We start from the raw sequence: 72,089 nt of genomic DNA, 5'->3' as shown, positions 1-72,089 counted from the left end.
TCTTCCGCTCCTTATTTCCACCATACAGACTTCCACAGATACCTGACAAGCCTCCAAGTTGCTGAAAATCCCCGAAGCCATTGCAGGCCGGCTGCCAGATACTTTGATCGCTGCAATGTACAATGTTTTGCCCTGTCAGAATGGGTAAACCCACTGTGCCCAGAAAATTGGAGGAGATGGAATCCTGAGGGCCCTGGCACGAATTCCAATGCCCAGTGAACCCGTCAATGGAGAGGCAGAACCCAGCTGCCCAGGGATGTTTTGGGTGGAATGATCAAATTTGTGCTAAATTAGCAGCTGTTTTGTGATCGCGGTTAAGAACCAGACTAAAACCAGCCAATCGCAGATCCAGTGACTCCTTGACCTCTATCTGTTAGTGGAACTTAAGTTGGTCAGCGCTGTGACCAATGGTTATCAATGGCCGACTCCTTAAACAGAAACCTGACATTTACTGTGATCCCTGCAGAGAAGTGACCCAGAGCTCCCCTTTGCACTGACCATTGCTACTGAAGGCAGATTTTCCCAGTTCCCAGTTTGATTGGCACCATCGATTTTGGAATTGTCACGGAGACACACCCTGGCTTCCTCCGGGTTCACATTGGAATGCAGAGTGCGTAAGGCAAAGGTCTAGCACATATAGGGTTAATGTGGGGCTGAGTACAGTAACGCCCACACAGTGATGTAAGAAGGCACATGACCCAGACCCAGGGTGACTGACGTGTGGTGTTGAGCAGAGACGTGTATATGCCTAAGAATGGAGACAGCTCCTGCACTTACAGTTAACCTACAGAAGACTTCTTTAAGACATACTGATCTGTAACCAACGCTTCCCAACGGAATGTGCTAGAAAAGCTTAATGTCATCTTGGCTCAGTGCCATTCAGCAGCAGCTCAGCTTCATTGGCATGTGGGCTATTTTTTCTATTAAGAAGAGATTCTTGTGTCCATATGGTGTAATTTGCATTGTTGAGATGTCTCAAAGTATTTCGCACAGTGAATTAATTTTGGAAGTTCAGTGATTACTCTTATGTGGGAGCAACATTCTGCCAAGAGCACTGAGATGAATGACCAAACCATCATTATTTTGCTTCTATTTAGTGTGAGGAGGGAACATGCAAATTAGGAGCAGGAGTAGGCCATTCGGCCCCTCAAGCCTGCTCCACCATTCAATAAGATCATGGCTGGTCTGATTGTGGCCTCAGCTCTACATTCCCGCCTAGCCCCCGGTAACCTTTGACCCCCTTGTTAGTCAAGAATCTATCTACCTCTGCCTTGAAAATATTCAATGACCCTGCCTCCACCATGCTCTGGGGAAGAGAGTTCCGAAGATTCACGATCCTCTTGGAGAAAAAAACCTCTTCTCGTCTCCGTCTTAAATGGGAGGCCCCTTATTTTTAAACGATGTCCCCTAGTTCTAGTCTCTCCCACAAGGGGGAACACCCTTTCTGCATCCGCCCCGTCAAGTCCCCCAGGGTCTTATATGTTTCAGTAAGATCACCTCTCAATAAGAGCTCCCTCTCTCCTTCAGTCAATGTGACCAGGATCTTCCATGTCCATGTTAGTGCTTTGAGATCACTTTCAAAGTGTAGCATCTCTCTCAATGCAACAACCCCTCAAAGAAATGACTTGCATTTATTTGGCACTTATAATGAACCTCAGGACATCACAAAGCTCCTTCCAGCCAATGAAGCACCTTCGAGGTATGGTCACTGTTGTGGGAAAGGCGACAGCCATTGGATGCACAGCAAGATCCCACAAGCAGCAAGGTGGCAAAGGCCAGATAATGTGTCCTGGTGATGAAGGTTGTGGGATAAATATTGGGCATGACACCGGCTCTTCCTCAAAACAGTGGTCAAAATCCCAATGGGCTAATCTAACCCAAAGATGCCAGTAACACGAAACTGTAGACACCATATTGAATAGCACGGGAACCCATTAACTGCACCCAGTCCCCCAGCAATCCCCAGGGTATCAGCTCCTGCTGCTCAAGGTCAGACTGAGTCACGCAGGTTCCTGGTCAACTTCAACGCTCCAAGGCCTTTTTTGTTTCTAACAGTCACAGACGTCAAGGAGAGTGAGTGTCACACACACAAGCACTCCCTGAAGCAGAGAAAATCGGCAGTGATTCACTTCTAAACCTTCCTCTTTCGAAAGCTGAGTTTGAAAAATACATGTGCCAGAGTGAAAAGAGTCATGTGCACACCTTCCTGTGGATAGAATCAGTTTGGAATAATGGATGGAGCATGTGCTGGTATAGGGAGCAGCAGGTTTGTGGTGCGATGCCTCCCGAGGTTGAATGCCCCACAGCCTGGTCACAGATGAAGAGCAGCCACTTGGGAAGACAGCAATGTGCACTGGAACATACCCAAACGGGAATTTGTGACAACGGGAGAGGAGCCAGGAATGGGCGAGGGAGGCTGTGTTCCGAGTGGATAATTGCCTTGGTGCTGACTGTTGGGACTGGCTCCGAATCCCGCTCGCTTGAGTTTGGAATTTTCCCCTTATGTCACATGGCTTCATTCCCGCTTCAGGTTTCTCCTCGCTCTCCCACGTTTCGTTAAACATTTCGGAACACCACATCCCTCAGGACAGATGCTCGAATTACTGGAGCAGCACTGAAGCTGATCTTAGTTCAACTTCAATCTAAATTAGCGGCTAATTCTAATTAATGCTTCTAGCATTGGATCTCCAGCCTGAATCCTCAACCCCTTGTTTCAAAACTTTGCCTAAAGTTTTTGTAAATTCTCAATTTCTTTGGTACAACCTTTGAAGTTTCTCTTTCAATTCCATCTCCCACACCCACCCCCCACCCCTCCCCGTTCATGCCCTGAGATACAGTTCCACAAGTTCCGGCTGTTCCCGGGGTTATTTTTCTGTTGATACATTGAGTATTAGCTGGAGGTTTGATCACAGCATCATTACAGCACAGAAAGAGGCCATTCAGCCCATCATACCTCTGCCTGATCTCAGAAAGATCTATGCAATTAATCCCACTCACCCATTCTATCAGAGGTAGAGTAGTGAGACATGACGGTATAAGACCATAAGACATAGGAGCAGAAATTAGGCCAATCGGCCCATCGAGTCTACTCCGCCATTCAATCATGGCTGATAAGTTTCTCAACCCCATTCTCCCGCCTTCTCCCCGTAACCTTTGATCCCCTCACCAATCAAGAACCTATCTATCTCGGTCTTAAATACACTCAATGACCTGGCCTCCACAGCCTTCTGTGGCAATGAATTCCATAGATTCACCACTCTCTGGCTAAAGAAGTTTCTCCTCATCTCTGTTCTAAAAGGTCTTCCCTTTACTCTGAGGCTGTGCCCTCGGGTCCTAATCTCTCCTACTAATGGAAACATCTTCCCCACGTCCACTCTATCCAGGCCTTTCAGTATTGTGTAAGTTTCAATCAGATCCCCCCTCATCCTTCTAATCGCCATCGAGTATAGTCACCGGACTGATAATCCAGAGGCCCAGGCTAATTCCCTTGGGCTATGGGTTCCCATTGTGGCAACTGGTGGAATTTAAATTCAATTAATGAAATCTGGGATTGAAAGCCAGCCTCAGTAACGGTGGCTATGAAACTATCATCAGTTGTCACTAAAACCCAACCCTTTAGGGAAGGAAATCTGCCAACCTTACCCAGTTTGGCCTACACGTGACTCCAGACCCACAGCAATCTGGCTGACTCTGAAAGCCACTCAGTTGCGTCAAACTGTTACAGGTAGCACATGGGCTGCAGCGGTTCAAGGAGGCAGCTCACCACCGCCTCCTCATGGACAACTAGGGATGGGAACCAAATGCTGGTCTAGCCAGCGAAGCCCACATCCCATGAAAGAATTAAAAGAAAAGAGAGAGTAGGGAGTGTGAAACAATATAATGAACATGAGAGATGCACGCTTAATAAAAGTAGAGATTTAGTATTAAATATTCCACCCTGTTAGTCTTGATTTACACATGGATTAGGAGCAGGAGTTGGCCATTCGGCCCCTCAAGCCTGCTCTGCCATTTGATAAGATCATGGCTGATCTGACTGTGGCCTCAACTCTACTTAGCTTCCTGCCCCCTCACTTTGACTATCCGCTCTGAGCAGGCATCACTTGGCCCAAAGGCCAGGGGGCTTCGATTTTTGCAATTTTCAATCAGGCTAAACCAGGCACAGCAAAACTATTCCCCCATAGTAACTCCTTCAGGCAGAAGCTGGACAAATTTTTTTTTTTCCCTTTCATGGGATGTGGGCATCACTGGCAAGGCCAGCATTTGTTGCCCATCCCTAATTGCCCCTGGATTGAGTGGCTTGCGAGGCAATTTAAGAGTCAACCACATTGCTGTGGGTCTGGAGTCACATGTAGGCCAGACCGGGTAAGGTCAGCAGATTCCCTTTATTAGTGAACCAGATGAGCTTTTTAATAATAATCAATTATAGTTTCACAGTCACCATGACTGAGACTAGTTTTCAATTCCCAATTTATTGATTTAATTTAAATTCCAGTAGCTGCTGTGATGGGATTTGAACCAGGCCCTCCGGGTGTCTAGTCAAGTGATGTTACTGCTATGTCATCGTCTCCCCCCTACAGAGTCGATACAGACTGAGGTGCGTGAATAGTAAGTAGGCAGTGATAACTGTTCTGTTGCTTGAATAGCAGTGATGTCTCCAGAGAGAGGCAGGCCAGGGTTTGCTTGAAGACAATTGGGAATTAGGAAGAATTTATGTCGGAGATTTCCTCCGAAGATTTAATGGGGCGGATTAGGGTCCACGATGGAATAGCCTGCCCACCACCCGTGGAAGGAACGAGGCTTGATGGGCGGAATGGCCTTTCTTAATCCCTGTTCTCAAATGTTCCTGTCTATTTGGTTTTTATTCTGAAGCAACCTCTCAGCTGAAGTCTTCCAAGTAGGATAACATCTCCGAGGCAGCTCACAGGTTTACGTGTCACTCCAGAGGCTTCAGCCCAAAATCCAGGACAAGACTCCCCACTGCCGGCACTGAGGGAGTGCTGCACTGTCAGAGGCACTGCCTTTCGGATGAGACATTAAACTGAGGTCCTCAGTCTTCCCTTTCAGGGGGATGTAAAAGGTCCCTTCATACATAGTAGGATCTTTAGAATTCTCTACCCCAGAGAGTTGTAGATATTCAGATGTTGAGTATATTCAAGACAAAGATTGATAGATTTTTGGACTCTAAGGGGATTAAGAGGTGTGGGGATCAGGTGAGAATATGAAGGTTATCGAAAAGATCAGCCATGATCTTATTGAGCGAGGGAACAGGTTTGAGAATGGCCTCCTGTTGTGTTTCTTATGTTCTACAGTGTGACAGTTTTCCCCCAGTGTCCAGGCCAATATTTATCCCTCAATCAACATCACAAAAACTGTTTACATGGCTATTATCACATTGCTGTTTGTAGGAGCTTGCTGTGTGCAAATTGGGTGCCATGTTTCCTATAACAGCGGTTGCACTTCAAGGAGTCCTTCATTGGCTGTAAAGCACTTTGGGATGTCCTAAAGCTGTGAAAGGTGCTATAGAAATGCAAACCTTTCTTTCTTGGAGCATAATAAGCAAGTGGGTTTTCCAGTAATGTATTGACTCCAAACCCACAAAGCTGTACCTAGCTACGCTGGGGTGTGAAAGGCAGGACAGGAGCTGTCATCAGATGTTTGTGGATTAGCCAGAGGAACAACACAGTACAATCCTCATGGGAAACTTCACTTCATTCAACCTGTAACTCAAAGGCGGACTCTAAATTTATTGAGTGGAAACTGGGGACTTTCTTAAAATAATGGTCATTAAATATTGGCGCTCCTGATATTAACGGGGAGGTGGGAAGGGTGTGGGTTAACCCAGGAACATGCAGAATTTAAGGTCAGGATCTCTCATTTCAATGACATTCTGCAGGTGCTCGCTTGCTGGACAGGATGATTAACGGAGAAGCCAGTTGGTGAAGGATAGAACTGGAGCCAATCTTCACATTTATTTACAGAGTGAAACATTACAAGCATACACCTCCTAACCTAGCCACATCCCACGGCTTCAGTCTGTTCCTATTTATATCTCCTTTGAAGAACCCATGAACAACTAAGTGCCCCATTAAAGGGGCATTACCAACCCACTGGGACAAAACAACCCCAAAAAGTTTAAAGGAAATTTACTAGCTCAAATTAAAATGGCATTTCCTGGAGTTCATAATGTAACCTAGCCCCTGCAGTGCCCACCAGTTGCCAAAGGCCTCAAGTGTACCTGCGGACACCCCATGCCCCCTTTCCAGGGACACCCTGGCGTGAACGTAACCCCAGAAGAGAGGCAGGCAGCTGAGTCAGCAGCTGGAAGGTTCTGGAATCTCTGGTGGAGCCCAGGAGGTTTCCAAGACAGGAAGGTTGAGGGCACCATGACAGCCACTGGTAACACATAGTCACCAGGGCCAACAGGGAGTGGCTTTAAGAGGCAGCAGCCACCAGGCACCATTTGACATGAGAACCTCATCTTCCTGACACACTGTTACCCAGAAATGATGAGAAAACACAGCCACTACCTGTCCACCTCTGCTCCGACTCTGCTTCCCCTCCTCTTTCATCCACCTCCCTCTCAGCCCCTCTCCCCTCTCCTCCTCCCACCTCTCTGTCACTCCCCTCTCTTCCCCTTCCCTCTCTTGCCCCATCTCTTCCCCTCCCCTCTCTGTTATTCCTCCCTCTTCCCCTCCCCCCTCTCTTTCCTCTCCCGCCCCCCTCTCTTCCCCTCCCCCCACCCTCCCCCCCCTCCCCCTCTCTCTTCCCCTCCCCCCACTCTGTCGTTCCCTCGCTGGTGCATCATCAGGGCTGTGATCAGGAAGCTGTGGCTCTGACTGTAGTTGCTGGTTGATGTCTTGTTCCTGATCCATGTTCCAATCTAAGGCAGTGTAAGCAGCTTCATCCTGGTGTAAAAACTCCAGCCTCCCAAGTGTTTGAAGTCAATCCTTAGCAGAAATCCTGTGAATAATCCCTTTCCCACTCACCGGTAAGAACACAGCTTTGAACACTGAGTGTTTACAACAGTATTTCGCAGAGATCGATTCAACCTCTCAATTTCTGCTGCCTTCTTGTCTCATGAGTTTGAGCAAAGCCCAGGAAACCCATGGACAAATGTGTTAAAATCTTACTCTGGTTAAGCAATATGATCATTGACGAAGCACCTCTCCAGGGGGGATTGCTAGCAGGCACCCCAGCACACTGGAGTGAAATCCAGACATCATGTCGACAGTTCTAATGTTGTAGACAAAATAACAGCACTGTGGGTGTACCTACACCACACGGACTGCAGCAGTTCGAGCACCACCACCTTCTCAAGGGCGATTAGGGATGGGCAATAAATGCTCTGGCCTCACCAGCAACGCCCACATCCTGTCTGCTGATGATACAAAGTGAGGTGGGAAGGTAAGCTGCGGGGAGAACACAGAGAGGCTGCAAAGAGACAGCTTAGGTCAGTGGAGTGTAACGTAGGGAAATGTGAAGTTATTCACTTTGATTGTAAGAATAAAAAAGCAGAAAAATATTTAAAAGGTGAGAACTTGTAAATGTTGATGTTCGGAGAGACGTGGATGTGCTGCTACAAGGAACACAGTTAGCAGGCAGGTGCAACAAGAAATTAGGAAGGCAAACGGCATGTTGTCCTTTATTACAAGGAGATTGGAACACAAGAATAAAGACATCTTGCTACAATTGTACAGGGTTTTGGTGAGACCACATCTGGAATACTGTGTGCAGTTTTGCTCTCCACATTTAATAAAGGATAAACTTGCACTGGAGGCAGTAAAGTGAAGGTTCGGTAAATTGGTCCCTGGGATGAGGGGATTGTCCTATGATGAGGGGCTGAGTAAATTGGGTCTATATTCTCTGGAGTTTAGAAGAATGAGAGGCGATCTCATTGAAACCTACAAGATCCTGAGGGGGCTTGATCGGGTGGACACTGAGAGATTGTTTCCATTGGTCGGGGAATCTAAAACACGGGGGCACAGTCTCAGGATAAGGGGCCGATCGTTTAAGAATGAAATGAGGAGAAATTTCTTCACTCAAAGGGTTTGTGAAACTTTGGAATTCTCTACCCCAGAGGGTTGTGGATGCTCCATTGCTGAATATATTTAAGGCTGGGATAGACAGATATTTGGTCTCTCAGTGAACTAAGGGATATGGGGAGTGGGCAGGAGAGTGGAGTTGAGCCCTGGATCAGCCATGATCATATTGGATGGCGGAGAAGTCTCGATGGGTCGTGTGGGCTCCTCCTGTTCCTATTCCTTGAGTTCCTATCTGAACAAACAAAAATAAAAGTGGGCTGGAGCCAGAGTCCCAAAGGGATGGCAATTTCCATCATTTTAAAACAGAGTTACCGTCTTGAGTCCATATGACTCTTCTTCAGAGTTTTTCCAGCATTTTCTGTTTTTATTTCAGATTTACAGCATCTGCGGTATTTTGCTTTTATCCACCATTTGAACTCTCAATATTGAAATTCATTTTCCAATTACACATTCATTCTGCAAGTTTGCTAAAGGATTCCTGTATTTTATTGCAATCTTCCTCAGGAGTAAGTTTAACTCCTTAGAATTAAGCTTTAAATCTAGAATAGGAAAAGCACAATGGTTCTCCAACAGATGGAATGAGTGTGCTTATGAAATAAATGGCTTGTTGTTTGAATATTTCCCCAAGGCCAGCTACACTCCGAGAGAGAGAGAGAGAGCTACTAGAATATTAACAAAGACCTGGGTCGTGTTTCCAATTGTGTCATCAGACAGGTTCCAGTCGATTGTATAGATTGTGGCCTGTTACAGAAGCCAGACCAATCATAATGTTTCAAAGATGGTTGCAAATGGATCACTAGCTACCGTGTTCGAACTAATCCTAAAATTCACCTCCATGTTAATTAAGAAATACAGCAAAATGCTGGACTGACAGTTCAGTAAGCATTAGAAAAATAATGGCTGGTTTGAAGCAAGTACCCAGCTCTGTTATGCACAACCCTAATATACACACTCTCATGTATACAGTCAGGTATACAGCCTTCACGTGCATAGTCCTAACGTATATAGCCCTCAAAAATACAATTTTCATCTGCACAACCCTCATGTACACAGCCTTAATATACAGTCCTCAGTTACAGAGCTCTCAAATAAACAGCTCTCATATACAGCAATGTGGTTGACTCTTAACTGCCCTATGAAATGGCCTAGCAAGCCACTCAGTTCTCAAGGGCAATTAGGGATGGGTAATAAATGCTAGCCAGCGATGCCCACATCCCATGAACGAATAAAAAAAATTAAAAAAACACAGCTTTCATGTACACAGCTGTCATATACAGTCTTACGTACATAGCCTTCATGTACACAGCCCTCATATACACAACCTTCATAAACAGTCCCCATATACACAGCTCTCATATACACAACACTCATGTATACAGCAATGTACACAGCCTTCATGTACACAGTCTTTATATACACAGCCTCCATGTGCAGCCCTCATGTACAAAGTCTTCATGTACACAGTCTTCATTTACACAGCCTCCATGCACATTCCTCATGTACAGTCTCCATGTACACAGCCCACATGTATGCAGCCCTTATATACATAGCCCTCATGTACACAGCCCTTATATACCCAGCCCTCATGTACACTGCCCTCATGTACACTAACTTCATGTACACTGCCCTTATATAAATGAGGGCTGTGTATATAAGGGCTTTGTACATGAGGGCTGTGTATATAAGGGCTGTGTATATAAGGGCTGTGTATATAAGGGCTGTGTACATGAAGGCTGTGTACATGAAGACTGTATGCATGAGGAATGTGCATAGAGGCTGTACCCTCGTGTACACTGCCCTCATGTACAGTGTCCTCATGTACAGATCTCTCATGTTGTATTAGGCTGGATGAGGTTGCATAGATAAGGGGGAGGGAGATTGATGAGAAAAAACACCTACTGCCCAAGACAACTTTTTAAAATTCATTCACAGGATGTGGGAGTCACTGGCTGGGCCAGCATTTATTGCCCGTCCCTAATTGCCCATTGAGAAGGTGGGGGTGAGCTGCCTTCTTGTCCATGTGGTGTAGGTCCACAGTGCTGTTAGGGAGGGAGTTCCAGGATTTTGACCCAGCGACAGTGAAGGAATGGTGATATATTTCCAAGTCAGGATGGTGAGTGACTGGGAGGGGAAATTCCAGGTGGTGGTGTCCCCATGTGTCTGCTGCCCTTGTCCTTCTAGATGGTCATTTGGAAGGTGCTGCCTAAGGAGCCTTGGTGAGTTCCTCCAGTGCATCTTGTAGATGGTACGCACTGTTGCCACTGTGCGTCAGTGGTGCAGGGAGTGAGTGTTTGTGGATGGGGTGCCAGTCAAATGGGCTGCTTCGTCCTGGAGGGTTTCAAGCTTCTTGAGTGTTGTTGGAGCTGCATTCATCCAGGCAATGGAGAGGATTTCGTAATAATATAAAAGCTAAATACTGCAGATGCTGGAAATCTGAAATAAAAACAGAAAATGCTGGAAAAACTCAGTAGGTCGGGCAGTATCTGTGGAGAGAGAAGCAAAGTTAATGTTTCGAGTCCAATATGACTCTTCTTCAGAGCTAAAGAGAAGTAGAAATGTGTTGGATTTTATACTGTTTAAGAGGGGGTGATAGAAGGTCAGGGATAGGTGGGAGCTCAGGAGAGATTGACAAATATGTCATGGACACAAAACAAAGGGAGTGTTAATGGTAGTGGTAAAGACTAAAGAAGGTGCTGATAGTGGCGTAAAGGTAAGATAGCAGAATGTGTTAATAGCAGAACAAGGGTCAGTGCATTGTGGTGGGATTCAAACCCAGGTCCCCGGGACATTACCCAGAGTCTCTGGATTGCTAGTCCAGTGACAATTCCTCTACACCACTGCCTCCCCTGCCAGCTGATCAAATGCAATTATTTAAACTTTTAAAAACTAATCTTTTTAAACTCTCAGTTCAAATTTGTTGGGATTTCAGTCTAAGTAGATGCTGACCTTTAACTGTTTCCATCCAAGATGTCAATAATCCCACACTTCAACTAAATTCATTAGTTGTCCATTCCAAATGTAATTTTAAGCCTCTCCTTTTTCCAATCATATTTTTAGTTCCCAGACACAGGTTTATACAATCAGAAGCTCGCCTAATGGGGCTCAGAATGAACGTTAGCACTGGTGGGGGAAAGTCCATTTCAATGTTTTTGTTTTGAGCTCTCTCCCTCTCTGTGAAGTTTGCTGACATCCAGCAGGGTTCAGCACCATGGACAGCACAATAGGTGCCCATTCCTCAGGTGTGAGTCTAAGGCAGTGAGTGTGACTGGGCTATTTGGGGTTGTCGCAAACATAGGGTTACAGTCTGGAAGAGGCTGGAACATAAACAGTCACTTGGCAGTATAGGACTTGAATATTGCTGAAAAGAGAAACACAAATGTATCTGTATGTGATTCTGTCATTGGGCAGCAGCTGCTGAACAATCCTGAGTGCGCTAATAGCTACATTAACAACCACTTTAAGATAATCTGTCGAGCTCGTAATGTGGCTCATTTACACTTGCTAGAAGCAACATACATTAACTGCAAGGGACACATTCTCTGCAAACAAAAGGAATATGTTCGAGCCTTGCACCTTCTTTGGATTACCGGGGAGCTTGGGGAGCCTGTAGTTCCCCGTTGTTTTCTCCATGGCAATGCCTCAGCCAATCAGAGTCGACTTGCCAACCAATGAGCACCCTTTTCTCCGTAATATAAACTGTTGTGGTTGTTTGAAATTTGGCATCTTGTCTTTGTCCTGATGAAGTCCGTGGTGAGAACACCCGTGAACAGCCTTCCCGCTCCACCGCCAATTGAGGCCCTTAAGTGGGTGATTAATGCCCACTGGGTGGGGGGGAGGGGGGTGCTGTGGGAGGGGCGAGTGAGGCTCCCTTGTTGCCAGGAACTCAGAGCCTAATCGAGGGACCCAGCATCAGGAAGTGGGGTAGCCATAGGGAGCCACTCCTGTCCTTTCTTCCAAAGCCCCCCAAACACCACACCCCCCGCAAGCGGCCCCCATCCTGCCCTCACTTACCTAGGGCCTGGTGATCCTGGGCCTCTGTTGGGTTAGGGCTAGGGTTGCCAGCAGCTATTCCCACTGACACTGAGGGCAATGATGAACTGCTGGCCTCTGATTGGCTGGCAGCCCTCAGGGGCAGGATTTCCACCCCAAAGTTTGATCCTGGGGCAGACCTGCTGCTGGGCACTTAATTCAGGGGGCCTTCCCCAATGTACGCAACGTGGGGCTCTTATCAGCTCACCAGCCAATGGGCAAGAGCCCATCACCTGCATTAAACACCACCCATCATGTCTGAGAACACGACTGCTAAGGGATTACTGTGTTTTTAAACATGCCAATTGTTTGGTCTAAATGGCCTTAGGTGTTTACACTGTCTTTAATTCTCCAAACAGAGTTTGTAAGAAGTCTAAACCTTAAAAGAGACTCGAATTGTTTCATTGTCGTCTGCCCAGGAAATAAATTACTGATAAGGATTTTGAAAGCATGAGCAACAGTCAAGAGGGATGGAAATTAGTGAACATGTGGATGGTGTCAGAAGAGTGTGCGATATCATGATTTGAATAAACAATTGGAGCTTAAGTTGGATTTTGATAGGACAGCACAATCTTGTCAATGACACATCCTACCTGCCCTGGAGAGAAAGATATAAAATTGTTACAAAAGGATGATTCAGTCCTTAGCCAAGCAGCCTGGTGCACTGTTGGATGTACAATTGGCAGGGAGATTGACTGCATGTTGGGTGATTGTACGTATATCGTTCTTAGGTATGTTGGTCTTGTAATGTACTTGTGACTAACTGTATTGTGTATTGTATTGTTCAAATCTGGTAAAGACATCAGTGTTTAATTGAGCTTTGAGTGGTGTCTCATTATTTCTTGCAATTCGCATATACAAACCACATAATTACCATAGTGTAATCTCTTAGTGTAGAAGGTTATGTTTTACAAGTGGGATGCCCTGGACAGTAAACCCTGGGCAGCAGATTCAGACCAGCCCTCCAAGCCTGTCCACCCAGATAAGGACGATGTGTGTGGTCTGAGACGGAGCTGAAAAAAGAGGGCATAAAACCTGAAATACATTATAGAATCATACAAGACAGAAGAAGGCCATTTGGCCCATCATGCCTCTGCCATCTCTCTGAAAGAGCTATCCAGTTTAGCCTGCCAGCCAGCAAGCAGATAATATCAGAGAGGAGCCTGGTTCTTACTTGTGTGCAGCCTCCATGCGTGTTGAGGCTAAATATATTTAAATGGTGCTCACAAGGGTTTCCTCAAGCAGTCATCAGGGGCACCAAAGAACCCCTGAACCAATAGTATGAGCTGTAAAATCCCATTTCTGGAAAATGTGGGATGGTTTCTCCCCTAATTTATCACACTATTGAAATGAGGTGTTGTGGGCCAACTGAGGGTTCGCCCTGTCATAGTGAGAAACTGAACAACAAGCCTAAGTGCGCTATCTTTTGGCTTGACAGCCCTGAGGGGAGGGTAATGAACAGCTCACGGTGATCTTACCTTCTACAACTTGTAGACTAAGACAGCAATTTCATTTACCAAGTTTTTAATGATTTGTCTATGCACCAGTTTATAGACCTGGCCCAGCGCCCCCCCCGCTCTCTCCACCCCCCGCCATCTGCCCTCTCCTCATTTCACTCTCGTTAAGGTATCACTCTACTTTTCAGTATCAGTCGCCCAGTCCTAATTGTAGCGCTGGGAGAGATTACAGAGATAGGGAGAGGTGAAAGCACGGAGAAATTGGATCCCAAGGATGAGAATTTTGAAATTGAGACGTCGCTGGACTGGGAGAGGACGGAAGTCAGTGAGCACAGGGGGTGATCAGTTAAACAGGGGCCTGGAGTGAGTTAGGATACGGGCAGCAGTTTTCATTGATATTTCAGCTAAGAAATTCCCCGCCACTGACACGAGCCCATTCGGAGCCAGGCTGAATAATGAGATAATAAAGCATTTGGGAGATTCACAGATTAGTCAGTTTATAACAGTCATTTCCCAGCACTATTGCCTTCACTGGGGAGTATGTAAGTGCAGAATGACAGAGGAAGGATAGCACAGTACGTTATGGTGCTCTAGGGAAAAATCCATGAGGAGAGGTTGGAGAAACTCGGATTGTTCTCACTAGAGCGACGGAGATTGAGGGGCGACTTGATAGAAGTTTACAAAATTATGAGTGGCATGGACAGAGTAGATAGTCAGAAGCTTTTTCCCAGGGTGGAAGAGTCAATTACTAGGGGACATAGATTTAAGGTGAGAGGAGAAAACTATAAAGGTGATGTGCGGGGCAGAGGGTAGTAAGTGTCTGGAATTCGCTGCCAGAGGAGGTGGTGGAAGCAGGTACGATAGTGGGGTTTAAGAGGCAGCTTGACAAATACATGAATAGGATGGGAATAGAGGGATACGGACCCCGGAAGTGCAAAATGTTTTAGTTGACGGGTAATATGATCGGCGCAGGCTTGGAGGGCCGAAGGGCCTGTTCCTGTGCTGTACTTTTCTTTGTTCTTTGTTCTTTGGTCCTCATGCTCCTCATGCACAGAGTTCAATCTAGGCCTGGCTCACCCTCCTCCCCCCGCCTGCACAGGCAACGCTCACACCGGGCGGGCCTTAATTGGCCGCTCGCTATCGATCGCGGGCAGTGGTCAGCTTCCCGTCCTCCCCCTGCCGGTCCCTCACGCCAAGGGAAAAATTCAGCCCATAGACACATCCCACTATTACTCTACTCTACAATAAATTCCAATAACATTATGAGAATTATTATATCTTCTTGACAGCCTGAAAGAGAAGAAGTGCCCCTGGCTCCATTAATCCCTCCCTCCCCCACCCATTCCTGCACCCCCCTCCATTACCTATCCTGCCTCTCCTGACTGCACATGTCACCATCTCCTGGACTCAGCCTCAGTCTCTGCAGCCACAACTGGCCTGAGTTACGATGTTGTGGCTCGAGGATTATTAGGACATAAGGAATAGGAGCAGGAGGAGGCCGTTCAGCCCATTGAGCCCCTGTTCTGCCATTCAGCAAGATGATGGCTGATCTGATTGTGGTTTTAAGTCCACTTTCTTGCCTCTCCACCATAACCCTTGACTCCCCTGTCGATGAGAAGTCTGCCTATCTCAGCTTTGACTATATTCACTGACCCAGCCCCCGCTGTTCTCTGGGGTAGAGAATTCCGAAGACTAACGACCCTCAGCAAAGAAACCCCTCCTCATCTCCATCAAAATCCATCCTGTTTAAATATCGCAATGAAAAGGGAGACCCCTTATTTCTAAACTCTTCCTCCTAGTTCTAGATTTCCCCATGAGATCCACTTCCTCTCAGCAACTACCCTGTCAAGCCCTCGAGAATGGTACATGTTTCAGTAAGATCACCTCTCATTTTTCATTGTGCGCTGCCTGAATCCCCCACTCCCCCCCCCACCCCAAACCGAGCCATTTGGTGTACAACAGATTTCAGGCCCTGTTGAGTTCCGGAGAGGTGACTGAATACCAGGGTGATGTCTCCCAACACGTCTCTCATTTGTACCCTGTCTGCATCCACCGAAGAAATGAGTCCCTTTATAAAGCCTAACGACTGCCAGGTATTCGTCTCCACTGGCCTTAAGCCCATCTTTTGTAGAATTGAACATTCTGCAATGAGGTGAAGGAAGTTACGGATATTTGGTTTTGCCAGTGGCTGGAGAAATGTTATAATTACTACTTAAATTGTAATCAGCTGATCAATTGTAATCAACTCTAAAGCCGCGGGTTCAAATCTCACTGATATTTCATTCTTGTCACTCAATAAATAATTTCTGATGGTTTGGCACCTGCAGGATATTGTAGTACATTCCTCCTTTGTCAATCACTATTCCACTAGCTAGATAATTACAAGCAGCTCTCATAATGACCTACAAGTCCTCTGATACACATCAATTCTCAAACCTCTCACACAACCTTTTATCGGTTTTATCACTGTTACTGCACTCGGGCTTCTGCGCTTTCTCCTCTTCAGACAATGCCAGCCACCAGTCTTCTTTGTCCCCACATCATTTAAATTCCTCACCCTTTTCCTGGATCCTTACACATCCTCTCAGCCTTCAGTCCTCCCTCCCCCTGCCGCCGAGAGTCTACGAGCTTACCAATCCCAGTCTAACCAAAGCCAAATCAGCTGTGGCTCCAAGTCACTCTCCCTCAGCAGACCTAAAGCTGTGGGTTCACGCCTCACTCGGTGACCTTCAGGGCAAAAACCCAGGCTGACATTCCAGTGCAGCACTGAGGGAGTGCCGCACTGTCGGAGGGTGCTGCCTTTTGGATGAAATGTTAAACCGAGGTCCCGTCTGCCCTCTCGGGTGGATATAAAATATCTCATGGCACTATTTCAAAGAGGAGCAGGGGGCCTAGCCGATATTTATCCCTTAATCAATTTATTTACGCCACCAGCTGGAACCTGTGCCCCCAGGACCTCTGGATTACTAGTCCAGTGACATTACCAACAAGGCTACCATCTCCCTTTATTTAACACAGGCTGGTATGTAATTTTTAAATGGATTTTTACGTGGTTGAACAGCAGTAATTGTGTTAGGGAAGTGAATGTGTGTCAGAGCACAGGGACTGAAATCTCAAAGGACTGGCCTGGGTTGGGCAGGCAGTAGTCAGAAAGGAAGATTCTTCTAGTCTGATGTGACAAATTTGATAAGTCCCTGCTCGGTTCTGGGTATTAAACTTACATCAGCCTTTTAGCTTCAAGAGGAGACTCAGGGCGCTCTCACCAAGTCTGTCTCAGTGCTCTTCCCACTGAGTCTGCTGACTGTGGGGTCAGGTTCCGCTCTGTGGGTACACAATCTAGGCTGAATTCCAGTGCAGGACTGAGGGGCTGCTGCACCCCCGGAGGTGCTGTCTTTCGGATGAGACATGAAACCAAGGCCCTGTCTGCACTCTCGGGCGGATGTAAAAGATCCCAGTGCGCGATTCCAAAGAGGAAGGAGCAGGGGAGCTCACCCAGGTGTCCTGGCCAATGTTCATCCCTCAACCAACATTACAATAACAGACTTTCTGATCATTATCATATTGCTGTTTGTGAGAGCTTGCTGTGTGCAAATTGGTTGCCGCGTTTCCTATAACAATAACTATGAGATGGCGTATTTGAAGACGGCCGGTGGGGGGAGGTGCTCATAAAATGGAACAGGGGCCTTCCCACTGCCTTCCTGCCCATCCCCAAACTGTCTCCTATATTACAGTGGGTGGTTAAGTAGCCCTTAGGCCCATTGAGGCCCTAAAATGGATTGGCTGTGTTAGGAACTAGAGATAGTCTAAGTGAGTTATATTTGTATTTATGGGCGTTAGGAATGAGTTTTAGCTTTAAGCTTAAGTTTAATTTGTGTTTCTGTATTGGTATGTTAAGAAAGGGGGGTGGGTCTAAAACTTGAGTTTTAGTTTCACTTTAAAAGATGCCTGTGTTATAATGAGGTTTTATGACTCTTGAAGGGGAGCTAAGACAAACACAAAGTAGAAAAAACTGTGCTGTTGCCTAGCAACAGGAGTCCAGAGACAGGGATCCATAGACATAGAGAAACCAAAAGCAGCTTGAGTTCAGATAGTGATTATGCTCTAAGGTGGAGGAAGTAGTTTTAAGTCTCCCTCTAGTTGGACCTACTAGCGGACTGCTGAGTCTAAGAATCTTAGATGAGTTGCTCTAAAGTTAAAGTAACAGTGCATATCAAGTTAGTTCTGGGTCTTATGGGAGATACTAAGTTATCAGCAGTCTACTGGGAGAGGGAACTGCAGGGAGCAGGTCCTAAAAGAAAAAGAGAAAGGCCCCAAGAGGACCTTTAAATTAAGTCAAAGGGCAAGGACAGGAATTTGGAACAAGATTCTGTTCAGTGGAAGTGAAAGTAAGGAGCAGAAAGGAAGGTTCCAAGCTTGAAGTGGGACGGGGGTTGCTAGAGATACATCAAGTGTTAGGGTGCCTGCCAATTGGAAATGCAGAGATGGGGTCACCCGCTATCTGGAATGAACTATCCCACAGCCGCATGGCATTGGTCACTCACTCACGTTGGCTTGATGTCAGTGAAATCTACTATAAATTATTAAATATAACTGCTTAACTAATATTAACTATAAACTATGAAAATAAACCATTCACAAAAACACCTGACCCATTTGTCGGATACTTGACCTTTGCATGGGGTATTTACACCCTGGGTCTGAGGAAGTCCTGCCACTGAGGCAAAGGCTATAACCCTCTGTGATTGACTGACCATATCTGTGTCAAATTTGATGTATTTGAATTCCCTCCAATACAAGGAATCTGTCGTCTGGCCCGGGCAGTTGTGAGCAGCTGATTGTGGAATTCTGCAGATGTCTGTGACTGAGCCCAGGGAATAAACCAGAATCCAAAAGTTCAAAGCTCCTGGTCACCTTGACCGTCACAGGAAATGGGTGTTTCCCTGCTCCTAATGGACGTACAGGTCAGCGACCACCTAACATGACAGCCACAGCCTTCAGGTGCACTGCTGCTCGGCCAAGCCCAGGAAGCTGACCCTTGGCTTAGATCTGGTGAACACTTTAGCACCTTCTTCTGGGTGCAGCCCTTCAGCCTTGGCCTCCGCTGTGTCCAAATATCCTGATCCTATGTTGCCCCTGCCACTGTATAACCTGAGCTGTAACTCCTCTTCAGTGGTTCCCCCCTACCTTGGGGTATGTGGAATTCACGTCCCCATGTCAAGTTGTAGGGAAGCGGCCACCCGCTTGGAAAAGCTGGTCAGAAGTGAGCGTTCGTCCACAGCTGAGACCGTTCAGCTGCAGCTCCACTGACAGGCTTGGAGTCGGAGCCTCTGAAGCTTTTCTGCCCACTCAGCAGCATAAAAGCATGAAAGTGCCACCAAATGCTCCAGAACCTTTCACCCCCTTGGGCACAGGCTGCAAATTAATGTGCGTTTTAGGGGCAGCAGAACAATTGACCAACTGGGCGAGTTGTACAATCCCCTTGTGAAAGGGGCCATGGCGCAGTCACTGGTGGAGGTGCTCACAGCCCCTTGCAATGTCTTTATTCAGGTTTGGACCAGTATCCATTATGGTTCAAGCTAACAGTGCAGCCTTGCAGTGTGGGTTAGGGGAATGACTGTGCCTGAGCTGAGAGCACAGCCTGCAATCAGTCAAGTGGAGTGGGGCGGAGGTGGGTGGGGTTTTAATCAGCCAATGAGCGCAATAAAACTGGTCATCCAAGTGGCGTTCAGCACTCTCCTGCATGCGTGAAGGGGCCTTCAGACTTAATCAAGGGAAGTTCATTGGACACCCACGCTAACCCACATGTCTCTCTCTTTGATCCTGCAGGAGGAGAACATCAGGATCATGGAGCCTGGTGATTTAGTGGTATGCCTCATGGCTTACAGGGAGCAGGGAAGATGAAGAGTGTGGCAAAGATGCTTGGCTTGGCAAAGGGAGGAGCATCTTCCTCAAGGTGAAGGGGCGGCAGGGCCTGCTGAGCACGCAGCTGAAGATCCACAGAGAGCCATCACGTGTAGGCACCTCACTAGACCCAGGATCTATAGATGGCACCTGTCATTCCTGCAGATGAGTGAGAACCAGTGTCACCAAAGACTGCGCATGTCTAGGAAACTGGTCAGTCACATATGCCAGCTGCTGCCACGGGTTTGGCACCACAGGGACATGGAGGGCATCCACTGCCAGTGTCCGTGAAAGTCACCATTGTCTTCAATTTTTATGCCAGTGGCTCCTTCCAGGGCTCCACAGGTGACCTGTGTGGAGTGTCACAAGCCTCCACACACAAGCGTATCCAGGGGGGTCACAGATGCCACCATCACAAAGGCACAGAACCTTGTGCATCTCACCCAGGATCAGGAAAGCCAAGAAGCAAGAACACTGGGATTTGGGCAGATCTCAGGTTTTCCACAGGTGCAGGATACCATCGACTGCACTCAAATGGCGCTTAGATCTCCATGGCAACAAGCAGTCAACTATGTCAACTGCAAGGGTTCCACTCGCTGAATGTTCAGTGGGTCTGCGACCACCACAAACGCCTCCTGCAGGTCTGCGCACAGTTCCCAGGGAGCGTCCATGACTCCTACATCCTTAGCAGGTCTCAGATCCCTGACATCTTCCAGGATCCACAGAGGCTGCAGGGTTGGCACCTTGGGAACAAGGGCTACCCATAGAGGACGTGGCTGGTGATGCCTGTGCAGCGGCCTCAGACCGCAGTAGAGCGATGGTATAATGAGACTCATGCTGCAACCCAGACTTTAGTGGAGCAAACAAAATGCATTTTGAAAATGAGGTTCCGGTGCCTCGACAGGTCCAGTGGAGCACTGCAATACAGTCCCCAGAGGGTGTCGTGCATCATCGTAGCTTGCTACACACTACACAACCTGGCGCTGCAACAGGGGGTGGACATGGCTGAGGAAGAGATGGAAGAGCTGCTCGTCTCTTCTGATGAGGAGGACATCAAAGGGGATGATGGTGATGAGGTCCTCGAAGGCGAGGATGCCAGCGATGAGGCCATCGCACTGGCCAGACGAGGCAAGCGCCCTCAGGAGGCCCTCAGAGCCACAGGATTCATGGAGGATGATTACGAGATGCTGTGAGGACAGTCCTGACATCCTCACCTTGCATCTGTGAATGTTTGACTCCTGAGTGGCTGATGGCAGCGCACATACTCTCAGTGCTTCGGCCAGTGTCATGGAGATGCAGCAGAGGCCCTAATAGTCGCTAGATTCCAAGAGGATGATGATGTCATGCAATGAGGGCACTCCATAGATCTTCACATTGTCTCCATGAATGTCTGACTCCCATGAGTGTCCTCAGCCCAACTATCTTCAGCTGCTTCAACTATGACCTTTCTTCCATCATTAGGTCAGAAGTGGAGATGTTCGCTGATGATTGCACAATGTTCAGCATCATTCACGACTCCTCAGATACTGAAGCAGTCCATGTCCAAATGCATCAAGACCTGGACAATATCCAGGCTTGGGCTGACAAGTGGCAAGTAACATTCAGGCCACACAAGTGTCAGGCAATGACCATTTCTAACATTAAAGAATCTAACCATTGCCCCTTGTCATTCAATGACATTACCATCACTGAACCCCCCACTATCAACATCCTGGGGGTTAACATTGACCAGAAACTGAACTGGACTAGCCATATAAATACTGGGGCTATAAGAGCAGGTCAGAAGCTAAGAATCCTGCGATGAGTAACTCACCTCCTGACTCCCCAAAACCTGTCCACCATCTGCAAGGCACAACTCAGGAGTGTGATGGAATACCCCCCACTTGCCTGGATGAGTGCAGCTCCCACAACACTCAAGATGCTCGACACCATCCAGGACAAAGCAGCCCGCTTGATTGGCACCACATCCACAAGCACTCACTTCCTGCACCACTGACCCACAGTAGCAGCAGTGTGTACCATCTACAAGACGCACTGCAGGAACTCACCAAGGCTCCTTAGACAGCACCTTCCAAACTCACGACCGCTACCACCTAGAAGGACAAGGGCAGCAGATAGATGGGAACACCACCACCTGGAAGTTCCCCTCCAAGTCACTCACCATCCTGACTTGCAAATATATCGCCGTTCCTTCACTGTCGCTGGGTCAAAATCCTGGAACTCCCTTCCTAACAGCATTATGGGTGTACCTACACCACATGGACTGCAGCGGTTCAAGAAGGCAGCTCACCACCACCTTCTCAAGGGCAACTAGGGATGGGCAATAAATGCTGGGCCCAGCCAGCGACGCCCACATCCCATGAATGAATAATTTAAAAAAATAATTTGGCTGAGGGCAGCTCACTTGCGCTCTGTGATCAGGGTCACTTCATGGAGGCGCAGCCGTGAAACTTTAAATGCACCTGATCCTTTGTCCACCTTCAGTACCTGTCCCCTTCAGGAGGACAGCATCACCGGTCACATATGCTGAAGAGATGGGGTGCCAGCCCCACCTCAGAGGTGCTGAGAGCACACAGAGAGAATGACGGAACTCTGTGACACCTACCCACAACATTCTGGCAGCAATGACCAGCACCATCGAGGTGCAGGCATCAGCAATGTGTCCAGGGAGTGTGAGGCCGGACCACGACTTTGGTCTGAAGGTTACACTCTGCCCAGGGAGGAGGCCCTGGACTGAGACACCTGCCTTTATCTTGTGCAGAAAGGTTTCACAGCTGAGTGACACGAGCACTGCTCATCAGAACAAGGAGCCACAGGAGACATTCTTGGGAGTTTATTTATAATAGTGAACATTATGTACAAGGGATTCAAACTGGGTGGCATGAGGCAAATGCCTGGCTAAAGATGTAAGCCTGAGGCCTGTTGGTAATTTAGCCCTTGGAGTATCAATTGCATGAAACCAGCAAAAGGCGAACATCAAGTGTGCAATCCCAATGTAGGTCATTACTCTGATGTTCCTCCAACCTGCACTCTGCTCAATAAAATAATCATAAACACCAGACAGCATGAAGCATAGATTAACCAGAACGTTGGCCAGAAGGTACATTTCTGAGGAGAGAACTGAGAGTAGGCAGAAAAGCCTAAGAGATTAATTGAGGTTTTCAAAATGATAAAATGCTTCTACACAATGTAAAAGAAAAAGCTTATATCATCTGTTTGGGGTTCACTGAACAATTTGAAACTGTCAAGAGGGTAAGGAAAGAGAAATTGGGACCAATTTCATTACAGGCAATTTTGGACCATGGAATACTTTGTCACAGAAAGTAGATGGTGCAGTGATATATACATGATGCAGAGGAAGGTAATGAGCTATGGTAAGAGAGAGCAGGGCAGTGAGAATAGAAATTGAATTACTCTTGCAAAATATCAGCACCAACATTGTGGCTTAATGAGCGTGTGGTAAACTGCTGCACCTTTGAAACTAGTGGTTCTCAAATTCGGCACCCTTGGAAACTTAGGGGTCTTCAGAGACTTTCCACGATTGTCCACGATGCAGGGCTAGCCTTCCAGGTGGATGACTGCCCGAGGAACCATGGTCAAGATTAAGCAAATGAGCTGCAATCACATGTTTGTTTCTGCTCTCCCCGTGCTCTTGTTGTTCCCGGATTCCTGCTCTCCCCGGGTTCCTGCTCTTCCCGAGCTCCTGCTCTCCCCGAGCTCCTGCTCTCCCCGAGCTCCTGCTCTCCCCGGGTTCCTGCTCTCTCCATGCTCGTGCTGTCCCTGGGTTCCTGCTCTCCCTGGGCCCCTGCTCTCTTGGGTTCCTGCTCTCCCCGGGTTCCTGCTCTCCCCGAGTTGCTGCTCTCCCCGGGTTCCTGCTCTCCCCGGGCTCCTGCTCTCCCCGGGTTCCTGCTCTCCCCGGGTTCCTGCTCTCCCCGGGCTCCTGCTCTCCCCGGGTTCCTGCTCTCCCCGGGTTCCTGCTCTCCCCGAGTTGCTGCTCTCCCCGGGTTCCTGCTCTCTCCTGGCCCCTGTTCTCCCCAGGTTCCTGCTCTCCCTGGGTTTCTGACAAGGATATTCAGATTCTGCAGCATGAAGCAGACATACTCATCTCACTGATATATGACAATCAATATGTCTTCTTAAAAGCATTATTTAAACAATCTGTAAATGCATCATAATTATATTATGAGCATTATATCTCATTATAATTTAGGTAGTGGTGGGTGGGGTGGTGGAGTTGTTGGCTATCGTACTGACTAAGGCTAGCACATGCTCAACTGCAGGCAGCCATTGCTGAAATGATTTATTTACACCTCCCCAACAGAGAGGGCAGCAGAGAGGTTAATATAATAAAATGCTCCGATCTTGCAATATACTACACTCCCTCCCCACTTAAAAAACATACATTGAAATGCAAAATGTTACATGTACATACATTCCCAGAACACAATGTGACTAAACCACTACAATACCTAAAAATTTTGCAGGTTGGTTTGCGTACTTGTTTTGACTGTAATCACAACCAAATTACATATGACCAATTGTACCAGAGTAGTTTATATGTTAAAAAAAGAGTTTTTTCCTTACCACCAGTATGTGTTTAACAAAAATATCATTTGACAAGAAATAATGAAAAGAACAAGTTTTTTTTTCTTCCTTTTTACATTCTTTCAATTAACCTATCTGGCTTCTTTCTCCACTACAGGGGTAAAGGGGTGGAGTGAGGGGAATGGTAAGTGAGGGGGTGAGGGGAATGGTAAGTGAGGGGAATGTGAGTGAGGGAGGTGAGGGGAATGGTGAGGGAGGTAAGGGGAATGGTAAGTGAAGGGGTGAGAGGAATGGTAAGTAAGGGGAATGGTACGTGAAAGAGGTGAGGGGAATGTTGACGGAGGTGAGGGGAATGGTAAGTGAGGGGAAAAGGGAACCTGCAATGGGAAAAGTTTCAATAATCATTGTGCTAAGTGGATCAGGATGTTCAGTAATCTGACAGTGATCCTTAAACACATGGACACTCACACAGACAGATACATACACTCACACAGGCACACGCACTCTCACACACCACATACGCATACACTCACACAGACCATGCACACAGATACATATACTCACAGACACACACACAGATACATACACTCACACAGACAACAAACAATTACACAAACACACACTCAAACAGACACACACTTAGATGAGAGGGGTGAAGACATGGTAGCTAAATTTGCAGATGACACAAAGATAGGTAGGAAGGTGTGTTCTGAAGAGGACATGAGGAGGTTGCAGATGGATATAGATAGGTTGAGTGAGCAAATGGAGTTTAATGTGGGAAAATGTGAAGTTGTTCACTTTGGCAGAAAGAACAAAAAGCAGGGTATTACTTAAATGGAGAACGGCTGCATAATTCTGAGGTGCAGAGGGATCTAGGTGTTCTAGTACATGAGTCACAAAAAGTTAGTATGCAGGTACAGGAAGTAATTAAGAAGGCTAATGGAATGCTATCCTTTATTACAGGAGGGATTGAACATAAAAGTAAGTGTTTTATGCTTCAGTTATACAGGGCATTGGTGAGAGCGCACCTTGAATACTTTGTGCAGTTTTGGTCTCCATATTTGAGGATGTAAATGCATTGGAGGCGGTTCAGAGGAGGTTTACTAGATTGATACCTGGAATGAGTGGGTTGTCTTATGAGGAAAGGTTGGTCAGGCTGGGCTTGTTTCCACTGGAGTTTAGAAGAGTGAGGGGTGATTTGATTGAAGTATACAAGATCCTGAACGGCCTTGACAAGGTGGACGTGGAAAGGATGTTTCCTCTTGTGGGTGAGTCCACAGTGAGTGGGCACTGTTTTAAAATTAGGGGTTGCTCTTTTAGGACAGAGATGAGGGGAATTTTTTTTATTCTCAGAGGGTTGTGCGACTTTGGAGTTCTCTGCCTCAGAAGGTGGAGGAAGCGGGGTCACTGAATATTTTTAAGGCAGAGGTAGATAGATTCTTGTTAGGCAAGGGAATCAAAGGTTATTGGGCGCAGATGGGAATGTGGAAATCAAAACACAAGAAGATCAGCCATGATGTTATTAAATGGTGGAGCAGGCTCGAGGGGCCGAATGGCCTACTCCTATTCCTAGTTCTTATGTTCTTGCACATCACATGCACAAAGACGGACGATACACACACACACACACAAAAGGCTTACTTTATATAGCATCTATCAGGACCTCAGGGCATCCCAAAGCGCTTCACACGATTAATTATTTTTGAAGTGTAGTCACTATTGCAAAGTGTTAATGATCAGATAATCTGCCTCAGTGACGTTTGGTGATGAGGGATTAATTGTACCGGGGAGAACTCCCCTGCTCTTCTTCACGTCAACCTGAGAGAGCAGGCAGGGTCTCGGTTTAAGATCTTACCCGAAAGGCATCATTTCTGACAGTGCAGCACTCCCTCAGTACTGTATTGGAGTGCCAGCCTGGATTTGTGCACAAGTCACACCCACTACTAAAAACACAGGAATACCAGTCACAGAGTATTGAGTTTTATTTATTTTTACATTTTCACCAGAGTCTAAAGCTTTCTTTACAGATGTCACACCATGAAACCACCTTTCAAAAGGTAGAAATAAAGTCTAGTAATCTTTCCAAGGCATCACTTCGGCCGGGAGGTAGCAACATTATGACAGCCCACAGTGGGAATAAGCTTATGTTAAAATTCTAAAAACAAAAGGCAAAATTAACATTTCCTTGTGCCTGTCAGAACTGAATAGCATTTTGGTAATTAAAAGCTGAAACATTTATTTTTAAAACGCTAAATTGGAATAAGTCAATTCTATTTTCAAAAAATGCTACTTCACAAAACTATACCAAACTGCCCGACAGCCAATGAACTCAGAACAAAGCCTGGATTGTCGCTTTGCGAAGCAGGTTGAAGAATCAGGAAGTTCACAGTCTCTGACAGCGATGTACTAGTGGAAATGCTAAAGTGATTAACAGTCACAAACAACAAGCTAATTAGCGTAAAGGTACTTTGGTATCTACATTATTAACACACTCATGCACACAAAACGCCATCACAAGTGTCCAATTATTTGCGGGTGAGAAATTTAATCGGCTTTTCAGCTCAGATGACCCAAGGTTGCAACAAATGTCAGAAGTACTTTTCAATCATTGTAACAAGTTTGCTTCAGTTGGTTCCATCAAAAAAAAAATTACAAATGACCAACTCTCACATTGCACTAAACTCCACCCAAGTGAATCTTTGAATGTTTCAGTTTTTTTGAATGTTTCTGCTCTGAAGTACAATCAGAACAAAGCCTCTGCACAGCTGTTAACTTAGGGATAATGTTGAACCCCCTGTCTCAGAGCAACTCTTGGCTCGTTATGTCCCATGTTGCTTTCCACTCGGGCTGGCCGTCCAACTTTGCGGTTTTCCTCATTGATCTGGGAAGTTTCCGTTGTTACAGCCTGGAACCCCGTCACAATATTGGCCACATGGACAACATGGACTTTATTGGCTGTTTGCTTCTTCAGGAGACAAGTGAAGACTTGTTTGAATCTCTTGCGAAAATGCTTCGATATCAAAGCGTACACAACGGGGTTGAGGCAGGAGTTGGCGTAGGACAAGCAGTGTGAGACAAGCCTGAAGGCATACGTTGCCTTATTAAATGGGAAATAACCAAACCAGAAGCACATGATAACCACGTGGTGGGGCAACCAGCAGAGGCAGAAAAGCACAGCAACAATGATAATCATTTTGGTCACTTTTCGCTTGGCTTTCTTAGATTCTGAAATGGTTTCAATGGGATCCACTGATGTCCACAGGTACTTGATTGTTCTGGTGTAGGCAAGACTCAGGATTGTAACTGGGATTAAGAAGCCAAAAACAAAAGAGGAAACGTCCATTATTTTTCTCTTTTTGTCTTCCCAGATTGGCAGACAGATGGGTATTCCCCTGTAGCTCACTATCTGGTAGTAACTCAAATATGGTCCAGCCAAGATGATTGCCAATGCCCAGATTACAGCAATGGCAGCTGTGGCATTTCGTGTTGTGCGGAGATCTCGGGATTTCAAGGGGTATCGTATGGCAAGATATCTACAAAAAGAAACCAGGGATTTGACAATATCATTATTGCTTCATCAGCCTTTCATTTTATTCCATCAATTATTTGAACCGTTTACAAGCTTTAAGGAAAACTTCCAGGGTCTGGAAACCACTCCAGGGTCTGAACCCACTCCAGGTTCTGAACCCACTCCAGGGTCTGAACCCGCTCCAGGGTCTGAACCCACTCCAGGATCGTTACCCACTCCAGGATCTGAACCCACTCCAGGTTCTGAACCCACTCCAGGTTCTGAACCCACTCCAGGGTCTGGAAACCACTCCAGGTTCTGAACCCACTCCAGGGTCTGGAAACCACTCCAGGTTCTGAACCCACTCCAGGGTCTGGAAACCACTCCAGGGTCTGAACCCACTCCAGGATCTGGAGCCCACTCCAGGATATGGAAACCACTCCAGGATCGTTACCCACTCCAGGATCTGAACCCACTCCAGGATCTGAACCCACTCCAGGGTCTGAACCCACTCCAGGGTCTGAACCCACTCCAGGTTCTGAACCCACTCCAGGTTCTGAACCCGCTCCAGGGTCTGAACCCGCTCCAGGGTCTGAACCCACTCCAGGATCGTTACCCACTCCATGATCTGAACCCACTCCAGGTTCTGAACCCGCTCCAGGGTCTGAACCCACTCCAGGATCTGGAACCCACTCCAGGATCTGGAACCCACTCCAGGTTCTGAACCCACTCCATGATCTGAACCCACTCCAGGTTCTGAACCCACTCCAGGTTCTGAACCCGCTCCAGGGTCTGAACCCACTCCAGGATCTGGAACCCACTCCAGGATCTGGAACCCACTCCAGGTTCTGAACCCACTCCATGATCTGAACCCACTCCAGGTTCTGAACCCACTCCAGGTTCTGAACCCGCTCCAGGGTCTGAACCCGCTCCAGGGTCTGAACCCGCTCCAGGATCGTTACCCACTCCATGATCTGAACCCACTCCAGGTTCTGAACCCGCTCCAGGGTCTGAACCCACTCCAGGATCTGGAACCCACTCCAGGATCTGAACCAATTCCAGGGGCAGAATTTCACACCTCACGGGCCAGCACGAACCTGACCTGATCGGGCATAAAATAGCGCCAGAAGACATCAGGCAAGTGTCCCTACATCATTCCACACGTGCTCAATCTTCAGGTTGGTGGGCGTGCGTGGGTGTCAGAGCTGCACACACCATCAATTAAAAGGCCACTTAAGACCATTAAAAAGCTAACTAATCCATATTTTATGTTGCCCATGTGATTTCACACTCGTCGCATGGGCAAATAGGGCAGCCCACATTTTGCAAAACCTCATCCAAGAGCTGGATTAAAAAAGTCAGCAACATTGCCATTGTGAGTGCCATTGTCAGCTCTGAGCTTCATTGTTAGCATTTCCAGGCTTCATTTTAGGACTTCTTGGAGTCTCCAAGGCCCCTGGAGGATTTTGACCATGTTGACCCTTCCAGATATCAGGCAGCCTTCTGACACCCTGGTAATGGGGATTGTGCTGCAGGCACCTCCTCTGAGGAGGAAGAGAGGGGCAGAAGGGGGATGAGATCAGGAGTCCCAATGCAGCTTCCATGGGAGTGACCTATGGGAGGAGAGGTGCAAGCGCAAGGGGTGCAGGGCCAGCAGGTAGCCCAAGGCAGAAGGGTCTGCAGAAGACGCCACTGTCCTGCTGCCAGGGTTTACAGGTGGCGATGCAGCTAGCTCACTATGTTCGAGATGCAATGCCGAAAGGGTCTCCACCTCTCAAGGGAGACTGTGACCTCCATTTGTCAGATGATAGGCCCTGAGGTGATCTCCAACTGTGTGGGTGGACACCCCATGCCAGTGGCACTGAAGGTTACAGTGGCCCTCAACTTCCACCCCTCCGGCTCTTTCCAGGGGTCAGTGGGGGATCTGTGTGGAGTCTCCCAATCAGCTGTCCACAGTAGCGTCAAGCCGGTGACAGAAGCTCTGTTCAGGAGGGTAATGACATTTATTAATTTCTGTATGGACGAGGCCAGCCAGGCTGAGTGAGCCAGAGGCTTTGCAGCGATTGCTGGGATCCCCCGCATCCAGGGTGCAATTGACTGCGCACATGTGGCCATCAAGGCACCAGTGGGTGAGCCCGGTGCCTTCATCAACAGGAAGGGATTCCACTCCATGAACGTGCAGATAGTGTATGACCAGGACGCAGATTCTGCAAGTCTGTGCAAGGTACCCTGGCAGCTCCCATGACACGTATATCCTTAGACACTCCTGGCTGCCAAGGCTATTCAGTGCTCCAGCCCGACTGGATGGATGGCTGCTGGGTGACACGGGCTATCCATTGAAGAGGTGGCTTCTGACGTCTCTCCACCATCCAATAACAGAGGCAGAGCAGCGTTATAATAGGAGTCATGCCTCCACAAGGGCGCTGGTAGAGAGGACCATAGGTCTTCTTAAGATGCACTTTCGATGCCTGGACATTTTAGGGGGAGAACTACAATATCAGAGCGGGTGTCACTGATCGTGGTTGCATACTGCGCTCTCCAAAATCTGGCACTGGCAAGGGGGGGACCGACTGGAGGAAGAGGATCTTGAGGCAGCTCCACAGGCCACAGAGGGTGAATCCAGTAGTGAGTCAGAAGAGGAGCACGGTGAGGTGAACGCTGAGGGTGTGGAGGCAGACCTCTGTATCCTTCAGGGAGGCAGAGACACCAGGGACACCTTGATCCAACGCTCCTTCAGCTAGGCTGCCAAAGATCTGCTTCCACCTCATGCCAGGGCTGCTGTGACCATCCTGGATGTCTGAAATTACCTTTTCATTTGAACCCAAAGTCCACTTAGTGCCTGTGCAATAAAGTTTAGAGACACTCACATCCAGCATTAAATACTGGCGTACCCTGCAGCAAAAAAAAGGTGAAGTATACTCAGGCCATTACAACAAAAACAAAGTTTATGTACTTTTCACAATCAAAAAAAAAATTAACATCACCATCTCTGGTGTTCATTTTCACACCAGTAAACATAAACAAAACATTATAGAACAGAAGATCACCTGTGACCAGTCTCTCTTGTGCTCATGGTGCCTTAAACCTACATCTATCAGTGCTACGTCTTGGTGCTCCCCCCTCGCTGGCACTGGGCATTGGAGACAGCCTACTGACTCTGCTGTCTTGTTGGCCTTGATGACCCTGGCGGTCATCCTCTGGACAGTGGACCCTGCGCTGGCCCCGCCTGGGAGGGAGCGGCCAGTGCCACAGCTGGCATCTCCCCAGTTATCACAGCCTCACAGTCCCTGGCAGAGGGGCGGAGGAGCTGCTCCCATCTTCCAGAGGGTCCTGAGAGGAGCCCGCAGAGATGACAAGCAGCTCATGCGCCAATGTTCTGGACCTTCTTGCTTGCCATTGATGGACAGGCACCTAGCTGGGTGCCTCATTCATCTCCCACACTGATACTGACCACCTGATGTCTTTGCCTGTGTGAGGGCTTGCAGGTCCGAGCGCAACTCCATGAGAGTTGCCACTCACTTAATGGAGGAGGCAGTGTACTTGGCGATGAGGGTCAACACAGTGCTTATGCTCCGCATGGACTCCTGCACAACAGGGACCATGGCACACATACCCTCATGGATCTCCACCAGATCCTCCCGCACAACCCGCTGGACATTCAGCATCTGCCGCCTAATGGACAACTGTAGAGGCTCATCATCTGCCTTCGACTCAGCATCATCCTGGTCTCCAGCAGTCCTCCGACTGCCAGTGCCCTGGGCACTCTCTGCCTCCGCCTGCACCTCAAGTGAGTGTGAAGTGCCCTCACCGCTGTGCACCGAGATTCTAGCCGAAAATCCAATGTTCACCGAGGTGCTGGTATCTGTGGAGGTGCCTGGTTCAGACAGCGGGTGTGACGCAGATGCAGCTGAAACCTGGCGGTCCTCTGACGTTAGGGGTTGCTCTTTGGGGTCCTGAGAATGAGTGCATGCTGGTAAATCTAGGGGAGAACAAGGACATGTCATTAGTTTAAGTCATCACACTGTCATCGTGCTTGACAGGCACCCTGGTGAGACACTGGAGATCTGCATCACGGTGCCATCAATGATCAATGGGGAATCCAGTTTTAAGGGTCCTATCAATGAAGAGACTACACAAGAATGTTTGCACCATACGAAACTCTCACCTCTTTGCACTGCACTCTTACCTTCGTTTGACACTCCAGGCTCTCCACGACCAGCTGAACAAGGAACGTGGCGCCTCTCCAGCTCCAAGGCATCCTGCTCAAATCTGGTCAGGATTTGGAGATTTGGGGGGCCTCTGCCTGTCCGTGACCTCTCATGTTGTGGGCCGTCTTCTCCTGAAAGGAAACAGGAGCATTGAATAGTCCACTCTCTACCCGCAGCACCATTGCAGCCTGGCCAACCCCACCTGAGGAACATCTTGCAGGGCACATCCGAATCATGGCCCTCAAGCCGCAAGGCACTCAGTCTAAGCAGCCAGGGCTCATCCCCTTGGTCAGTTCCGGTGTCATTGACAATTGGCACTCAGGCTCTAACACCCCTGAGTTGTAAAAGGGGTTGGCCAGCCCTTAACACTTCACCACACTGATCCAAGCCAACATGGTACTCACCCTTCCCAAGCAAACTGGGTCGTTGAATCTTTTGCGGCACTGCACCCATGTGCGCCGTACAATGACGTGGCTGCTGACCTGGGCTGCCACCTCCTCCCAAGCTCTTTTGGTCTGATGCAGTGGTCTCCTCCTTCCATCTCTGAGGACGAGGGTGTCCCTCCTGGCAGCCACCTCCTCCAGGAGGACCGCGAGGCACTCGTCCAAAAACCGGGGGGGGCCGAGTGCCCACCCGACCTGCCTTCCTGCCTGCCGTCTCCTTCCGTTGCTGAGGCCATAGCTTCACTCTGCAGACTATTCAAGAAATGTTCTTCCCTGGCTGCCTTCAAGGAGCTGTCTGGACCGTTTTTAAACTGCCCACCGAGTCGCCATTGGAGCCGGCACCCGACCCCGCCCGGCACTTCCCGTCCATTGGGAAGCCGCTGGGCGGATATTAATTGGCCAGCCAGCGTGAAATCGCGGTCGTGGGCTGATCGCAGGTGGGGACCTGTTTCCTGACCTGTCCCGGGTTCGGCGATCGCGCGCACCTGCCAAGGGAAAAATTCAGTCCCAGGGTCTAAAACCCACTCCAGGATCTGAAATCCACTCCAGGATCGGTACCCACTCCAAGATATGGAACCCACTCCAAGATATGGAACCCACTCAGGATCTGGAACCCACTCCGGGATCTGGAACCCACTAAGGGTCTGAACCCTCTTCAGGATCTGAATCCACTCCAGATTCGGTACCCACTCCGGTATTGTAACCCGCTCCAGGATCTGGAACCCACCCCAGTATCTGGAACCCACTCAAGGATCTAAACTCACTCCAGGATCTGGACCCACTCTAGGATCACAGCCAACAAGATGGCAGTCCTGACAGGATCCAGACCCTCTTCCCTCTCCAATGCTATCCCTCACCAAACTGCAGGCTCCCTGCATGCTTCTGGGCAAGCTGCAGCCTCTGTTGGAGTATTCCCTGTCTGCCAGTCAGACTGGCTTTTGGACATAGAACCTGCTGGAAAAGAGATGTGCTCTGTAGAGTCAAAACTCCAGAGCATTCAGAGAAGCCTGGACATCTCCCCTGCTCATAACTCAGTCTCAGTGTAGTACAGGAGCTCATTTGGCTCATTGTGCTTCAGTCCACATTTTTCAAAAAGCTATCTGATTAACCCCGCTCTCCTTTCTCTTTACTGTAAATTGTAAATCCCCCTTATCTATTTACTCAAAGATTCTATTGAATCTGCTTCCAGTGCATTTCAGATCATCGCAACTTGTTGAGTGAAAAAAGACACCCCAGTTCACCACCTATTCTTTTGCCAACTATATGCCAGTGTATCAATGGCTCATGGAGAGTCCCAGTTGTGAAATTATGTCCAAGGAACATTAACAAATTGGATTTGTATGAATTCGCTGTTAAAAAGCTGTAACCATGTGTAATAGTGGAGACCATTTCCCACATATCAGTATTGTAGTTAGGTGCTGCGCAGCATTCCCTAAATAATCTTTATTAATGCCGATTATCTGCTTCCACCACTCATTCAGGCAGTACATTCCAGATCAAACAAATCACTGCCTCAAATATTCTCATTTCGCCCCTGGTTCTCTTGCTAATTGCTTTAAGTTTGCGACCTTCGGTTATTGACCCTCCTGCCAGTGGAAACAGTTTCTCCTTATTTAGGCGATGAAGGTCCTTTATCATCTTGGACACCTCAATTAAATCCTTTCTTCACCTTCCCTGCTCTTAGCAGAACAATGCCAGTTACTTTAATCTCTCCGCATAACTGATGTTCCTCATCCCTGGTGCCATTTTGATGAATTTCCCTTGAACCCTCTCCAAGGTCGCAACATCCTTCCTAAAGTGTGGTGCCCGGAATTGGATGCAGTACTCCAGCTGGAGTCTACTCGTATGACTTGTTTCGGTGCCATAAATTCTATTTGCCTTTGGGAGGGCAAACCAAAATAAAACTAAACCAAAGCAATCTTTAAAAACTCTGCAATGTTGAAGCAATTCTAGAAGGTGTTAGTAACAAAACATACATATGATATCCCTCCGTTAGTTACTTAGATTAAAATGCATGAATACATTTAGAATATAAGGGCAACGGCATCGATCTCAATGACTGGGAGGAGGTTGCTACCATATCGTTCAAAATGATGACAGCTTGTCCATCAATCTTCGAGTCACAAAGCTGAGCGGCAGCAGAGAAGGAAGCAAATGGAAGCAAATCCTGCACTCTGGAACCCGCTACCTCATGGGATGTCCTGCGCCATGTATCCAAAGATCCCTGGGTTGAGAATCGGCCTGTTCAGTCACATGAAGACCCATGGACTCGCGGCCCGGAGTTGACGTCATCCTTGAATTAAGGGGCAGCCGACAATGACCAGGGATGCGTGGGTATGCATATCAGGAAAAGATTGATAGGCCTGGTCACTTTTCTCTTGAAAAATGAAGGCTGAGGTGTGACCTCGTAGAAATCTTTAAAATTATGGAAAGGGATACAGGAGATAATTGTTTATGTTGGAATTGTGCTGCAGTAAAGCACATGCTTTAAGTTGGTAATCAAGAGCAGCTGTCCCCATTTGGGTAAGTATTAGGGCTTCATTACAAGAGTATAAAAAGGTATTCACACTGGGTGTAGGGGTGAATTTGAAGGGTCTGTGTCTTTACTCTGCAGATTTGGAAATAAACCTGTCTTAAGGTACAGGCTGGTTTCAGTCTCATTCTTTCCTCAACATACATATATTGGATTTAATATGGTAGCAGAGGATGAACATTAAGCTCCGGTGAATGGTTGTTGAATAAGAAGTTTTTTGTCTTTACCCTCTGAGAGTAAAAGAAGCATACTGCTCCTGACAACCTCAATTACAGAATGATAGAGGGATGCAGTGGTGTTGCAAAATCTCAGGCTTTGGCTACCCACTGGTTTTTTTTCAGATGCGGAACCATATCAACAATGGAAAAATGAAGTTGAAATGTGGACATGTGATATCGCGTTATCCCGGAGGATGCAAAGTGTGGCCTTGGTTTTGTCATTATCTGCAAAAAAGTAAGATTAGGAGTAAAGTATTTTCAGAATTGGACGTGGTTGATTTGGATACTGAACATGAATTAACCCTCCTATTACAGTTTTTGGATAAGCATTTTAAAAAGGATGAGTTGTTGGAAGCATATGAAGTACGGTCAACTTTTGATAGACTTAAGAAAACAGACAATCAGTCAATGGAAGAGTATAGTATGGACTTTGATAAGTGGCAGGAGTGACTGAAGAGGAGGTGGTTAGGGCCAGGGAACTGGAAATTGTTGATATGACGTAGATAAAAATAAATATTAAAAAAGAGGTAGAGAAAGAGGAGAGAGTTCATGGTCTGAAGTTGTTGAACTCAGTGTTAAGTCCAGGAAGCTGTAAAGTGCCTAGTCAGAAGATGAGGTGCTGTTCCTCCAATTTACTTTGGGCTTCACTGGAACATTGCAGCAGGCCAAGGATGGACATGTGGGCATGAGGCCAGGATGGTGTGATGAAATGGCAAGCGACAGGAAGCTCTGGGCCATGCTCGCCGATAAACTGAAGGTGCTCCGCAAAGCAGTCACCCAGTCTGCGTTTGGTCTCTCAAATGTAGAGGAGATCACATTGTTTCCTAAAATGTGCAAAGGCCGCTTGACCTTTATACCGACTGTAAGGCTGGACAGGCAGCGAAAAATTGAAGTTAATTAATACTTTAATGGCCTTAATAGTCCTTCTAATTGTCAGCAGGCGTACTGCTGATTCCCGTGCGCGCGCCCACTGACTGAACCATCGCGCGACTGCACGTTGACGTCGGGACGCTCATCCGAAAGTCATTGTGTTTCATTTCGCGCTCAAGTGCGTCGGGCATGCGTCTGCCCGCTGAGCTGAAAATTCTGCCCAATGAATTGGGATTGCAAGTCTAAGACAAATGCTGGAGAAAAAGGAAATTTCTAAGCTCTAATGGGTTGATACAATCCATCAAGAGTTATCAGATTGTTTCACCAAAAGAAACGCTTGCAGTGAAAAATTATTGGGGGTATTAGAAGACGGATGACTCAGGATGTGAATTTTGAAAATGTGTGACTTATTTCTCTGTCTTCAGTTTTTTTTTGCCTGAAAAAAAATGCACTTGTTATTTTTCCCTTTTAAAAAAGGGAATCTGTTAATGTTGGAATTGTGCTGCAACAGAGCACGTGTTTTAAGTTGGTAATCAGAGGCAGCTGTCTCCAACTAGTATTAGGGCTTCATTACAAGAGTGTAAAAAGGTATTTACACCGGGTGCTGGGGGGGGGAAGTGGAAGGGTCCATGGCCAGGATCATCCAGCCCCATCCAGGATCATCCAGCCCCATCCAGGATCATCCAGCCCCGCCCGTCACCAAGATCTTCCGGTCCTGCCGGAAGTCAATGGGCTTCTAGCTGCCTCGCCACCTCCCCACGGCGGGTCCTGCTAGAGCGGGGCCAGAAAATCCCGGCCTGTGTCTTTACTCTGCAGGCTTTGGAAATAAACCTGTCTTAAGGTACAGGCTGGCTGTAGGCTCATTCTTTCGTCAACATACAAATATCGGATTTAACAATAATGTTTCTTCTTGTGGGGAAGGGCATCGAAGCCATCAAGACTATCACTAAGAAATTCAATCGGGAATTCAGAAGGAACTTCTTTACCCAAAGAGTGGTGGGAATGTGGAGCTCGCTATCACAGGGAGTGGGTGAAGCAAATAGTACAGATACGTTTAAGGGAAAATTAGACTAACGTATGATAGCAAGGAATAGATGGTTACGAAGATAGATATAGATGATGAAAGATGGGAGGAGGCTCAAATGAAACATAAATATCAGCATGGACTGGCCTGTTTCTGTGCCATATATCCTATGTAATAAGGGTCAAAATCCTTACTTTTAAAAAAAAAATGTATTTGTGGGATGTGGCGATTTGTTACCCATCCCTAGTTTCGTTGAGAAGGTGATGATGAGCTGCCTTCTTGAACCGCTGCAGTCCATGTGGTGTAGGTACACCCACAGTGCTGTTAGGAAGGGAGTTCCAGGATTTTGACCCAGTGACAGTGAAGGACCGACGATATATTTCCAAGTCAGGATGGTGTGTGACTTGGAGGGAAACTTCCAGGTGGTGGTGTTCCAGTGTGTCTGCTGTCCTTGTCCTTCTAGGTGGTAGAGGTCGTGGGTTTGGAAGGTGCTGGAGAAGGAGCCTTGGTGAGTTGCTGCAGTGCATCTTGTAGATGGTACACACACTGCTGCTACTGTGGATTGGTGATGAAGGGAGTGAACGTTTAAGGTGGTGGACAGGGTGCCAATCAAGCAGGCTGCTTTGACCTGGATGCTGTCGAGCTTCTTGAGTGTTGGAGCCGCACTCATCCAGGCAAGTGGAGAGTATTCCATCACACTCCTGACTTGTGCCTTGTAGATGGTGGACAAGCTTTGGGGAGTCAGGAGGTGAGTTACTCTCCACAGAATTCCCAGCCTCTGACCTGCTCTTATAGCCACAGTTTATCTGGCCATTCATGTAACTATATGCTTCTTATTAATATCCACAGCAAAATTTCAGTTTGAACTTCTAACAAAATAGTTTGGTCAATTTTCTTTTGCTTTCACTACCCAGGGCATCAAAGGGGCAGAGTGCTGAGGAAGAGGGGGTGGTGGGCAGTGTGTCCAGGAGGCGAGAGTGTCAAAGGTTGGCCGGGGGGTGGGGTGGGGGCAGAGTGTTCTGACATACTCTTCTGACACTTACCTATTCAGAGATGTGTGAAGCATCAGTTCCTGTTGGATAAAGTATATTAAACATTTATTCTATGATCATATGGCAGTGCCCACATTCCCACTGAAAAAGCTCTGCAGTTTACTGTTAAATGGAACTCCAAAATTGAGCACTGAATACTTAATGGAAGATTTGGTGAGATCTTTCTGCTTTAAGCCACTCATTTGAGAATCAGTCATAAGTCATCCAGAAGTAATGTCACCAAAATTTGCTGCACTCAGTTATCGTCATTTAAAGGCTGTGACTGAAACTACCAGCAATACACAATAAAATTAAATCAATACCACCCTCTGGGTCAGTGACAAACAGTCCTAGTTTCTAAAGATATCCCACAAAGGTGAAAGATGACAATCCGGAGAATTGAAAATGCTGCCGCTTCTGATGATAACCCCGAGAGCTCACACTGCAGGTGAGCTTATTATCATTTGTACACTGTGATTATGTCTGCACAAAATAGAATAGATAAAGCATCATTATGAATTTCACTGTGATCCGTGAGAATCTTCAAAGTCAAAACGTTCACCCGCAACATTTCTGGTAATTGGCAAAAGGACCAGAGGGCAAGCTGAGATTTTATTTTACAGAGTGAATTATGATTTGGAAGGCACTGCCTGAAAAGGCAGTAGAGGCAGATACAACAGTAATTTTCAAATGGGAATTAGATAAATACTTGAAGGAGAAAGAAATTGCTGGTCCATGCTTCAATTACTCTACTCTAACTTCTAACCTTTGCCTATGAACCATTGTCTAGTAAAGAAATTCCTCCTTAATTCTTTATTGGATTTATTTATGACTATCCTGTCCACCTAGTTTTAGACACCTATACAGGTCAAAACATATTCTCTGCATCAGAGAATGGCAGAGATTAGGAGGCAACAGTGGGGGTAAGAGACCACATGCAGCTATTTTGCAAGTGTAGTTTCCTGGAACACCTGACTTGACAAATGTTACAATACACATGATACAAACAATACTGGGAGCAGACTTACCTGTCAACAGACACAGCAGACAATGTGAAGCTGCTAGCATACATGGTGAGGTATATGAAAAAGTGGACCACTTTGCAAATGAATGAGCCAAAGAGCCACCCGTCCAGGGTGTAGATGGTGGCTTGAAAGGGAACACAGAAGATAATAAAGAACAGATCAGCTATGCTTAGGTTTAAGATAAAGAGATTGGTTGTATTGTAACTCATCTGTCCATTCCTCAGTAACACTGCCAGAACAAGCCCATTCCCTACGGTTCCAATTAGGAATATTAGCGAAAAGATGACTGGAACAATGATGCTCGCAGGCAGAAAATCCAGATTTTCAGAGACTTTCCAGTCATCTGCCATTTTGGCAGCTTGTTGTCCGGTAGGAGGCTTTAACAAGTAAATGTTGATGAAATTCTGCAAAAAAACATTTAACAGTGGAATTAAAATAAGCATTGACAATCAGCTCAATCTTACAATGATTCTTTTCCAGTCATATTCATTTCTGCTTTTTAATAATAAAAAACCTTCAATGCGTCAGTGAGAAATTAACTCATTCAGTGTGATATTCAGTCATGCAGAGCAGAGGGTCAGGTTTCATTCCCACTCCATATTCAGTTAGCTGACTTCAAGTTGGGATACCTCTATAATTAGCTCAACATCATTAAACTAAGAAGGGGAGAAAGCAGCTGAGATTCCCACACCTGACCATTATCAATACACCCCTACTGGAAAGGGTGTGTGCGCGCGCACGCGCACAGATTTTGAGTAAGGATAAGATTAGGCTCAGCTGTGATGCCTCCCCCAGTTAAACAGCCTTCTGAAATGCAATGCCCTGGCTCGCTCATAGAGCATGGCCAATATGGCAAATTGCTGGAAACCATGCAATGCCGTGGAATTGTAACTCAAGAAGAATTAATCCCCCTTCAGGAGAGGAGAGAAACAGGTGGAAACAAATGGGGAAAGAAATATTGAAAATCACAACCGCACGCTCCAACAGCATCTCTGCGTTTATTATTTCTGCAGGATTTTAAACTTAAATGATGGTATTGAAACCTTTCATCTTAAGGAAATGTTAAGGTTCTGTGTATTTGTCAAGAACTATTTTACAACATACTCCATCAGGGAGCTAACACAAAAGCATTATGTACACAAAGTTGATTGCAGTCTAGGGTAACAAATTAAATTGAAACACATTGTTAGTTGGTTTGATAAAGAAACCCTTTGATTTGCTAACACCTTTTCTCACTTACTGATTTTGCTCGATAATTTTCCTCTCATTTCTGCCCCTCCCTTTCCTCACGTTTTAATACTGTTAATCTGCAAAATCATTTATAATAATGAAATCAGCAGAAATTACAGATACAATGAACCATTCAACAGTGATGAATTTTTAAAGTCAAAGAGGGTGACTACTAAATGTTTCATTATTAACAGCCACATGTTAGTGTAACACCACACTGTCAGAGGACAGTCAGTCCAGAACATGTAGACCACCAGCCCCCGCACCCAGCTTTGAGTTGATCCTGCTGGCTAACGGTGAACTTCTGAACGAGGTCATGTACCGGTAGCCGGTTAGGGTGGACTGAGTGCTTACTGTCAGGCTTCAGTTAACCTTTGTCCAGCATTTCACATCATATTTTCCAGCTATTCTGGTGAGTGACAATCACACCATGCTGAAACCCGAGTCTCCTCCTTCATATTCGGGCTCCAACAATTCACTTAAATTTTTCTGTTACATAACATATAGAACAATAAAAATAAGATACCCATACCCACAATTTGAAATGGGGAAGCTGCAGTAAGAAATACTGATGTATTCAATTGAATAAGAGTTGTTTTTTTTCAATCCCTCATTTTATTTTTCCATCTTCAATCTCACCACAATCCTATCTCATCTGTTAATGTGATTTACATGCAGTAACTGATTATTGGATTACATTACTTTGGTTACCTAACTGCTATCAGTGGTTTCACCTACCTGTACATGTTTTACAACGAGGTACCTATGTTGATTCTATATATGTATTTTTAATCTTTTTTTTCTATTGACTGTTCATGTGAATCTGTTTCCAGCTCCCTCTCCATATCCAGATACATAGACATATGTTTTACTTTTATAGCCACACACAAGTAGATAGGTACAGTTAACAGTTATACACATATAGGTACATCCACAAAAATAGATGTGGACGACACACAAACACATTTCTACATATGGGCATGGAAAACATATACACTGAAACATACAGACTTGTATTATACACATTTACATGCATATATGCTTACATACCTATACATTGAAACATACAGAATGATATTCACATATACATACACACACATATATATATAGTGCTCATGCAATTACCCATTCAAACAACTGATTTTTTTCAACAAAACAATTTAAATTGTAAATAAAAACCCAAATTAGTATCTTTGTTGAATAAAATATATATATTTCAGTCTAATAATCACAATTTGAGACCAAGGTGTGGAATCCAACTTACATTCAGAGGTATCCTTCAATGAATTTAAATTCAATCAGTCAATATTCTGCAGGTTGTATTCAATCCGCATGAAAGAGCCCTTCAGAGCACTGATGTTGCATTTCACTTAGATTCCCAACATCCTTCTTTATTGAATACTGCTTGGGTGTTCCGTTCAGTAGTCACATTTTCATTCTAGCATATTATTGGAGGAAGAAGTGCCTGGTCTTTCTCAGTGGGACTGAATATTAGCCACAGAAAGGAGGTACACTCACCTTTCAGACTCATCTTATGCTGAACAGAGGGAAGGCTGAATCAGAGCACTGATGAAACAGAAAGCAAATCAGAATTAACTCCTTCACTGGTACATCACTTCACACATCCTATCTCGATGGGCTGAATGGTCTCCTTCTAAACTTTAAAGATAATATTGGATCAAGCAGCATCTTATTTTAATGATGGCCATGTCTGCGATGCCAATGGGCTCACTAATTTTTCACTTCACTTTAAAATGTATTTTCTTTTCTCTCAAACCAGGTTATGCATGATTCCTAGTTCAGAAGATAGAGCAGGCAACTTGCTCTCAGCCTTTATTTGAAACCGGCCTTAGTTCATCTCTGAGATTGTAAGAAAGAATGTTGTGAAGGTGAACTCTACTAATCAACTTCTTTTATCTGTAGCAGTGTACCCCTCATTAATACAATGCCACACCCTCCTGATCAATGGTTCAAATCAGTAGTTACTTGTGTGTGAAAAATCCCAGTTTATGAAATTATGTCCAAGGACCATTAACAAACTGGATTTGTACAGATTTGCCACTAAGAAGCCATGCAACAGCGGAGATCATTTCACACTTATTAGTATTGCAGTCAGGTTTTTTTCTGTTGCCTAGAATTTCCTAATAAATAAATTCTTACTAATGCTGATTGCTTCAGGCAGTGCATTCCAGGTCGTAACAGTTCACTGTGTAAAAACAGTTCTCCTCATCTTACTTTTGCCAATTATCTTAAATCTGTATTCTCTAATTGCCAATCCTTGTGCTAGTGGAAACAGTTTCTCCTTATTTACTCTATCAAAACCCCTCATTATTTTGAATTTCTCTGTTAAGTATCCCCTTAACCTTTTCTGCTCTAAGAACATCCCCAGTTTCTCTAGTCTCTTCACATAAATGAAGTCTCTCATCCCTGGCATCATTCTGGTAAATCTCTTCTACACCCTTTCTAAGGTCTTTGTATCTTTTGTAAAGAGTGGTGCCTAGAATTTTTCCAATGTACTGGTCTAACCAGTGACTAATTATCAGTATCCCATGCGGGGGTGCTTTAATCCCATAGGATGGGTGAGAAAGGGGAGGTGAGAAGGGTTAAATGTAGTTAGATGTGGACTTAACAGTTGTTGGCCAGGATTCGCTGGGCTCGGAAAATGGCTTTCCAACATTGCTTGTCTCTCAGAAGGAACAGGAGGGTTTCATCCTGCCCCCTTGCTAACCTGCCATGGTCGGCTGAATCCTCCGCAATCTCTCCCTCTGTAATCTTTCTCCACTGCCCAGAGTCTCTCTTCTTCTGCAACCACTCCCACCTTTTGCTCCATTCTCAGTCAGTGACCTTCTACAACAGACCTTGCCCCCCCCCCCCCCTCCCTCCAGCAGTGACCAGCCTCTCAATCTGTCCAGGATCCTATATGCTTTTTTAACAATCAACTTGTCCTGGCACTTTTATCTTTTATGAACTCCCAGTTCCTGCGCCTCATTTAACATTGTACCATTTAATTTATATTGGGTCTCTGCATTCTTCCAAAATTCATCGCTTCACACTTCCATGCATTAATTTCACTTTCTGTCTACCCATTTCACCAATCTATGTCCTCCTGAAGCCTGTTACCATCAATGTTTACAGTTTTGTCTCATCTGCAAAGTTTAAAATTATTTTGTTTTATCCCCAAGTCCAGATCATTATAGGTATTAATACCATAGGCAACATTTTGTATCATATATCATCTACCTCGTACATGCCACGAAGTATTGCCCATTCCATTGCAAATTTGTTGGTGGTTTATTTTACTTTTCCAAATTCCTTCAAGAGCCTTTTTATTTGTTCCAAGATCATACAAGTACTGTAGCAGCATTGTCCTCTTGGCTGCCATGTCCTAGCAGGTGCATTTACATCCTCTGAAGATGATGTTCTGGAATGTCAAACAAAGGAAGAGGAGGAGGCCATCCAGCCTCTCGAGCCTGTTCCATCATTTAATGAGATCATAGCTGATCTGTATCTTAACTCCATCAACCTGCTTTTACTCCAAAACTTTTCCGCCTGCTTCCTGTTAAGTGTCTGGGATGAAGTTACGGAAGGCTTTGGTGGGAGGGGAAGAGATTGGGGCAGGGAGGCCACGACTTTTCTCCTGGGGTTGGATGAATACTTCTGCTTCTCCCAGTCCCATAACAGAAATGTTTTTACTTACCTGGAGGGTCTCTTCATCCTGAGAAGCCTACTAATGGATCTGAAAATGATGAAAAATGAGGTATTGGGATATGACAAAAGTAGTTTCCATCATTAGATTGCTTTAGACAAAGCATTTTATTGAAACTTGTGAACCAACAAAGAGGGTAAATCAGTCAATGAAAAACTTAAACTAAGGTGGGGCGGGAAACCTTTCCCAGGCTATCTGAAACAAGCCAAGTACAAATGCCATGTGCTACCTTGCTTTAGCTCCAGATGAGTTTTCCTGTCCTTGATGATGAAGTTGAGCTCTTGCAGTTTGGTGAGTGACTGATAATTGTCCCAGAAGTCTTCCAACAATAAATTCTCTAATTCTCCAGACATCAAATCAGGCAGGATGTTATACAAGTGCCAATTCATTTGCACTTCTGCCCAAGATCAATTTTACACCCTTCCTGTTAATAAATGCCTTAATATCACTCGTTGAGCTGTTATGGCCACATGGGCATAGTTCACAGCCCCTTGGACCCGATGTAGCTTCTGACCCTGAAAATACCAATGTCCTTTCTGCTGAAAAGCTAGGACCATGGGAAAGCAAATGAACTGGAAGGCTCTAGAAAATCGTGCATGACTGAAACGTTGCAGAAATCCCTTGCATTTTCTTGGAAGGATCTCAAGATGCAGGAAGTTAGCATCATTTTAGCCCAAAATTCCATGGTCAGTTAAGCCGAATTTACACTACAAACATGAGTTGTGCTTACTGACGGTGTCAAGGGCTGTTTGTACCAGAATTGTGCACATTTGTTTAATTTTATATTCACCAAAGAGGTCAATGGTGTTAATCCCAAATACAACAGTAATCTGCTAGGGGTGATTAGAAATTAGATTTTAGTTATGAAGTTATTTCTGACTGAAGGCTGTAGCAGCAGGTGTTTAGCTCATCCAGTTCACTGTCTGAGGTTGCCTCCTCCTTTCCTGCAGATCCACCAGGTCAATGGGGGCCACAGACATAGGATGATGATGACGAGGAGGAAGAACAGAGACACAACTACCTTATGAAGAAAATTCAATTGATAGCTGCAAGAATCTGCAAAGGAATGTGGGAATCAACTATTAGACTCTAGACATTGAGAAACCCAGCACTAATATTACCTAATGATCGGTTTGACTGGTTGACTCATGAGTACTTTTGTCACTTTTCAAGGGAGTTTACCACAAAAGTTGCTGCCTGAACAGGGACGAGAACATGATATAGAGGAACCTAACTTTTAAAGAGTTGGAACTATAAACCTTTCTTGCTCAAATAGTGCACAGAAGGAGACTGCTGGGCAACCCTGTGAGGAATCCTTCAAAAAAATCTATTGTACTGTGTAGAGGGAGGTGTCAGAGTGTCAACTCTTACCCCCCAGGATTGCAAATCAGAGTTACAAATGTTGATGACCTGACCATGCCACTCTAGCTTTCCTTCCTTGGATAATTGTACATGGTTCACTCTCTAAAATTAAAAACTGCACAACTAACCCTTCATTTAAGTATGGCTACCCAGCTTGGCCAACAACAAATACTTGCAAACCCAGTGTTAAAATCCCTTCCTTCACATTAATTGGGTGGTATCACATCTCTTACTCAGCTATTCCGTGCTACTGGGTACACACACCTCAATTGCTAGTATTCACCCAATTCATTCAACCTGGTTGCAGGAGAAATGGTTGAGAGACAGAGCACTGAAGAAGATATTTCCAACCTCATGCCCTGTGAGGAGCTGGCCATGAGCTGCCACTGTTCTCTTGCCACAGGAAATGCTGAAGTGCGGGGCACAGTGGCAGACCAGCTGCAGCCGTGAATCACTCAGCCACAAGCTTCCATTCCTATCTGTCTCCCAATCTGAGGTTGCACCCTCCTTTCCTGCAGATCCACCAGGTCAATGGGGGCCACAGACATAGGACGATGATGACGAGGAGGAAGAACAGAGACACAACTTCCTTGTGAAGAAAATTCAATTGATAGCTGCAGGAATCTGCAAAGGAATGTGGGAGTCATCTATTACACTCTAGACATTGAGAAACCCGGCACTAATATTACCTAATGACCTCAGGTAAAAGCAAGTGATCTGTTGTGTGGGACTGAAGAAACAGGTGATACAGAGGACCCAATTGTCCCAGGTCTGCATGAAATGCAGTAGTGGGTGTGAAGAAAGATGTTTTACCCGCTAGCTGCAATGTCGGGTTTTCACGCTGTGTCGTCCCCTTCCTGCCTCATAAATATAAGGCAGTCACGGGAAACACGCTGGATCACTGGCGGCTGGCCTCTGCATTGCCCGCCACACCCTTACCTCGCTGCGTCCTCATGCCAGGCACCATATTTAAACTGCAGCCGAACACACAGTTCCCAATGCTTGCAACCCAGGGCTGCTCCGGTGAAGACATGGCCCCAAAATCCAAGAAGATTGCAGCCCCCCCGGTTCAGTGACGCACCCCAGGACACCTTCCGGACGCCGTGGAGGCCTACGGCAAAGTCCTCTGCCTCCGCTCTGGCCGCAGGAGGCCCATCAGTCTCACCAGTCCAGCTTGGGAGACTGTGGCAGTGGTGGTCAGTGCCAATGCTGTACATAAGAGGCTGGCCATCCAATGCAGAAAACAGATGAATGATCTCATCCATGCTGCCAGGGTAAGGCAACCATCTCATCATTCTCAACTCACCCACTCACAAGCCCATCACACATCCACTGGCGTCTCACTCACTGCCAGCTCAAGGGACATCAACACTCACTTTCTCACACACGCCCTCACATCTCTATCTCACCTCATCTCCTCTGGAGATAGCCTCCTCATCCTGTCCATCCATAACTCCACAGCACACAGGCACGCCTGGAATCCTCATTTGGCCTGAAATGCACCTTGCTCACACTCTCTCCATTTGTCTTTATGCAGGACAAGATCGCACACAATCAATGGGAAAGGTCCCAGACCAGGGTTGGAGTGCCGGCATCAAGGTCCTCACTCCGTTCGAGAGCGGCTTGTGGGAGTACATCCTGTGAACCGTTCCTGTGGCAATGGTGAGGTTGGTGGAGAACACCCATTGAGGATCCTGCCCTACATCATCCCTCTCTCAACACTATTCTGTGTCCACTGTTCTATGTTCAATGCGGCTGCCAAGCACTTAATAATCTCCACTTTCTGTCCCAGGCACATCTGACGTGTTGCTTTCAGGCAACCTTGACCCCGACCCCAGCACTGAGAGCACCTTGAATGAGGGTCCTGAGGGCAGAGTCATGGAAGACCCATCACGACGTTCGCCCACACCATCCACCAGTGCAGCGACACACACCTCGGTGGGACCTAGATGTAGAGCAGCCTCGGGATCACAATCTGGTGAATACAGCACACAATCTGTTCCACAGCAGGCGGAGGCAGGAACATCCTTGGTCACCATCACTCAGAAGACTGCTGGAGGCAAGCAATCCACTGAGTCCGAGTCAGATGATGAGCCTCTGGACTCGGTCCTCAATCAGCTGGTGGAGCTGCAAAGACAATCACAGGAACATAAGAAAGCGATGTCTAGTGCACTGCTCAGATTGCAAGGGACGATGGAGGAGTCCATCCGCCTTCATCCAAGATGATAGCGCTGGCATGCCAACGCACCAAGGTCAACACTGGCAGGATGGCAGCCACCATGGAGGCTTTGGTCCAGGACATTAGTCCTGCACTGCTGCGCAGGCTGAACTCCATTGCTGATGCCATAGTTGGCCTCCAACAGTGACAACGCAAGAGGGGTGCATGGCAGCTCGATCTCACTCCAGCATCCCCTTTTCCTCAAGGAGTCAGCCAGATGCCATCCAGCACCCATAGGGAGGAGACCGCCTGGGGCCATCCACCAGGTGACTCCAGGAATGTGCGGCTGATCCAAATTCCCTGTTCCTATGACCCCTGCAGCTCCAGCTCCACAGGCTGAGGAGGGTGCAGCTGGCCCAAAGCAGGACACCCAAAGCAAGCCCGGACCCTCCAGGTCTCGGCCCTCCACAGGACGCACACCAAAGTCATCACAGACAGGGTGTTGCAGTCAGCAGGCTGCCTCCACCTCCACTGTGGATGCCGGGGGAGCACCAAGATGTAGCGGCAGGGTTAGGAAAGTTAAGAAGATGTAGTTGCACAGCGTGACATAGGTATTAATCCCTTGTACATAATGTTCACTATTGTAAATAAACTCCCAAGAATGTCTCCTTGCCTATGGCTCCTTGTTATGATGTGAGGTGTTCGTGTCACTCAGATGTGAAACCTTGGTTCCTGCACAAGATAAAGGCAGGTGTCTCAGTCCAGGGCCTATTCCATCTGCAGTGTGTAACCTTCAGACCAAAGTGATGGTCCGGCTTCACACTCTCTGGACACATTACTGATGCCTGCACCTCAATGGTGCTGGTCATTGCTGCCAGAATGTCGTGGGCAGGCCTCACAGAGTTCCGTCATTCTCTCAGCTCCTTTAAGCTGGGGATGGTCCCCATCTCTCCAGCATCTGTGACTGGTGATGCTGTGCTCCTGACGGGCTCAGGTGCTGAAGGCTGACAAAGGATCAGGCGCATTTAAAGTTTCACGGCTACGTCTCCATGATATGACCCTGATCACAGAGCGCAAATGAGCTGCCCTCAGCCAGACAGGAGTCAGATGGTCACAGAGGCCATGTGAAGATCTATGGAGTATCCTCACTGCATGTTATCATCAGCCTCTTGGAATCTAACGACTATTGGGGCCTCCGCTGTGTCTCCATGACATAACCTGAGCACTGAGGGTATGTGCGCTGCCACCATCCACACACGAGTCAAACATTCACAGATGCAAGGTGAGGATGTCAGGACTGTCCTCACAGCATCTCGTAATCATCCTCCATGAATCTTGCAGCAATGAGTACCTCCTGAACGTGCCTGCCTCGTCTGGCCAGTGCGATGGCTTCATCGCCGGCATCCTCGCCTTCGAGGACCTCATCACCGTCATCCCCTTTGATTTCCTCCTCATTGGAGAAGACGTGCAGCTCTTCCATCTCCTCCTCAGCCAGACCCTCTTACCATTGCAGCGACAGGTTGTGGAGTGCGCAGCAAGCTACGATGATGCGCGACACCCTCTGGGGACTGTATTGCAGTGCTCCACTGGACCTGTCGAGGCACCGGAACCTCATTTTCAAGATGCCAATCGCTTGCTCTTCCAAAGTCCGGGTCGCAGCATGAGCCTCAGTAACCTTTGCTCTCTGCTGCAGTCTGAGGCCACCGCATGGTCGTCACCAGCCACGTCCTTTGTGGGTGGTCCTTGTCCTGAGGAGCCAACCCTGCAGTCTCTGTGGACCCTGGAAGATGTCAGGGATCTGAGACCTGCTAAGGATGTAGGAGTCATTCATGCTTCTTGGGAACTGTGCGCAGACCTGCAGGATGCGTTTGTGGTGGTCGCAAACCCGTTGAACATTCAGCGAGTGGAACCCTTGCAGTTGACGTAGTTGACTGCTTGTTGCCATGGAGATCTAAGCGCCATTTGAGCGCAGTCGATGGTATCCTGCACCTGTGGAAAACCTGAGATCTGCGCAAATCCCATTGCTCTTGCTTCTTGGCTTTCCTGATCCTGGGCGAAATGCACAAAGTTCTTTGCCTTTGTGATGATGGCATCCGTGACCTCCTGGATACACTTGTGCATGGAGGCTTGCAAGATCCTGCGTAGGTCACCTGTGGAGTCCTGAAAGGAGTCACTGGTGTAAAAATTGAGTGCTGTAGTCACTTTCATGGTCACTGGCAGTGGATGCCCTCCATGTCCCCACGGCACCAAATCCTGCAGCAGCTGGCATATGTAACCACCCAGTTTCTTAGACATGCGCAGTCTTTGGTGACACTGGTTCTCAGTCATCTGCAGGAATGACAGGTGCCATCTATAGATCCTGGGTCTAGTGAGGTGCCTACATGTGATGGCTCTCTGTGGATCTTCAGCTGCGTGCTCAGCAGGCCCTGCTACCCCTTCACCTTGAGGGAGATGCTCCTCCCTTTGCCAAGCCAGGCACCTTTGCCACACTCTTCTTCTTCCCTGCTCCCTGTAAGCCATGAGGCATACCGCTAAATCACCAGGCTCCATGATCCTGATGTTCTCGTCCTGCAGAATCTAAGAGAGAGACATGTGGGTTAGCATATGTGTGCTAAGAACCTCTCTTGGTTAAGTCTAAAGGCCTCTTCACGCATGCCGGAGAGTGCTGGCCACCACTTGGATGGCCAGTGTGTAGTGCGCTTCACGATTGTTTTGAAAGCCTACCTATCTCCACCCCACTCCAATTGGCCAATTGGCAGCAGCTTCACCCACTGGACTGTATGCTATGCTCTCAGCTCAGACGCAGGCATTCTCCTAACCTGCTCTGCAAGGATGCGCCATTAGTTTGAACCATGAGAGATACTGGCCCAAACCTTAATAAAGACATTGAGCACCTCCACCAGTCACAGCGCCATGGCCACCTTTCGCAAGGAGATTCTACAACTTACCCAGTCGGCTAATTGTTCTGTTGCCCCATAAAACGCACATTAATTTGCAGTCTGTGCCTGAGGGGTGAAAAGTTCTGGGGCATTTGGTGGCACATTCATGCTTTTGCATTGTTTGAGCGGGCAGAAAAGCTTCAGAGGCCCGACTCCAAGCATGTCAATGGAGCTGCTGCTGAATGGTCTCAGCTGCGGAAGAATGCTTGCTTTTGACAAGCTTTTCCAAGTGCGTGGCTACTTCCCTCATACCCCCTCCCCCCACCCTCGGCATGTGTTTGTGTACTTCCTTCAGTCTGTGTTGTCTTGCACCTCACCCCCACCAGCAGCCTTACCTGCACTGGAGCCCTTGCTCTGCATTGAAAGCTAGCTAGGATGAAACGGCTTGCCTGTGCACCTCCTGAAAGAGCAGCGTCTCTTCCTTGATGTCCTACAGGCGATGCTCACAAACACTGTGCAAGGTTGTGTGCACTCACCTCCGAGTTTAGCTCGCCGGGTGCATGTCTTTTAAAGGCAGCCGTGAAACATGCCATTTTGAAAGCACGCCACTGTGGGCAGTAAATTTGAATTGGAGGGATGATTCCGGCATAAGGGCACAATAATAAGATGCAAATGCATTAAAATTAAGTTCCAGATGTTGGAAGGCAGCAAACGTGGCCCACCATTGATGGACAGAGTGGACGATCACAAGCTGGTTTCACAATGGTGTGAAACCGATTTTTGGACTTCTCACCATATTGTCCGCTCACGCCCGCCATGATGCCCAATGCCAACTAGACCGCACGATTCTGCCCAGAGAGTGAGTTGTAGGGTGTTGGGGTAAACAAGTCCCTGCAAGAACTCAGCAGTGGGCTTGAGTCTGTTATCTCCAGTACCCTTGACTTTTTCATTAGCCTCAACCCCCAGGTAAAAATTGGTATCACCCAATTCTCTGATGGGGGTGGAAACTTGTAACTGTGGTTCTTTACAGGGATGTCACAGCAATTGTGTAGGTGTCAGTAACATGGCACCAGAATTACAGCCATAGCAAGAAAACAGTGTGTTCCATAAGCTTGCAGGCCATGAGATATTTCAAGTTGAAGACGCTCCATGCAATACCTTGCCTGTTACAAGCATTTTCTCTTTCAACAAGATTGAGTAAATTCTGTGAGGGCAAGTAACTGAGTTTATATCAAATGGAATGGGATAGCTTAAAGAGTTGTGAGGTTATCACCTATTTGTAGTGGAGGAAAGGGTTTAGGGTTGGTCATGCAAGTAATTACTATTAGGAGAGCTGTGGAACCATGGGAGACAGTGGTATAGTGATAATGTCACTGAATGAGTAATCTAGAGGCCCAGGTGCCTATAATGCTTTGAGAGACAAGGGTTCAAATCCCACTGGTGGAATTTAGATTCAGAATTTTTTAAAAAGCTAGTCTTGGTAATAAGTGTATGGTCGTAAAATCTGGTTCACTAAAAATCTGCCATCCTTACCTGGTCTGGTCTACATGTGGCTCCAGACCCACATTAATGTAGTTGATTCCTAAATGTCCTCTGCCATAGCCCAGTAAGCCACTCAATTGTATCAAACTGCTACAAAGCCTACAAAAAGGAATGAAACCGGATGGACCACCTGGTATTGCCTAGGCACCGGAAACGACAATGGCAAAGTCCTCCTCCCTAATATCTGGGGGCTTGTGCCAAAACTGGGAGAGCTGTCCCACAGACTAGTCAAGCAACAGCCTGACATAGTCATACAAAAGCAAAATACTGCAGATGCTGGAAATCTGAAATAAAAACAGAAAATGCTGGTAATACTCAGCAGGTCAGGCAGCATTTGTGGAGAGAGAGAAACCCCCCCCCCCCTGTGGCAGGTTTAACGGCTGGGGGCAAAACAATGCAGAGGGAGCCCAAAGGTCAGTTTCCTGCAGGTGTAAAACGACGGCGGGATCTTCCGCTACCGCCCGCCATGACAGGTCGCATTTTCCGGAAGAGGGGTTCAGTTGAAGGCCCGACCAGAATTGCATCTCACTCCCCCCCAATCCCCGATCATCTGCGCTGCCAGCAGGAAATCACACCAGTCCAGAACACATCTAGACAACATGGTGTGTAAACGTCAGCACATATCTTAAGAAGGCCTGTGGCAGCTCACAGAGATGAGAACATGGAGGCCTCCAGCAACCTGGACACCATGTACAGCACTGAGTGGGTGGAGCATCAACCACGTGGATCTTCTCTGCATAGCAGCATCCAGGAGGTGGTTGTCTTCAGTATTGCCTAACAGCAACTTCTTCCAGGAATCAGATCTTCAAGCCAAAGGTGGAAGGCTGCAGGAAGTATTGGTGGGCAGCAAGGGTCTGGGGTGGTGGGGAAATAGGCAGGGAGGAGAGGATTGAAGAGGTGGGGTGGGTGTGGAAGACTAAAGGGGGGCAGGAGAGGTAGGGGTGGTAGGGGAATAAGAGACATTCTATGGGGGTTCGCGCAATGGATGAGCTGGTACGGAGCCAGAGGATGGAAAGGGCTGTGTTGGACTTCCTCCCATGCTGGGTTTGTATCCCTTCTCGGCCTCCTCCTCCCATCTGGTGGATAGTTGTTCATCAACCATTATGGCCTCCACTTGGCTGAGCAGGACACTCAGGGAGACATCGCTAAATTTGTGTATGAGAGCTCCCTGTCCTCTTCTGGCCATCTCCTCAATCAGCACAGTAAATTGGTGTCTGGTCACCTTTTAAATATGGCGCCCAAATACGACAGTGGGTCATGCACCATCCAGCCCACTCCACCACGAAAAACTTCAGGAAACTCCCGACTGCATAATTAATGAGGCTGGGGTTGTGCGAATTCCTGGCAGCCTCTGCAGCAGTCACACTCTCTGTCCCCATCCCTGCCTTGGGCTGGGATTTTCCGGCTCTGGTGCGGCAGGACCCACCACAGTGGATTTGTCATGCCAGCCAAAAGTTCATTAACTTTGATGGAACCAGAACATCCCACTGGCAGATGGGGCTGGAAATTCCACCCTTAGTCCTGGAAGGGAAAATTCCACCCAATGTTGCTGGTCAATGATCTTTCATAAGAACCAGCCATGCTGGCTGTTGAACAGCTCTTTGGGCCAAGCATTTTGCTCACCTCTTGCTGGAATCTTCAGTGAGAACTGTCTTTTTAAAGACTGCCCCGATTTCCATTTTACACAGGATTTATGCCACTGACTGCTCCAATAGATATGGAAATAAGATGGTAAAGTCCATTGGCATAAATGCAGCACAGCTCAACACATGAAATTTCGGGGCCAATATACGTTAGTGGATGTTATTTGCAGTTTTTTTCCTGAGGAGAAATGCCTCACCTCTACTTAGAAACTGCTTACAGCGGCATGTGTCATGGCATAATCCAGCATTTCTCAGAAATGCCGTTAAACATTAGCTAGAATTGTGGACCTTGCCAAAAGACTAATGGGTAAAACTGCTCTAGCAAGAAAATTCCAATTAAGGATTCATGAAAAGATGAAATAAAGTTAACATAAAATTGAAAATAGAAGTCTTTCATGCAATTAAAAGAACCCTGCTTAACAGTTAAACCACCTAATTTGGAATTTCTTCAAAAGGTTGGATAAAAAACATGTACAGCTCTTACAGAATCACAGACTACATATATATAAATAAATAAATTTTTTATAAAGCAGTAAGAGACACAGCTTAAAGCAATAGCATTTTTTATTTTTAACACACACCTTTGAGATAGTGATAAATATTATCTAACAGACAGGAAAGTTTAAAATTTGCCCAAAAGCAACCAAACTTCATAGTATCAAAGCAAATCTATCTGTTTTGTAATGTCACAACAGCTGAAGCACCCTGGGTTTACAGTGTATTCCCATGTTAATTAAGCCTCCCTTCACTGTCAGGAAAACAAGCTCTCCTAAGCCACCACTTACTATTTAAGCAAAAATATTTGAATAATGACAGATAAAAATTCCTATTAACTAGTTTTTTTTTAAATGCTCCAAATGATGAGATTTCTATTCAAAACATACATTGCTAGCATTTTTTTTGGGGTAATGGTCTTCTCCATATCCCTGAGTTGAAAGTGCTGGCCTGCCACATTCTCAGGCTTCTTGTGTCACACTTTGTTCAGGATTCCTGATGGAAATTCTAGCACTTCCATTGCTGAGACCAGTACAGATCAGGGATTAACCCAGTATCTTTCTCATCTATTTGTCTCTGTAATGCATCATACTGTGCATTTACTTAATGAACTATCAAGGAGTCCTGCAAGACTGGTTTTATAAATTTCACAAAGTGACAAAAGTAATGATGTTCTTGAACATGAGAAAGTGTCTGAAAGCCCTAAACTCGCCTATGCATTTTGTGAAGAAGCACCTAGCCTTCACTCAGTAGTCTACCCAATGAGTCATTCTTTCCAAGAAGCAGAAACAGGCACATAAAAATAATAATAGCAGATTTTTCACTTCCTCTCATTATGTAATTTGTTTAATTCTATTTAAGTAGCGAATATTTACTCCAATTCCGTGAGCCAAATATTCTTGGAGGGAGACTCATTTCAAACTGGTCTAAATTGCTTAAGAAAGAAAATGAAATGAAGTCCCTGATTTAATTGCCCCATTTCTTGTTACAGCTGAAAACGTCAGACAGCCAGACTGCTATCCTGCCAAGAAATCTATGAAGATTGGTTAAAGAAAATGCCCAACTATTAACATAAATGTCAGTTCAAACCAGTGAAGCAGAGTTTGTTAACAATGTTGTTCATTTTCGCCTGTTTCATCTCCTTTTCTCAATTCTGTTGAGTCATACTGAGGTACGGGGCTGGATTTTATGGGGCTCCACGCTCCCCGCCCTGCCTGACTAAAAGATTGGTGAGGAGTCTGTCCAGGAAAAAGCTGGCTGCCTCGCAGGTTAAGGGTGAAAGTTCTGCCCCCATCTGGGGAGGAATTCCCACCTTGGAGAGCTGCCGGCCAATTGGATGCTGGCAGCTCTGTAGTCCCAGCAGCGCCAGGTTTGAATGGTGGCCACTGCTGGGACTACAGCCAGAACCTGAAGAAGGGGCTGTGGAAGCCGGACTGCGAAGATAACTCCAGAGTGAGGGAGGTGGAGGGCTGGGTTTAGAGCCTGGGTAGGGAGGGTTTGGGTATGACCTGGAGGGTTACCTCTAATGAGCACAGGGCCCCCAACGACCAAGAAGGAATAAACAGTTCAGGCCAGTACTCTTGTTTCCCAGTTTTTACTGGTGTTCCATTTTAAGGCATACAATACCAGTTCAGACCAGTATTCTTATTTCCCAGTTTTTACTGTTTTTTCATTCTGGGCCCCCAAAAGGAGATGCCCCTTGACCGATACAAGCTCGCCTACTAAAAGCTGCTGGGTGTCTGCAAGGTCTGGGCCTCCCTCTGCCATGGGTAAAATAGCAGCAGGGTGGGTAAGGCACTTAAGTGGCCATTAATAGGCCCAAAGGCATGTGGGTTGCCTGATATCTCCACCTGCCCTTAGGGACCGTGGCAGCCGGCAGGCCATGCACTGAATTTTATGTGCCTCCTCCATGCCTCCAAACATGCTGGCAGAGGTTTGTAAAATCCAGCTCATGGTTCCTTATTACCCAGCTCATTTTAGCATCTCACCTAAACAGCCATTCTTCATGTGAACCTGAAGAGTAATGGCAAACTATTTGGCCAGCTGACCACAATCTTATCCCAAGTGCCAGCATGGCTCAATTGGTAGCATACTCACTCTAAGTCAAGTTCCACACCAGGACTTGAACACATAATCTGACACATCAGTGCAGCGCTGAGTAAGTACCCTGTTTTTGGAAATGTATTATCTTCTATGAGAGATTAACAAAAAGTGCTGTTTGTCTAATCCAGTGAATGTACAAGCCTCAATAATATTCTCTCTGGGCCAATGTTCTTCCTCAAGCATGATGATTTAGTCAGATGGTGATCTAGTCATTCACTCATTTGCATTGTGCAAAGTAACTGCCATATTTGCCTATATTACCAGTGCACTTCAAAATTTACCCACTGGTGTGAAATGAATTGAGATGCGGGAAGGCACTATATTAATATGTGTTTTTTTTTTCATTTAAGAAGTACCTGGGGGTTCATTTGCATAGATCTTGAATGTAGCAGGACATATTGAGAGAGTAGTAAGAAAGCATATGGGATCTTGAGCTTTATAAATAGAGACATTGAGTACAAAAGCAGGGAGGATATGCTGAATCTCCAAAAAGCTCTGGTTAGGCCACAACTAGAGTTAGGTGTCCAGTTTTGGTCACCACACTTTCAGAAGGATGTGATGGTCCTTGAGAGGGTGCACAGGAGATTTATTAGAATGGTCCCAGGGATGAGGGAATTTAGCTACAAGGCTATTGAAGAAATTAACAGAAAAATGTCATTTTTAAATTTTTGTTTCAAGAATTGTTCAGAGGAGAAATTTGATCTCACAAGAGAAGTAACTGCTTTATTTTTCCTCTCTATAAACTGGATTTATATGAGAATAATTGCCTCACCCTCATGGCCCAAGTGATGATTGCTCCTATGAAGCACCTTAGGACATTTTACTATGTTAAAGGTGCTAAATAAATGTGTTGTTGTAGTAAAGTCAACGATATTTCAGGTTAGTGAGCAATAGGAACATCTAGCATTAATCCGGTTTTCAATAGTGAATCTCATTGTTGACCCTTCATAACCTCTGTAGCTCTGAAGGTACCAAAGAGAAAAATTACTCTTATATGAACAAGAAAAATTGGAGTAGGGCTGTTTCCAGTGGGATTCCGGTGGGCTCAGTACTGGGTCCCTTAATGTGTATGGTATATACCAATGATTTAGACTTAAATTTAGCAGACGTTATTAAGAAACTTGCAAATTATTTGGGAATTGACCACGTGGTTGATAGTGAGGAAGATATCAATGGACTGATCAGTTGAGCAAGAAGTGGAATTCAAAAGGAAATTGAATTTTTTTTCAAATGGAAAAGGTGGAATTCAATCCAAAGAAATGTGAGGTAATGCATTTAGGCAGGACAAATATGGAAAGGGAATACACAATAAATGGTTGTATATTAAGAAATGAAGAGGAACAGAACATCTTGGAATGCATGTCTACGGATCGCTGAAGGATAATGTCGTAAAGAAGGCATTTGAGATACCTTCCTTTATTGGCTGAGGCCTAGTGTGTAAGAGCAAAGAGATCGTGCAAAACACTAATTAGGCCACAGCTAGAGTTTTGCATAGAGTCCTGGTCACATTATAGGGAAGATCACATTGGCGAAGGTACAGAGTGATTTACAAGGATGTTGCCAGGGATTTTAGCAATGACAGAAGATTGTATACGCTGGCGTTAGTTTCTGTACAGCAGAGGAGGCTGAGAGGAGATTTAATTGAGGTGTATAAAATTAAGAGGGGCCTACATAGAGTGGATAGGAAGGACCTACTCGGTTAGCAGAATGGTCAAAATCCGGGGGCATAGATTTAAATTAATTGGTGGAAGGATTAGAGGTGAGTTGAGGAGGATTTTTTTCACTGAGATGGTGGTGAGGTTCAGGAACTAACTGCCTGAAAGAGTGATAGAGGCAGAAACCCTCATTACATTTAAAAAACAACTGGTCATGTACTTGAGGTACTGTAACCTACAGGGCTACAGACAAGAGCTGGAAGGTGGGATTAGGCTGGATAACATTCCTTCAACTGCTACAAACACAAATGGGCTGAATGGCCTCCTTCAGTGCCATAAATCTTTCTACGCTTTGTAGGTAACTCGACACCGATTAGAGATCGCAGGCATCTCATCTTGCACTGAAATTTCCAGGTGAAGTAATACCACATCACAAATCATTTAGTATCCATCAGAGCTCTCAACACAAGCTAATAAAGCACAGGAGCTTCAAATATTGTTTGCAAAGTGAATCCTTACCCTCATAATAGCATTAAAATGAACGCACATCACAATAACAAGCCATTCATTAGGTCCAATTTGTCTATGCCAGTGTTTATCCTCCAAACGAGCCTCCTCCCACCACTCTTCATCTGACCCTATCAGCATAACTTTCTATTCCTTTATTCTTCAAGTGTTTATCTAGTTTCCTCTTAAATGCACCTATATTATTTGCCTTAATCACTCCTTGTGGTAATGAGTTCCACATTCTCGCCACTCACTGGGTGAAGAAGCTTCTCATGAAGTCCCTATTGAATTTATTAGTGACTGCCATATTTATGGCTCCTGACTTATTTGATAGATTGTTAAGAGATAGAATTAAGATATATTTAGAATTCTTTCTTCAATGATACCAACTGAAAACAGATATTAACTGTTCCATAGACCTATCCAAAGCTGGTGTAATGACACTGAATTGGAGCTCCAGCATACTACATCCATTTGGGATACCATTTCCTTATATAGTGATCTGCTGATTTTAAAAATTCTGAGATGTGGGGTCATCATTTAATGTCCTAGATGCTTTTGAGAAGGAGATGGTGAGCCACCTTCTTGAACTGCTGCAGTCCATGTGATGAAGGTACTCCCACAGTGCCGTTAGGTAGTTCCAGTGACGATGAAAAAACATATGTCCAGGTCAGGGTGGTGTGTAACTTGGAGGGGACGCTGTTTCTATGTGCATAATGTCATTGACCTTCTAGGTGATAGAAGCTGTGGGTTTAGGAGGAACTTTGGCAAGTCATATGGACATGTGGAGTATGGGTCAGAAAGGCTTCCTTAAAAGAAATGGAGGAAAGGATTGGAGGGCAAGTAACCTTTAACTTCTGAACACCTAGTTACAGGTTGATAAAAGCAAAAAACTGCGGATGCTGGAAATCCAAAACAAAACCAAAAATACAAAAATACCTGGAAAAACTCAGCAGGTCTGACAGCATCTGCAGAGAGGAATACAGTTAACGTTTCGAGTCCGAATGACTCTTCAACAGAACTAAGGAAAAATAGAAAGGAGGTGAAATATAAGCTGGTTTAAGGGGGGGGGGGTGGGACAGGTAGAGCTGGATAGAGGGCCAGTGATAGGTGGAGATTGCCAAAAGATGTCACAGACAAAAGGACAAAGAGGTGTTGATGGTGGTGATATTAGCTAAGATATGTGCTAATGGTGACATTAAGGGTAGAAAGCAGGATGAGCAAGGTACAGATAGCCCTAGTGGGGATGGGGTGGGGGGAAGGGAACGAGATAGGCTAAGAGTTAGAGATAAAACAATGGATGGGAAAAGAAAAATATAGATAAATTATTGGAAAAGGGGGGATCGGAAAGGGGGTGGGGATGGAGGAGAGAGTTCATGATCTAAAGTTATTGAACTCAATATTCAGTCTGGAAGACTGTAAAGTGCCTATTCGGAAGATGAGGTGCTGTTCCTCCAGTTTGCGTTGAGCTTCACTGGAACATTGCAGCAGGCCAAGGACGGACATGTGGGCTTGAGAGCAAGGTGGTGTGTTGAAATGGCAAGCAACAGGGAGATCCGGATCATGCTTGCGGACAGATCGAAGGTGTTCCGCAAAGTGGTCACCCAGTCTGTGTTTGGTCTCTCCAATGTAGAGGAAACCGCAATGGGAGAAACGAATGCAGTAGACTAAATTGAGGGAAGTGCAAGTGAAGTGCTGCTTCACTTGAAAGGAGTGTTTAGGCCCTTGGATAGTGAGGAGAGGGGAAGTAAAGGGGCAGGTGTTGCACCTTCTGCGGTTGCATGGGAAGGTGCCGTGGGAGGGGGTTGAGGTGATGGAGGGATAGGGAGTGATGGAGGAGTGGACCAGGGTGTCCCGGAGGGAACGATCCCTGCGGAATGCCGCCGGGGGGTGAAGGGAACATGTGTTTGGTGGTGATCATGCTGGAGCTGGCAGAAATGGCGGAGGATGATCCTTTAAATGCGGAGGCTGGTGGGGTGATAAGTGAGGACAAGGGGGACCCTATCATGGTTCTGGGAGGGAGAGGAAGGTGTGAGGGCGGATGCACAGGAGTTTTTCCAGGTATTTTTGTATTTTAGTTACAGGGTGACATTGGAACAGGGTTGGAAGAAGATTAGCTGCCCACTCTTTTGCCTGCAGGGCAAAAGACAAGTGGTCTAAGATTTAATACAGTGAAAAAACCAACTGCTTCAGAAACCTTACTATATTAAAATTACAAGGCAATTTTCAGCGTCAATGGTACTTATGTCTTCTACCAAATTGAGCAGATGAGATTTAAGAAGTGAATATTCCAATATATGAGGGCTATAAAGTGAAGTGTCACTTTCTCAGGATACAGAAGAGAAGATTTTTTTTAATGTATGTAATATTATTTCCAAATTACTATCACCCTTCTATTTGACAAGCCAATCTATAGAAAAGGATACACAATTTTCTTGATGTCTTGCTGAGATGAGGTTCTACTCTGTAGACTCTCCAACAAGGAGTGAATAATCTCCATGTCCTTCTGCCCCATATTGAACACACTGCCACTTTGTAGATCAAACTAAAAAAGGTTAGACATTTTTAATGTTTACCATGCTGCTCAAAACATATTGGAGTTTCAGCACAATGTGACATAGAATGGTAGGTGCAGATTCTCACCATGACTGTGAGGTATAGCATAGCTGAACTTAACACCAAACTACTTTGTATCTTCTATATTTCTGAGAAATTATTTGGTTATTTAAATGTTAATGGCCAATAAGGTTACTTAATGGGCTTGCCAATTATTCTTTGTACAAGAATCTATTAGGTTTTTCATCATGTATAGTAAAATCCTTTGCCATCCCAATTATTTTTAATTGATGTGATGTGTTCTTTGATGTTTCAATTAAGGTATGTTAGATTGCAATGAATCAGTAATAACGAATAAACCTTCCACTGCCAGCACTGGATGGTCTAAAACTACTGAAATTATGCAATGTAAAAATAGATAGCAAGAGTTTCTACAGGTATTTAAAAAGGAAAACAGTAAGTGAAGTGAGTGTTGGTCCTCTAGAGAGTGAGAATGGGGAGTTAATAGCAGATAATAAGGAAATGGCAGATGAAATGAATAAATATTTTGCTTCTGCCTTCACTATAGAGAATACAAAAAACATTCCAGTAATAGCTGTAAATCAGAAGGTGGATGGGAGAGAGGAAATTGGTGAAATTACAATTACTGAGCAAATTGATGGAGCTGCCGGCTGACAAGTCTTCAGGTCCAGAAGGACTTCATCCTAGGGTCTTAAAAGAGGTGGCTAAGGAGGTAGTAGATGCGTTGGTGTTACTAAAATTTCCTAGACTCTGGAACATTCCATCAGACTGGAAAGTAATAGATATAACCCCTCTATTCAAGAAGGGAGGGAGGAAGAAAACAGGAAATAAAGGCCAGTTAGCTTGATGTCTGTCATGGGGAAGGTGTTAGATCATTAAGGAGGTTATAGCTGGGCACTTAGAAAAACTCAAGGTAATCGGGAAGAGCCAGCATGGTTTTGTGAAAGGGAAATCATGTTTATTAGAGTTCTTTGAAGGAGGAAAGGCGATGGCATAGTGGTATTGTTGCAAGGTTAATAATCCAGAGACCCAGGTAATGTTCTGGGGACCTGGGTTCGAATTCTGCTACTGCAGATGGAATTTGAATTCAATAAAATTCTGGAATTAAAAGTCATCATGACAATGAAACCATTGTCGATTGTTGTAAAAATCCATCTGGTTCACTAGTATCCTTTAGACCTGGTCTGGTCTATATGTGGACTCCAGACCCACAGCAATGCGGTTGACTCTTAAATGCCCTCTGAAATGGCCTAGCAAGCCACTCAGTTGCATCGAACCACTATAAAGTCTCAAAAAAGGACTGAAATCAGATGGACCACCCAGCACTGACCTAGGCACTGGAAACAACAACAGCAAACTCAACCCTGCTTACTAACGTCTGGGAACTTGAGCCAAAAATGGGAGAGTTGTCTCACGTACTCATCCTCACTGAATCATATCTTACAGATAATGTCCCAGACACCACCATCCCTAGGCATGTCCTGTTCCACCAGCAGGACAGACCCTGCAGAGGTGGTGGCACAGTGGTATACAGTTGGGAGGGAGTTGCCCTGGGAGTCCTCAACATTGACTCCGGATCCCATGAAATCTCATGGCATCAGGTTAAACATGGGCAAGGAAACCTCCTCCTGGTTACCACGTGCCATCCTCCCTTAGCTGATGAATCAGTGCTCTTCCATGTTGAACACCACTTGGAGGAAGCATTAAGGGTGGCAAGGGTGCAGAATGGTGGGGGACTTCAATATCCATCATCAAGGGTGGCTTGGTAGCACCCCTACTGACTGACTCCTAAAGGACATAGCTGCTATACTGGGTCTGGGGCAGGTGGTGAGGGAACCAAAAAGAGGTAAAACATACTTGACCTTATCCTCACCAAACTGCCTGCCAAAGATGCATCTGTACATGACAGTATCGGTAGGAGTGAACACCGCACAGTCCTTGAGGAGACGAAGTCCCGCCTTCACATTGAGGATACCCTCCATTGTGTTGTGTGGCGCTACCAATGTGCTAAATGGGATAGATTTTGAACAGATCTAGCAACTCAAGACTGGGCATCCATGAGGCGTTGTGGACCAGCAGTGGCAGCAGAACTGTACTCGAACACAATCACGGCCTGGCATATTCCCCCACTCTGCCATTACCATCAAGCCAGGGGATTAACCCTGGTTCAATCAGGAGGACATGCCAGGGGCAGCACCAGGCATACCTAAAAATGAGGTGTCAACCTGGTGAAGCTATAACACAGGACTACTTGCATGCCAAACAGCATAAGCAGCAAGTGATAGAGCTAAGCAATCCCACAACCAATGGATCAGATGTAAGCTCTGCAGTCCTGCCACATCCAGTCGTGAATGGTGGTGGACAATTAAACAACTCACTGGAGGAAGAGTTCCACAAATATCCCCATACTCATTGATGGGAGAGACAAGCACATCAGTGCAAAAAATAAGGCTGAAGCATTTGCTACCATCTTCAGCTAGAAGTGCCAAGTGGATGATCCATCTCGGCCTCCACCTGAGGTCCCCAGCAGCACAGATGACAGTCTTCAGCCAATTCCATTCACTCCACATGATAACAAGAAATGGCTGAAGGCACTGGATAGTGCAAAGGCTATGGGCCCTGACAATATTCCGGCAATAGTACTGAAGACTTGTGCTCCTGAACTTGCCGTGCCCCTAGCTAAGCTGTTCCAGTACAACTACAACACTGGCATCTACTCAGCTATGTGGAAAATTGCCCAAGTATGTCCTGTACAGAAAAAAGCAGGACAAATCCAACCCAGTCGATTACTGCCCCATCAGTCTACTCTCGATCATCAGTAAAGTAATGGAAGGGGTCATCAATAGTGCTCAAAAACAGCACTTGCTTAGCAATAACCTGCTCACTGACTCCCAGTTTGGATTCCGCCAGGGTCGCTCAGCTCCTGACCTCATTACAGCCTTGATTCAAACATGGACAAAAGAGCTGAACTCCCGATGTGGGGTGAGAGTGAGTGCTCTTGACATTAAGGCTGCATTTGACCAAGTGTGGCATCAAGGAGCCCTAGCAAAATTAGGGTCAATGGGAATCAAGGGAAAAACACTTCACTGGTTGGAGTCATATCTAGCACAAGGGAAGATGGTTGTGGTTGTTAGAGGTCAGTCATCTCAACTCACTCCAAGACACCACTGCTGGAGTTCTTCAGGGCAGTGTCCTCGGCCCACCCATCTTCAGAAGCTTCATCAATGATCTTCCTTCCGTCATAAGGTCAGAAGTGGGGATGTTCGCTGATGATTGCACAATGTTCAGCACTATTCGTGACTGCTCAGATACTGAAGCAGTCCATGTCCAAATGCAGCAAGACCTGGACAATATCCAGGCTTGGGTAGACAAGTGGCAAGTAACATTCACACCACACAAGTGCCAGGCAATGACCATCTTCCACCTGAAGTCCTGCACCCCCCCGGGAACTCCTTCCTCCACCCAAAGTCCTTCCCCCCTCTGAACTTCTTCCCTCCCTCTAAACTCCTTCCCTTGCACCTTCCTTCCCCCTTACACCTACCTCCCCAGTTGCCGTCTTCTCCCGTTATCCCTGCCCCCACTTCCAACCTCACTCCCTGACATCCTCATTCCCCACCTCCCAACCTCACCCCCTCAACACCTTCATTCCAACCTTAGCTCCGACACCTTTGTTCCTCCCATCCAAACCTCACCCCTCCCCCGGAAACGCCTTCCTCTCCCAGTCGAACCTAGACCTTTCTCTCCCACCTCCAGTACATGTTCCCCTCCACCTCCTTGACGATCATCCGTTGTGAGTAGACCCTCAATGGTGATTTTCCACCTTCCATGACCTGCTTCGCAGCAGAACCATGTCCTTCAGAATCCACCCAGCACGCGATGGTTCCTCCAGGGTCCCGACACTGTCAGGTCCAGCATCTTCTGCTCCTCAGATGTCCGAGATGTGAACTAGGCCGTGACGGTAGCTCCTGACTTGTCAAGACGTGTTCTGCACCGGTGTGTTTACCCACCGGAGTGGGTGGACAATCCAGCGTGAGGGGATTCCAACAGGTTGGGCTTATAATGATATGCAGATGTATTACATCAGGTTCCTGACGTTCCATGGCGGAAAATGCAAGCCACTATTGACAGGCAGCGCAGACGATCGCAATCTTGTTTTCACAACATCATGAAACCGATTTTTGGCCTTCTCGCTATATTGTCCACTCACGCCGCTGAACACGCCCGACGCCAGTGGGCACGGAAAATTCTGCCCCACTTCTCAAATACTGTGTGCAGTTTTGATCTCCTTATTTAAAGAAGGATGTAAATGTGTTGGAGGCGGCTCGGGGGAGGTTTACAAGATTGATACCTGGAATGAGCGGGTTGTCTCATGAGGATAGGTTGGACAGGCCAGGCTTGTTTCCACTGGAGTTTGGAAGAGTGAGGGGTGGACTTGATTGAAGTTTACTAGATCCTGAATGTCTCAACAAGGTGGACGTGGAAAGGATGTTTCCTCTTGGGGTTAGTATAGAACTAGGGGACATGGTTTTAAAGTTAGAGGTTACCCATATAGGATAGAGATGAGGAGAATTTTTTTTCTCTCAGGGTCATGTGACTTTGGAATTCTCTGCCTCAGCAGGTGGTGGAAGCGGGGTCATTGAATATTTTTAAAGCAGAAGTAGCTGGATTCTTGTTAGGCAAGGGAATTAAGGGTTATCGGGGGTAGATGGGAATGTGGAATTCAAAACACAAACAGAGCAGCCATGATCTTATTGAATAGCAGAGCAGGCTCAAGGGGCCAAATGACCTACTTCCGCTCCTATGTTGTATGTTTGTAAAACAATGGCTGTAGTGTAATATCTTGGAAGATTAACTATGGAATTAGAGTAAAAAGATGTAACCTCTCATCTGTGATCCCCTACTTGCTGAGTTCCTTGTTTGAGCTATGCTGTGCCTGCAGAAACCAGACGGGGTTGGGACCCGGTGATTTTGAAACTGTGATCCCAGAGGTCATCTCGAGATCTGGTTGCCTCCGGATGATTTCAGATTTTTAAAGAGCTGGCAGGGGAAGAAATGTGAAATGCCCTCACTGCCAATTAATGGTCCAATAAGCTCCTTAAGGAACTTATTAAATGGTCTGTTCATTCGGATTTGAATTTTCAATGTTTTATTCCGGTGAGCCCAAACAGTGTTGTGTAAGTTAATGCATAGTTGTAGGGTTCACCTCAGGGTCCAAGTAAGTTTGTTTGCAGTTGTTTTAAAATCAAATTCAATGGGCCAGCTAGCGCTGCACTTTAACTTGGCACCCATGTGCACTTTCCACCACGTTTGACTTCCTGAGGAACTGCCTGCTCTATCCAGCAAGGCAGCAGCAGCCCCCAACTTGACTTCTGCCTGCCCTTGCCACTGGCACCAGGAAAGCAGCATGATCTTCCTGAAGGCGCCGGTGCCTCTAATTGGGTGCTGAGCTCATCTCCTGCCCAATTAGGTCATTTGAATTCAAAGATCAAGTCATAAGAATGACACCACTGACGTGCGGGGTTGGGACCCATAATTAATCTGGGTTCCTGACCCCACTTTGAAAATCTGGCCCCAGGCATTTTACAAATGGGATGGGGTAACAAATCGGAAGCACTATCAGCCCAGGCTCTTCTATGTCTCCTTTGTGTAGGCCACGCAACCATCTTCCCTCTTGACTGAGGGAAGACTGAACTCAGGGAGGAGGATACTTGAAAATATTTGTTGTCAAGTCACAACATTCCCTCCCCTAGCGCAATACAGCAGGTGTTGGGGAATGTACAGGTAGGGATGGGGAATGATTACAACTGTGTTTGAGTTCTGCACGTTTTCTTCTCTAACACAAAATGAGGTTACTACACCATTGCATATTAGGACAGAAAAACCTATTGTGATATAACAGAAAGAGGGGAAATTTATTTTAAAAATTTCTCAGGATTCAGGTGTCACTAGCAATGCCAATGTTTTATTGTTCACCTGTAGTTGCCCTTGAGGAAGTGCTGGCTTTCTTGTTGAGCTTCTGCAGTCATGTGGTGAAGCTGCTCCCTACTGTGTTAAGTATGGGGTTCCAATATTTTACCCAACAACAAATGATGGAATGGGCAAGTTAGGTCACATTGGTTCAGTTGAGTTTTTAATCAGTGGCAACAGGCAGGATGCTGACAGTGCCTATTTAGTCATGGTAGTGCTACGGAAGGTCATGGGGAGTGGTTAGAATCTCTCTTATTGGAGATGGTTAACACCTGGAACTTTGTGTGATTCATATGTTCCTTACCAACAGCTAACTTAGTGTTCACAGGCTGGACCATTGGTCTTTCAATTCCAGAGTTTTTCAAATAAAAACAATAAAATGCAAAAGTGTGATTATTTGCTATTTAGTTGTCAAAATTGGGGAATATGTTGATAATTTAGAGGATATTATGTTATTTATGATTGATAACAAAATTATAAATTCATGCAAATTTTATGATAAATGGAAAATCAGTAGAAATCTGCTCATCATTGATCTTTTTGGCTAAGTAGCCATTGATTCTGTTCATATGGTGTGACCAATTTTTCTTTGTAGCAGACGGATCTTAGCAGGTTTTCGAGCTTTATTTACACATTAGCTCTCATGTCCATTTAAGGTCACTATTGTGAAATTTGTCAGCAAGTCTAATGTTGATTTACAGCAGATTATACAATCAGCTCACATTTGTCCATTGCATTTGTATCATGTAGTAACATAGCAAACACAGCATTCTTGAGAGAAACTGTCACCTCAAAAAGTTAATTGTATAATACACCTGAACAAACGCCACCTGTTTGAGAAAAAGAATCAAAGCCTCAGCTGTGTCACTGCTCAATTCTTCCAATTTTAGCTCTGCTGCCGCCTGTAGGAACCGTTTCACATCAGCCTCAAAAACAATATTCTTGCTGCAATATTTCAGAAACTGTCAAAACACAAAATATCAGTAGCTGATTAAACACTGCTATGACCCATAAACTTGTAATCCAGTCAAAATAATTATCAAAAAAAGTGTTATCACGATTGCAGCCAATAGCAAGATCTGCCATTAAGACATTTGAGGTCTGCATTAATTTTTGGTCCTTAATTTTTAGAATCATAGAATGATTTAGCACAGAAGGAGGCTATTCTGCCCATTGAGTCCATGCCAGCTCTCTGCAGGGGAAGTTTAGCTAGTCCCACACCCTGCCCTTTCCAGTTGATCTGCAATTTTTTTCCCTTCAGGTGCTTATCCAATTCCCTGTAGAAAGACACCCTTTCAGACAGTGCATTCCAGATTCTAACCACTTGTTGCGTAAAAACATTTTTTCCACATAATGCCTTTGGTTTTCTGTGTTCTCTGGTTCTCTGCCCTGCTTTCAATGAGACTGTCTGAAATGTCCCTTCTTGCTCTGTCTAGACCTACCATGATTTTGAACACTTCTATACGATTTCTTATCTTCTCTAAGGATAACAGACCCAGCTTCTCCAATCTATCCACATAACTGAAGTCCCTCATCCCTGGAATCATTCTCATAAATCTTTTCTGCACTCTCTCTAAAGTCTTCACATTCTTCCTGAAGTGTGGTGCCCATAAGACACTGTGGCCAGAACAAAGTAGCCTGCTTGATTGGCACCCCATCCACAAACATTCACTCCCTCCACCACTGACGAACACTGGCAGCAGTGTGTACCATTTACAAGGTGCACTGAAGGAACTCGCCAAGGATCCTTAGACAGCACCTTCCAAACCCATGACCATTACCATCTAGAAGGACAAGAGTAGCAGACACAAGGGAACACCACCACCTGGAAGTTTCCCTCCAAGCCATTCACCATCCTGACTTGGAAATATATCGCCGTTCCTTCACCGTCGCTGGGTCAAAATTCTAGAACTCCCTCCCTAACAGCACTGTTGGTGTATCTACACCACTTGGACTGCAGTGGTTCAAGAAGGTAGCTCATCACCACCTTTTCAAGGGTAATTATGATGGGCAATAAATGATGGCCTAGCCAGCGATGCCCACATCCCATGAATGAATTAAAAAAAATCTCTGTGATCAGATCTTCAAAGTTCAGTAGGTGTCCTGGGATACTGCAAGCACAAGCTCCAAGGCTGGTTTGATAAGAATGATGAAAGCATCTCCCATCTTCTCAAACAGAAACAGTTTGCATATGAAAGTCTTCTAGCAGTCCCACAGGCAACAACCAAGCATCAAGCCTATAAAAATGCTAAGTGCAAGCTTCAGCTTGAAAGAAAACTGCAGTACGACTGGTGAAATGCAAAAGTGGATTAGCAGCAACATGTAGCTTACAGGCATGATCCATATTTTTACAATGAACTGAAGACTGTATATGGCCCATCCACCATAACTTTTGCTCCTATCCTAACAGATGATGGAAATGAACTAATCACTGGTAAGGCAGCTGTCATGGAAAAGTTGCGTGAGCACTTTGCCAAGCTCCTTAACAGAGACGCTCATATCCCTGCAGATTCTCTGTATCAAATTGAGCATTTGCCTGAAAAAGAAAGCCTGTCTCTTCCCCCTGAAAAGGTAATAAAGACAATCCAATCAACCAAACAAGGCAAAGGCCCTGGAAGATATCTGTAAGTGTAAAGGTACCGAGCTTGTTTACAAACTTACAGCCATCTACAAGAATAGCTGGGATCAGGAAAATGTTCCACAGGACCTTAAGAATGCCAGCGTAGTCAGCATCTGGAGGCAGAAAGGATCCAAAATTGTATGCATCAATCATTGGGGAATAAGCCTTATCTCAATTGCAAGAGAGATCCTCATAAAGGTCACATTAAACTATCTATTAGAGAGCCTTGCAGATGATGTCCTCCCAGAATCAGTGTGGCTTTAGGGCTAACTGTGGGACAGCCAATATGGTGTTTGTAGCAGAAAACTGTGAGAAAAATGCAGAGAGCAACATCAGGATCTATAAATACTGTTCATAGACCAAACCAAAGTTTTTGACAGGGTGAGTCAATCTTATCCATGGCACTTGCTTTCAAGCTAGGATGTCCGAACAAATTTGTCAAAATTCTGCACCTGCTGCACGGATGGCATAGTTGAAAGTGTTTGTGCCTGTGGTGAGATCTTGGATGCCTTTGCATAATCAACGGCATAAATCAAGGATGCACCATGGCTCCCCAACTCTTCAAACTCTTCTTTGCTGCAATGCTTATGGGAGCCATCAAAGACATGCCTGCAGGCATCAACATTTGGTTCCATTCAGGGAAGCTCTTCAATCTCTGCTGACCACATGCCTCCACCAAAGTCACAGAGGCAGTAATGGGAGAGCTTCGGTATGCAGATGACTGTACCATAGCTGCCCACAACAAGGAAGACATCCAGACTATGACAAACAAATTCTCAAGTACTGCCAAAAAACTTTGGTGTCCAAGAATGAGGTTATGTTTCAGCTAGCACCAGGCACACACTATGAAGCACTAGACTAGTTGTTGATAGCAACAGTCTCAAGGTGGTAGAAAAATTCTCACACCTTGGTAGTGATCTCTAGGGATGCCACTACTGAAGAAGATACCCATGCACAGATCCTGAACACAAGTTCTACCAAAGGCCAACATGATTGTGTCTGGAAGCATCACGGGCATTAAGCTGAAGACTAAAATCAAACTCTACCAAGCCATTATCCTTATTGTGCAGAATCCTGGGTCTCCTATACCACATCAAAGCTCTGGAACGCTTCCAAAAAAAGACATCCAAGGTTGATCATGGATATTTGATGACAAGGCAAAATTATAAATAATGAGGTTCTCCATCGTGCTGGGATCAACAGCATGAAGACCACCCTCCAGAAAATCAACTTAGATGGGCAGGCCATGACTCCCAAATGGATGATGACAGAATCCCTAAGTAGATCTTCTATGGCAAACTGTCTCAAGGCAAACAACATCAAAGTGGTCAGTATAAACGATATAAGGAAACCCTAAAAAACAGCCTTACAAACTTTTGCACTGCAGAACAACCCTCCTGGGGTGGTCTGGTCACTTGTCTAGTATTCCAGAGACCCAGGGTAATGTTCTGGGGACCCAGGTTCGAATCCCACCACAGCAGATGGTGAAATTTGAATTCAATAAAAATCTGGAATTAAAAGGCCGATGATGACCATTGGCATAAAAACCTATCTGGTTCACTAATGTCCTTTAGGGAAGGAAATCTGCCATCCTTACCTGGTCTGGTCTACACGTGACTCCAAACCCCACCCTCTGAATAAGGCCAATTAGGGATGTGCAATAAATGCTGGCCTAGCGAACAACACCCGCATCCCATGAATAAATAAAAAACCCACGAATAACATCCCACTGGGGTGAACATCAAACTAAAGAACTCATTCTCCCCCAGCAGTATCTTATATTTGGTAAGCTACAGACCTGCACGGATCTTGCAGGGTTTCAATCTCATCTCCCGAGACTCCATTCTCCTGGATTCCCAAGTCTGCATTCCAGCACCAACTCACAAGCACAACTTCAGCTCTTCAGCCACACCGAGCAGAACTGTATGTAAGGTTTGTTTTAACATTATGTTCTCTATTTTCCTGAAAATTCTGTAGCTTACCAAATATAAGATAGTGCTGGGGGAGAATGAGTTCTTTAGTTTGATGTTCACCCATTGCATATTATGTATGGGCTTTCTTGAACAATATAAATAGCAATATCAATATAAATAACTGCCAGGTTAATTTAAAGGTTGACTTCTGGTAGCTGCAGTATGGGCAATAAAACCTCAATGTTATAGCAGCATATCACATCAAAGGAGGTGATCTTTTTTAAATTTTACGGCTTCCTTACTTCACAGTTCTGTGTTTTGGAAGACTACATCACCCACCGCCCTAACTTGTAACCTGAGTTGCAGTATGCAGTTTCAGGCTTAAATCCACTGCCCTAGATACACCCCTAGTTGCACGGGTGCCCACCACTGGGGTGGCAATTAGACAGACCTGCACGGATCTTGCAAAAATCGGCAGAGTCAGCACCCAAACATTTCTGACAGGTGTTATGATCTTGGACCACACTACCAAGTTCTTGGTACGATGTGACCAGTAACCTTTTGCTTAAAGTAGACTAAGTTTGAGATTAAAGACACTTGCTAAGAGAATAAAGCCACACCATTCCACGGGCTTTGAACAGACAAAAATAAACCACTATACAAGGTCAGAAAGATAAAACAACTTACATTATCTATCTTATACTCTAACATTCAGGGTTAATATGAGGTACACGTGAATTAACAGGCAAAGTGTGGTTGAACACACCACACTGCACACTAAATAGAAAATGTGGCCAAGACAGAACCCACGGATTTCCCAGCAACTCACCCAGACATCAGCAAGACTGTAAATCAACCAATCTTGTTGGAACTCTCTCTCTCTCACAATGGACTCCAA

General features: G+C 46.0%; 1 protein-coding gene across 1 annotated transcript; it reads right to left on the bottom strand.

The window, feature by feature from the left end:
* Positions 1-22,943: 22,943 nt before the first annotated feature.
* LOC144669311 (galanin receptor 2b-like) lies at positions 22,944-42,894 on the bottom strand. Its single transcript, XM_078531670.1, has 4 exons — positions 42,793-42,894; positions 38,838-39,238; positions 26,766-27,507; positions 22,944-23,480 (listed from the first exon to the last, which is right to left on the bottom strand). Exons 1-4 carry the CDS (start codon positions 42,892-42,894, stop codon positions 22,944-22,946), a joined length of 1,782 nt encoding a protein of 593 aa, XP_078387796.1.
* Positions 42,895-72,089: the final 29,195 nt, after the last annotated feature.

Source organism: Cetorhinus maximus, chromosome 29, assembly GCF_964194155.1.
Source record: "Cetorhinus maximus chromosome 29, sCetMax3.hap1.1, whole genome shotgun sequence".
Lineage (NCBI taxonomy): Eukaryota > Metazoa > Chordata > Chondrichthyes > Lamniformes > Cetorhinidae > Cetorhinus > Cetorhinus maximus.
The sequence above is the reverse complement of the archived record's forward strand: the minus strand, read 5'-3'. Positions and strand labels throughout refer to the sequence as shown.

Excerpts from the sequence above, each read along its gene's own strand:
- LOC144669311 (XM_078531670.1), bottom strand. The coding sequence starts at position 42,894 with ATGGAGCAAAAGGTGGGAGTGGTTGCAGAAGAAGAGAGACTCTGGGCA. Across the intron at positions 39,239-42,792 it reads GATTCAGCCGACCATGGCAG|AATTTCATCAACATTTACTT; the intron begins GTTAGCAAGGGG and ends GTTTTTTTGCAG. Across the intron at positions 27,508-38,837 it reads TCTGCTGTGTCTGTTGACAG|ATATCTTGCCATACGATACC; the intron begins GTAAGTCTGCTC and ends TTCTTTTTGTAG.